The 72,089-nt window shown below is 38.3% G+C and overlaps 1 protein-coding gene across 1 annotated transcript; it reads left to right on the top strand.

Annotated features, from left to right (window-relative positions):
* Positions 1-11,833: 11,833 nt before the first annotated feature.
* LOC105231387 (uncharacterized) lies at positions 11,834-71,638 on the top strand. Its single transcript, XM_011212671.4, has 6 exons — positions 11,834-12,808; positions 60,328-60,504; positions 60,586-60,718; positions 68,378-68,663; positions 68,738-69,018; positions 69,111-71,638. The coding sequence occupies exons 2-6, from the start codon at positions 60,407-60,409 to the stop codon at positions 69,336-69,338; spliced, it is 1,026 nt and encodes a 341-aa protein (XP_011210973.2). The 5' UTR covers positions 11,834-12,808; positions 60,328-60,406; the 3' UTR covers positions 69,339-71,638.
* The last annotated feature ends 451 nt before the right edge of the window (positions 71,639-72,089 follow it).

Genomic DNA, 72,089 nt, shown 5'->3' with positions numbered 1-72,089 from the left:
CCAGTCCGGGTCAAATTTGATCACAATAAATTCCGGGCGCTCTGTCAATGTCGTCATAAAGTTAGTACAGTTAGTAATAAAGGTCCTAAAAGTTGATACCAAAGCGAAAAAAGAACTCCTTCACAACAGCATAAGTTGATAGAAAATTTAGCTTCCACAACACCGAAGCGGAACATAACCTCAAAATTCATGATTTTACACTTCTAAGGCAACAAACGAACCAATTTCTCCTTTTAGGTTGTCGCGTTCCATTAAATCAAAAATATAGCTCAATTTAAAAGAAAAAATCTCTGCTTTAATCTCTCCAAATTAATACTTACTAAGCACAAAAGATTTCGTGCCTCGAAATACACGAGCACACAACCCGAATTTATTTGCGCAAATAAATTTTAATTACACTTGCTCGATTAAGCATTAGAAAGGGCGGGTTGTCCAAGAGTAATTACCAAGCAAATTGCAGGCAACTTAATTACAGCAGACAAACGAAAAAATTTCCGAACCTTTTCCGACCTTTTATGCACAACAACAACTCGTCAGCTACTTGCAGAAGCTAAGCCGTTAAATTCAGGCGTGACCGCAATCAATCATTTCCGACGAAAATCAAACAAATTCGAACCGTCCCACGACAAATAAAATCCCAAAACGTTGAAAAAGTGATAAGAGACACGAAAAAGAAATGACAGCAACATACTATAAAAAGAAGAATCAACAAAAAGACAAGTTGTTATTGGTTGTGGCAAAAAAAGTGACAAGAACTCAATGAAAGCGAGTGAAAACAGCACGCGAAAAACAGGTCACCAAACCAAAAAAGGCGACACCAAAGAACCGATGCGAGCTGTGCGATAAGGTGTTTGGGTAAAAAGCAACAACAACCACAAAAGACAAAAATCAAGCACCAAATCAGCCACAGCAAAAAGTACGCGTACGAGTTGGCCAAAGAAGCGCCAATTGCCGCAATTCGCCACAGAGGCGCACAGATATGATTGACCTGATTTTCGTAGTCGGCGATGCGGAGCTTTCTTACCTCTGCGGCGCTGCTGCTGTGAAGTGCATACATACATGAGAGCACTAATAACGGTTCTGCATGTAGATGTATGTGAGCCGGTCTCTGCTGCACTCGACAACAGGCTGTTTGGCAAAGCAGTGGCATTTTTTCGTTGTCGCAGCGAGCAAGCAACAAGCAACATGTCTTTGCAGAAAATCTGCCACACATCTTGTCACATGACTAATGTACTCCATATCGACTGTGTTTTGGTAAGTTAAGGTACAGAAGAAGTAGATATTTAGATTTTTGCATATTTTCTTTTTCAATTTATTGCTCTCAGTTTTCACAAGATTTTTGTTTTGAGGTTAGATTTGATAAGCAGTTATTATATTACTAACATACTTTGATTTTTAAGCGACACATCTTATCAATCTTCTCCGTTCTTTACAAATGTGCTTCTAAAAAATATTAATCCAACTCTAGATACTTTTGTTCAAAGACCAAGTTCTCTCTGTCAACGACTGACAGGCGAATTTTATTCACGGCAACTTCAAAAAATTACTAGTGACCTTAAGAAATTCGAAAAAAAATAGAGTATAACTAAAGGATGTTAATGACCACAAAAAAATCTGTCTGTATTCAATGACCAAGCTTCGGAGAAGAAGTACAATTATTATTCTTTTGAATATTTCAACGGATATAAAAAAAATTTCTTTGGAACAGTTTCCTACAGCCCTAATCGGTACCGACAGAGATAATCGATAAGACCGTCAGTTTAAGTGGCGATAAAAATATTTCACCGGAAATAGATTTCACTTGACCCTAAAGTGGAAGCGACAGGATATGGAGACTGGAGGCCCATGGACATAAGTTACTTCGGCAAACTAAGGTCATATAATTCAACTGCTGCTCTAGATCATTCACCTCCTTCAAGGCTTGCTTGAAGAAATGATCTCTAGAGAAACTCCTCAGGTGTTAAAACACCAGCAGCACTGTGGACGTAGTTAATGGTGGACAGACCAAAACGCTGCAACATTATGTACATTTGAAAATCGATAAAGCGTTTTCATGCTTAAATCGAGCAGCTGGGCCGATTTCTAAATCTACTTTCAATTTTTTAAAAATCCATAATTTTATTTATTTACAATTCAAAAAAATATATTCAAAATGCAGGAACGTGGCTTTATATATCCATATACATTAGGGTTTTTTTTATTGAACAATTAATTTTTTTTAGTCCCTTCACGAAATTTCCTTGGAAATACCTAAAAAAATATCCCTGAAAATTTTAGCTCTTAATATTAACATTAAGAACTGGACCAAGGCCTGTAAAAATTTTCCAAAGAAAATACACTATAATCGTGAGTTTTTATCTTTAAATTCCTACTGATCAGAAGTGTTTTATGGCATCGCTTTGACTTTAGACGCATATTTCTCAGAATTGTTCACTCTACGAAAGTGTCCAGTGCAACAAAGTCGTAACTCACACCGGCGAGGTAGTATGGGGCTCTAAACCCGATTTTTCCAAGAATTTCGCATTTTTTTGTATATATCTCGTAAATGACAGGAGCTATAGGAAAAATGAACATGACAAATTTGTAGGAAATTTTATTTGCTATAAAAAAGGTTCGTGATCAAAATCGCTATCATTAATACTTCTCGAGATATTCGGCTTTTTAAGCAAGGCTTTATTGAATTTTTATAGATGGTATGTATTAAAAATCAGCTTCAACGCCCTTGCCCTTTAAAACTGCTATATATTTTTTATTACAATTATATTTGCTCTTTTCTGCTCTGCAGTTTATTGGCCCTTTCCCTTTCCCATTCGTTTGTGTACTTAATTTTTCCTGGCTCTCTGCAGCATGTGTTGGCGTGCGATTACCATCGCAGCAAGCTTTTAATGTGCATGCCCTCAGTCAGATCGTTTACGCTTTTTGATTAATTGAAATTTCAATTTTCGACTTTTTTTCCAAAATCATTATATTCGTCCTTATGAATCTTTATATGTGTACATATGAAGCGTTATTAAGTGTTTGTATGTAAATGTTAATGCTTTTGAGTACTTAAAATGGTATATTGCATGTTCTACATTCATATATACTCGTACTTACATATGTATATAAGAATATACCTTTTTTAGCATGCGGAAAACACGCAAATTAAATTTAGAGTTTAATATGCTTACAGTACAAGACATAAAAACTGGAATGGACCGAAAAAACTATAAAAAAAACAAGAAATAATGCTAACTTCGGTTGCACAGCCGGATTTTTGGAAGCCATAATACTTTTCACATACACAAATGCTTTCTTTAAAGTAGTGGTTTTTTATCCAAACAGTTTGTATGGCAGCTATATGATATAATGACAATCCATAATGATCAATTTCGAGATTCCTTACTTAAAGACAAAACATAGAAACTTCGAATTTATTTAGGAATGTTTATTATCATTCGTAAGAACATTCTTTGACATTTATTTTTTGAAAGTTTTTTCTATCAATTGTTAGCTGCGACCTCGTCGCAGATGGTCCATCCTTTAGGTACAATTTTTGATAACTAGTTTTACATACTCTCAGAGGAAAATGTCTAACGGTGTGATATCACATTATCTTGGTGGCCAATCGAACGGCCGAAAACTTGAAATTATCTGCCCACCAAAGTGTCCTCTCAACCGGCATCATTTTTGAAGAAATATTGTTGTTGTTTCGTCTGAATGGAATGGCAGGTCTTGAAACTCTTCAGGTTATTCTTCGTTCCAAATACGAAAATTATGCTTGTTTACATACCCATTGAACCCGAAATGGAACTCATCACTGAACAAAATTTGGCGAAAGGATGTCGCTGGAAAGGCTCTCAATTTAAGGTTTCGACGTAAAATGTACCAAGTCGTTTGGGATTTATTACACACAATTGAGAAGCAAAGTAGTCCCAAGATGAAACATATCGCTTTAAGGCAAAAACATTTCCAGAACTTATTTTGTCGAACAGCCTGCTTTTTTAAGGCTCAGCTCTACGAAATATTGCTTGCATAAAATGAATATTGATCTCTTACATCTAAGCTGTTTCGTTCTGGAATCCCTAAATCGAATATGGTTGAAATCTAATATGGTTGGTGGAAGATGAAAAAATTTCAAACAACAATATAACGATATTTGTATGACCAGAAAAGAAAGACTCACACGTAACAACTTGAAATACCGAAAATAGAAACAATTTCAATGCTTGAAATTCAAAGTGTCGCCTTTTCCAGTTTGCATAGCGCGATAATGCTTTGTGTCAATATTTGGCATCCATCACGCTGACTGACGACTATCCGTCGCCGTTTGAAAGCAATACGAATCGCGGTGGCAGCTACAAAGCAAGCCCCAAATCAATGCCAACAATGCCACAAAAGAAATGAAAAACGAACGAGGCATTTGACAAAGGCCAAAAGAAGTTGGTAAGCAACGGCTGTCGCCAGACATTTTCGCCACTTTTTCGAGTCCTATTCTACGCCGAAATCTGTTTACAAGCCCCTCATCAAAAGTGACACAGCCAGTTTTGGGTAACACCGATGGGTAACACAGTGGCAGCAATGCAACCGGCTACCTATGTAGATGACTAGTTGTTGCTTTCGTCTTTGTTGTTGTAGCTATTGTTGTTATTAGGCGCGCTTAGTGGAGTGGGGAGAGAAAATCGATTGAAATGATCGACATAAAAGTGGCCAATACTGAGGAGCAGGAAAAAGGCAGCAACAACACACCACACGAAACGCACGTACTGTAAACAAGGCAGGCGACTGCCACCAGCCACCAGGCATCAGCCACCAGTGAAAAGCAAACAAACAAAAAGACACTTCTTAACAAGAATCAACTCTGTATGGAGCACACACACATAGGAACGTATGTGTCCGGGAAGGTGGCTTAAAGCGAGAAAAGTGAGATTTTTCACCGTCAACAGTATTGTTTACATGACGGCCATTGCCTTGATGGACAACACAAGTTGCATGAAGTGCTGCTGAATTCATCATGCCACATTGAATGGTGACAATTTGTGTGCTGTTGTTGTTGTTGCTGTTGTTGATGTGTTGTGGCAGGAATCGAAGCGCAAAATTTTTTGAGCTCTGCTGCGAATGCTCTCTGGTAAACATTAAGCTCCATGTGGCATGAACGTGGGGCATTTAGTGTTGTTGCGCCTTGCCGCTTCCAGCGGGTAAACAACAAAAGTTCATACATATGTATATTAATGCCACTATCACCAATTCGCTCATCAGCGCCTCCACCGCTCCAGCGTAGACAACAACACTAACCGCCAGTGTTGTGCTCACATCCGGTATCACATTCGATTCAATTGAGATTTACCTGTACGTGACTGAAATACGAAAGCGAAGCATGCAACACGCCGCTGCTGAAGCAAAACATGTTTACGAGCGTAGCAACGTGAGAAGTTTTGCGTGTGCGGCAAGCGGAGATTTGTGGATGTCATATACATTTGTTTGTGTAGACCCACTAGGAATTCCATTACAGTCGGACCACTCTACTTCTCCTTTATTGGCGTAGACACGGTTACGGGGTTATAGCCGACTACTCACTTGAACTTAAACCGATCGCAATCTGTTTACGAGAGTCAAGAGTGTTATTGAAGGGTATGACAGAAAACATTCTGGCCAGTTGGCATCCATTTTTCACTTTCTAGCATGATTAAAACTGGATTACAACCCGACCAAGCTTTTGAAAAAATAAATCTTTACATCGTTCTTACAGTAAAAGCCAATAAAATTTTTATTCTCCCAGTACTTTTCACCGAAGCAGCGACATAAAAATATTTACCGCTACTTCACACATTTTTTCCCCCTTCAAAATTTTTCCTACTGGGACGTCTTTACAAACGCGTATGCATACCAGTGAAGGATGTGAAAAGCTAGTCGAAAATAGTTTCCGAGTTATGCAGGAAAGTTGTAATTAACAAATCTACACACGCTATGAATTAAACTGTTGTTAAATAATAATTTCATGATGAAAACTTAAAGGCACAAACTTTCCTTAGAGTGTGGGAGACTTCTAACGCGTTGGAATTTAAAGTCAATTAGAGTAAATGAAGAAAATGAGAAAAATAATACCGACACTTTTTTGTTCTTATACCAGAGTTGTTAAAATGCAACCCTGATATGTCACAACAAACAATAAGAGAAAAAAGATATTAGCCGCTTTAGTTTTTAGGGCTCCCAAATTTCTCTAGATGTCTTTTCTAAATAGAAAAATGGACCAATCGAGTTGAGAAGCTTTATATATTGGGAAGTCGAAAAAGTCTTTTCGTATTTTGTCAACACCATACAGTGCTGGAAAGGTGGTGCTTCATTTAACCAAAATAGCATTAAATTCGTTGAAGAAATCTGTTCAAAATGTGTGAAAATAATGAAGAAATTCGCTATATTTTGAAATTTTTCTATAAAAAGGGAAAGAATGCCACGCAAGCAACCAATGATATTTGTGAAGTTTACGAAGACGATGCTGTATCAGTTCGTGTAGCACAGCAATTGTTCGCTTGACAATAATGTGCGAAAAAGATCACTAAGTGTTGCCAGGTGAATCTGACATTTCCATTGGAAATGACATGCAAAACATCACTCAGAACGTTTTGTCATTTAATCGTGAATTGTTATTTACAGGGAAAAATCATCCACTATAAGCTGCTCCAGCGTGGTCAAACGATTGACTCTACATTTTACTGTCAACAACTGAAGAGATTGAAACAAGCAATCGAAAAAACGGCTTGAACTGATCAACAGAAAGGGCTTCGTCTTCCATCAGGACAACGCTAGATCACACACATCTTTGATGACAGCAAAAACAGCCGTTGTGCCAGAAAACATCAATGCCGTACATGAACTGATAATGCAAGACCGTCATGTAACATACTTTCAGATAGAGGCATGCCTATGCATTTCTCCCACCAGCATACATTCGATATTGCTTGAACACCTGGCTGTAAAAAAGGTTTGTTCTCGTTGGATCCCGCACAGTTTGACAATCGCTCAAAAAGAGGCTCGTGTGGATTGGTGTAAAGAAATGCTGAAAAAATACGATCGCGGTGCTTCAAAAGACGTTTATAACATCGTCACAGGTGACGAATCATGGATCTATCCGTACGAGCCCGAAACAAAATCGTAATTGACCGTGTGGGCCAAATCCAACGAAAAAACAACAAAAAAAAAAAAAAAAAAAAAAAAATTTTCGTTGATAAATATGCCTATTTTCGTTATTACCTGTAATATAGTATTACCTGTAATACCAACTAATCAATATTACTTCATATAAACTACGCTACAGAATCATAGAAAATGTTGTAGAAGAGTAGAAGGAAAGGATAGTCTTCTTAATAGCAAACACAAGTATTTAAGTGGTATAAAGTGAAGTCATCGAAAACCTACCTCATGCGCGTTGTCCTTTCACCTCTGTTAATGACGAAAACATCGAAAAAGTTAACGAAACAAGGCTTGAAAATCACCGTGTGTTCCATCTCAGCTTGTTTTTTGGAAGGGCTCAGCACATTTTGTTTAATGTTTTCGGTATGAAGTCTGTCAATGCTCGGCTTGCATCGAAAGACCTGAATCCTTTTCAAGTACGAAGTCGAGTAGAGGTCGGAAAAGAGATGATTGACAATGTAGCAGAGGAAGCTACATTTATCAATACGAAAATGAGAAAAAAAAAGCGAAAAAGCAAATTTCACTGATGACACTGAAGGTCATCCTAGTCGAGACTTATAACAAGTTAAAGGAAATTATGATTAATATTGTTTAGATATTATATTGGAATAGGAGCTTACTTTGAAGGCGATAATAAGAATCTGTATTAAAAAAATGTTAATATGTATTTTTTGTCAGTCCAGATAAACTTTGATAGTATATGTATATAATACACAAGTTTTTTTGTTTTGTTTAATAATAATAATATAGTTACCACATCGAAGGAATTGATTTTCCTCATATTTGTGGCATGCATAATGATTTTAACTGACGAAAGGCTGGTAACCGTCAAAAGAGTTATTAGGAAAAGCTGACCTTTACCTTTTGAGGAACAATAGATATTTGAAAGAAATTACTTTTTCAATTATTTTTCTCTTTTGGTACCTGAACCTACGAACCTGCTAGAGGTCAATACTTGTGGACCATCCGTGGCATTTAACAGTGCTTGATATTAAAGATGCTGCTTAAAGAGAAAAAGTTGTACTAAAGGTATGTTCTAAAAACCTAATATTTTGAAAAATACATGTAGTTATACATATATGTCATAGGGACATATGTACCTAAATATTTGTTCCAAATGTGCAGCGACCGCGTACCGGGTTCATGCTAGAGCGAGCTTCTTCAATACACACCTAAGTGCGTATTTACGGAACCATATGGCGGTGAGTCTACATACTGCCGCCTATCAGGCAACATTAGCCCACAACAAAGACAACAACAACAGCAAATAAAATGAATGGCAACGCAGTTAGCAGCGCATCTGTGATGAAGTCAAGACGTCGCACATGGCTGGGCTCGCAGAGACTCACAAAAGGTAGCTGGAAGCACATGTAAGCTTGTATATATGTATGTACGAATAAGTGTGTATAAATAGGCGGCAAAATATTTGCCAACAAGCAGACGTTAAATCAGATGGGCGCAAAAAATGGCAAAAAGTGTAATAGACAAACACACACACACGTACTTGGCTATACTAAATACATTTTCATATGTATGAGCTTGTGGAAATGTATTATAAGAGCAAGCACACACACATATATGCATATTTGTAAAATCTAAGCAAGGCAAGGAAATCGACAATAGAAAGGAATGTTTTGTGAATATAAATTGCGTGCGTGTGTGTGTGTGTGTGTGGCGAAACTCCCAAGCAAGCTGCAAACTGTGAGCGAAGGGAGTGAGGTGGTACACGCTTACGAATGGATGTAGGCAGATGCGTTGCATGTGAAGAAAGTCGCATGGCTGTGGAAAATATTGCAAACTGTGACATATCTGCAATAAATACGAGTTTATTTATGTAACATGTGTGTGTGTGTGTGCGTGTGCTTGCTTTGCTGTTTGGGTATTCGCATGCAGTCACAGGCTGCCAGTGCCACCTCCTCATTGGGCGCAAGTTGCTAGTGTGTCATGCCAGCGCTGTGGCAGCGGCAAACTGCTTTGGTGCATGAAACACACAAACACACACACACACACCTTCGTGCATGTGTGTGTGTGCGCCCATAAACTAGCATAGGGCGGCAGCATGTCATCAGCCAAGAACTCAACGCTCTCATATGCGGCTGTTTCTTATGAGATTCTACTTTTCTTCTTGCCACAGCGTTGTTGCCGCGCCAACACCGCTATGCTGGGCGTAGAAAAAATGCGCTGAGCTATGCGATGACTTGCATGCCGCAGCGCTGAAATCTTATGAGACAGCGGAACGTTCGCCTGTTGCAGTTGTTGGTGGTGGCTGCTGCGCGTGAATGTCGCATGCCGGGAACAGATTTTTCAGTCGTGTTCGACAGATTTGAAGACCAAATGGAATTTATATCGGAAATGGTGAATGAGAATGGCACATTTGTAGGCTGGCTGGTATGTGCGGCACATGAGATATGCCATGTTTAGCATGCATGTGTGGAATATTGGCAAAAAAAATTAAATCGTATTAAAATTTTCGAAGCAGGGGAAGACTTCACTGCTATTAATAAGCCTCATGACCTTATCGCTTGAGGACAATTACTTGCATTTGGAAATGAAAGCTGCGGTGTTGCTGAAAAGCAATGCTAATTAGTTCGTAATATTCTTCATTTTAATCAGTAACTCTCCAACCGCCTTCTCTGGTGTGGTTAAGTACTTCACTACCACTCAATAGGTTTGTGTCTCGACTAACAGAAAATATTGGAAATACATTTTTTATCATTACAATCCGAAGTAAGCCTCCTCAAGGGAATGTTCGAACTAAAACAATGAATCGCCCAAAAAACGAAAGGGCCTTTCGAAGGCAGCTTCAGACTTAACACGAAGAATCGCTAAATTCGAATGGCCCAAGCTTTCACAGGTGCATTTCTTATATCATACAGAGGTATAAAATGATCTTATCACGATTTTAATAGAACAGTTTGTATGGCAGCTATATGCTTAGTGGTTTGATATTATCAATATTTTCGTAGCTTGTAAAGCTGTCTATTTCAATAATTCATGGCGAATTTCGAGAATACTCCTTATAAAGTTAAAGGCTTTCCATACAAGAACTTGAATATAATCACTCAATTTGTGTGTAAACTTGCTGGTCCGTTATCGACGATTCCGAGAAATGAGCAACTTCTTGGGAAGAACAGAATAATAGGAAAATATCCCAATAACTTAGCTACTAGTTCGGTAATGTACATATGAACGGCCAGACATGGTTAAGTCTAAAACTTGCGAAATATTTCCAAAAATACTCGCAAACAAATTTAAGGAAATCTAGAGATAAGTAGCTCTTGCAAAGGCCGACTGAGTATAGCAAGATGTGTTGATAGTAAATATCCAAGCGATTAATATATATGCAGATTACCATCAAAAATCTCCCAGTCAAAGAATTTCATGAAGTACATCTACCTGGGGAGTGGTATTCCCGGTCACATAAGCAGATAACCGTTTTCAAGATGGACTTCCTTTGATTACGCTCTTCATAGTCTATTAAAGGAAGATATTTATCAAATGGTAAGTAGAAAAAAGCTGAGATGACATTCCTTCATTGGGACGTTTCATTAATGGTCTCCCCAGTTCGGGGCTACAAGTCTTCGGAATCTTTATAAATCCATGGCGGTTTGATTTCATATGAGTAAGCTTCAGAAACTGAATTGGCCTGAAAAAGTTGTATCCATTCTTCGAGCAAATCCACAGACCCAACCGAACTTGTTTACTTCATTGAACTTGTGATATCACTGCTCTGTAAACTCAAATACTTATATAGAACATAGCGATTTCTAGAGCCTGGGGATTACTAACGCCGTTCACATTAGTCAATGGAAAGGTATTTCGACTATAATTACTTATATAACTCACTTCACATTTCTTTGTCCTTTATACACTATAGGCATGAGCGCCAAGGCAACTAAGTATCTTATCAAAAGTCATCCACCGACCAAAGTGCGGTCGTTCATAGTCTGCTGCGGTCAAACTTGTTTTGATATCACACAAAAGTCAAGCATTGGAACGTGTGGAAACTGGAAACAAAAACGACACCAACACACGGAGTGCTACCGAGAGCGGGGAGCAAGATAAGCGAGAGAGCCAACGCTAAAGGCAATTCTAATGCGGAAGGCCGTTCAAATAATCAGCATTGCGTTGCGCTTGCACACTACAATGCATTCCACATTGCGCTGCGCTGAGAGCGTCGTTCTCAGCTCAAACAAATGGAACGCAATTGTATCTCATAGATACAAAAGACACTTGTAGCCAATGTAGAATTTGTATGCTGTTGGTGTAGTTGGATGCACAGCTGGTCGGCAATTAGAAGATACCTTCCACAAGGCACACACACACAAGCCCACATTGTGGTAGTGGAGATAAAAGTCGACGCTGTCGCGATGAGCTGTGCAGTTGACGTCGCTGTTTACACAATTATTACTGCTTAGCAGTGCTCGCTGCTGCTGCCGTTAACGGCATGGAGATAGTGCCAGCAGACTGGTGCATAGTGCTCGTGTAGCTGACAATTATAAACTGTTTCTGAGTGGTTCGCTGCTTGGTCGCTGTTCGCTGTCGCTGTCAGCGGTGCTGGCGTCGACATTATGTTTGGCGTCGCCAGCGCCATCGCCAACGAAGTAGTGGTAGTGGCAGTTGGGGCCTCTGTTGATATCGAGCAGATTGAATGTGCATAAAATTTATGTTCTTTTTAGTCCATTACGACGAGTCTGCGAGTGTTAACGTGCGCGTACGCAAGACAATTGTTGAGCATTCGAAAGCGTCTATTCGTTTCAGTTGGAGTGTTGATGCCGCAAAGTGAGTTTTTGGCAAGTCAAGTAGCCAAGCGGTGGCACACTGTGTTTTCTACAATAACTTAGTGCTAATAATTAGAAAAATATAATATTAAATAACTAAGTTTATTTTTTTTGATGAATTTTAAATAAAAAAAAATTATAAAAAAATAAAATTAAAAAATAATAATAATTTAGTGCTTTCCAATAAAAAATAAAGTGCACGCATATTTTTCCACCAGTTTGAAGTGTTGTTACTCCAATAAATTAAACAAAAAGTGCAAATTGCAACAACTGCGCTAGCTGCCAAGTTACACACTCACACAACAATAATAACAACAACAACATATTGTAACCGGCTAAGCTGGCATTCAACGAGCCCATCGGCCACTGCGCCAGCCACACTAACCAATGTAACTCCAAGTCTCCAACCAGCCAGTCCAGCTGCTTCGCGCCGTAAGCCCCGCCGTCGCCACAGCTAGTGCTAAAATACGTGTGTATTGTTGCGGTTGCAACAAACAAAAAAAACAAATAAATGCAATAAATACAAAATAAATGGAAAATGTTGCAAAACTTCCATTAAACGAGTTTGACACATAAACACATGCAACACGGCCTTACAAGTGTATCAGTGTATGTGTGTTGTTGCTGTGTGTCTGTATTTGTTTTTGTGTCCGCGCTCCGGAAAAACCTGTTGCACTCGGTGCTGCATTCACACGCTCCGTGGCCATCACAAACGGAGTGCATTCATTCTATTGCAGTGTGTGTTGCATGCAACAAAAAATGTCCCGCTGTTGAATTGCATGTGGAATGAACGAAATATATTATTGCAGCGAGCCACTAGAATAGAAGGCACTAAATAATAGCATTGCTAACTTAAGGTAAGAAATTAAGCCGAGCGGTCATCTTTAAACGCAGCTTCTTGCTTATACTGGCAGTTGTGTTGGTAGAAAAGACTGAAAGAGTGTGTATTCGTGTTAAGAATATTAAGGCAATAAAAGGCTTTTCAGCGTATTACATTTAATAAAAATATAAAATATTGTTAATATTTCTATATTCGCGTGTTTTGCAGTTTTGGCAATTCCAAATTCAGTCTTTCTAGTTTTTGTACGTAGGATGTTGCTTTTATGTTACTTTAGGGTCATATAGAGTGTAGTTTAATTACTCTGTTTTACTATTTGTAAACCGTGATCCATTCCGAGATTTCTTTTTCGAAAAAACACAGAAACCTCAATTGGGGGAAAAATTTTCATCTTTTACATTCGAAAGAACATTCTTCGGCATTTATTTTTTGAAAATTATCTCTTTCACATGTTGGCTGCGGCTCAGATGGTCCATCGGTTCAGTCCAATTTTCGATGATTCGTTCGAGCCTGTCGATATTTTACAAAGTTGGATTGTCAGCAAAGACTTTAGACCCACAGGAAAATGTCTAACGGTGTGATAAAACACGATCTTGGTAACCGCAGTATTCTCGCAATAAATCCATTGATGATACGATGTGTGTGAAGTGTGGCCGTCTTGTTGAAAGCTAATGTCGCCGAGATCATGTGTTTCAATTTCATGCATCAAGTAGACGGTTATTATGGTGTGATAACAGTCGTCATTGACGATTATCATTTTTGAAGAAATAATGGACTGATGATTCCACCGCCCCACAAACCACACCAAACCGTCATATTTTTTGGTGGAAATGACAGCTTTTGAATCTCTTCAGGGTCGTCCCAAATGTGTCAATTTTGCTTGTTTACATACCCATTGATCTAGAAGTGGATCTCATTGCTGAACTAAATTTGGCTCGAAAACGTCGGATTCTCCAGGAACTTTTCAAGAGCCTATAGAGCAAAGTAAAGTCACTAGGGAAGATCGAGCGACTTCACACACAAACTTGCACAAACTGCATTTTGTAAGCTTTCAATTAAAGATCTCGATGTAAAATGCGCCAAGTCGTACTATAAGTCTGTCCGAGTTCCTATGGAAGGCGCCGAATCATGATAAAATGCCAAACAATACTGAACAAAAAATAACATGACAGCTTGATATCACTCACGCGTGATCGACTCTTGAAAAAATTACATCTACATGGATTACCTATAAATTGCGTAAAATATTCGGAGGAAGTAAAAGTGGCTTAAACTTTTGGAAAAATATTCTTCTACACTTCCCCAGCAGCATTAGATCACACCTGTAACTTTTCTTTGGATAAATCAGAGGTTTCCAAAATGTCAAAGCTGAGATTGGTAAAAGTATTGCATTGCTTAAAAGGTAGTTGAATACGAAAACATTCCAAATTTCACTAATCAAAAGTTCTGTTTGTCGAAAAAGTGGTCAAACCAACGAACAACATTAACATCATTTTCAAAATAAGAGACAGAAGTTAATAAAAGAGCGCCAATTTTCCATACACTTGTCTGTAAGCCTCGACTAGGATGGTCCTCAGTACCATCGACAGTTCAGCGATTTACTCGTCTCTACGTGAAGAAGCTTTATGCTCAAAACATTAACCAAAAGATTGACAAAAAATGTTGAGATCCTCCACTACTCCGATGCCGTCATTAACAGAGAATGTTTTGTGCCGCTCGTGATAAAGTAGACGCCAAATTTACTTTTCAACGATTTTGACACCATAATTCCATTAGAAACACAAACTTTAAAGCAAACAATTTTTTTTCCAATGTCAAAAATCGCAAGATAAACTTATGACCGAGCAAAGCATATTTCCAAAACAAATATCGTAAAAAATACCATTTTAACGTCAGACCAAAAAAAAATATGTAATGAATGAAATAAGAAATTTCTTGTATGATCAATGAGTCTCTCACTTCCCTCGAATGATAATATTTTCGCCAAACTGTGATAATATTTTGAATAAATAAAAAAAAAATCTTAAACTCCTCTCTACCAATCCATACAACCACCTGTGCATATTCGCCTGACAGTTTGTTGTCCGAAAAAACTTCCACTAATTAAATACAATTTACAACAACTACATGTATGCTGGCCTACAATAGAACTTCAAGCCGAACACGAATAACATCCGCCCACAAGTCAACAAAAACAGCGAGTTTCATGTCAGCAATGCAAATAAACATGGGAGGCATGGCAAATATTGCAAAAACTGGCGCTGTAGTGAAAACGGCACGATTCATAAATAAATAAAAATGCTCTGGAAAACAAAAGTTTCATTCAGCTATATAAAGAGTGCAGCTAACAAAGCAATAAGATTGGAAACTTTAAAAATGCGTGAAGAAGTACTTAGAACCGGGGTTGAACGTCGAATGAATCACGACTCGCTCGCTATAGAACTTAACTGGAGCCCGATATATATAATAAAACAAAGTGCTCCTAACAGCCCAGAAGTAATGTTAATTATGCTTTCTATTAGCATTATTTAATTGATTAGCATTTACATAATTAGGAAATTCAAATGGGACAACTAAAGCTTCAAGATAATGCTCATAGTACAGGATTCCTTCAACAAATTCCAGTTATTCCAATATCTTTCTCGCTTTCACCTGAAAGACATAAAAATCAAAACTTCGGATACTGAAGCCATGACCTTACATTAAAGCGGAGATTACAGTGTTGTCGGGAACTAATCCATACCAAATGTCGCGAGAACAGCTCGTCAAATACAAAGTTTTCCGTACAAGAACTTTCTTTTGATGACTCATAGTATGTTATCCATTAGCGGGTTTCCGAAGAATAAGCAGCTTGGGTAGAAAAGAACGTGTTTAAAATTTAAAATCGATTTCTCGAAAACTGAGTGAACAGTTTGCGTTCAGACAGACAGACAGACGGATATCGCTAAAGCGAGTCAGCTCGCCACGGTGATAGCCAAGTCCTTTTCCACCTAGTCATTCCAACGAAATGGAGGTCTTCCTCTGCTTCCCCGGCGAGTACTTCGTCTAATACTCTCAGAGCTGTAGTGTTTTCATCCATTGGGGGGGCCTCGCCATCCTCTCAAAAACTCGTAACGCCGACTCATAAGATGTTGTTATCCTTATGCCTGAATAATGAGTGACTTCTAAAGTTTGGTCTTTGCTCGTCGAGAGAGGACTTAACTTCTGAATTGCCTACTCAGTCCAAAGCAGCGCCTGTTGGCAAGAGTTATTCTCCGATGACATTTTGTTGATGTTTATATTGCTTCCAAGATAGGCGAAATTGTCTACGACTTCGAAGTTATGACTGTCAACAGTGACGAGGGAGCCTAGCCGCGAGTGTGACGACTGTTTGTTTGATGACAGGAGATTGTAGAGATATCAATATCATCGCTGGACACTCTTATAGAAGATGGTACCTTCTCTATTCAGATCTGCAGCTCGAATTATTTTCTCCAAGAGAAAAGTCGCACGCTAGGAAGTCTCCTTGTCCGAAACCTCGTTTGGTATCGAACGGCTCGGAGAGCTCAAAAGGAGTATGAAAATTTTTCAAAAAAAATTTAACCCACTTTCCATGCCAGCAGATAAATAAAACATGTTCAGCAGAATTTCTTGCCAACTTATACGCATTTAAAGCACAGTTCCTAGAATGTTGCATGCAACAAATAAATATATAACAATAAGAACTGTGTGAAGAAGAAACAAATAATGTGTTTCTAAGCGAATGTGAGTAAGAAGTGCATTGTGAGTTCGATATTTTTAGCGTAAACATACTAACGAATATTCGCGCTGGTATATTTCATTTGCGGAATGCGGTTGCGCATGCGCGGCAGTTAATTTACAGCCACAACAAAAACGATCTTTGGCGCATGAGAAGCATGGGAAAAAATGGAAATGTGGAATGTTGCGGTTAGGAAGCGTGAAAATGTATTTATACACGCATTTGAAGCTGCGCATGCGTGTGGTGATTAGCATATTGCGAAATAAAATTGAAGGTTTTTCCGCAATAAAATGTAGATAATATCCAAAAGCGGATATAAAAACCAAAATATACATGAACGCAACTATTGTCTCAACTATTTCTATTACACAGGAAAATTAAATTCAACAAAATTAGCGAGAAGTAAATTATTTTAAAATAAAATGCCGCTGAGCGCTCATTTGAGGCAAAGCATGAATTTGAGCAGCTGCAACAACACCAACAACGAAGTTTGCGCAAAAACGTTGAAATAAAAAACTCGCTTAACTACTTCGACCATTAAAGCTGCTGACAACAGATTATATTATATACATATGCCTGTGTGGTGGCTTTACAATAGCAACAACAGGTGTGCAAAAAACCATGTTTAACTAGCATTGGGAATATGCCGCCAGCCACAAAGCGCGGCCAGTAGTCGGAGAACTAGAAAAATCCTATTAAAAGTTATTGCAATCAACAGCGCCAAAACACACACACACACCTGCATACACACTCGTACCTGCAAAGTGCACACAAATCACGTGCTGGCGGCGTCGTCAACCTGTGCTTGCCACTTGCTTGCCCCAAAAGGCACTTACCCGTTCTGTGGCGAGATTTGTTCGACAGCGCGAATATTCGGTTGCTTAGCTACCGCCTTGTTGGCTGTTGATTGTTGTTTTTGCAGTTTGTGGCTTTTTTACTTTTTATGGTTTGCAGCAGCTGCTGCTGCTTGCCCCAACCTGGACCGGTCACAGAGCGCAATAATTTCAACTTTTCATTTCTTATAACTGCTTTTTAGTTGCAAATATTTTGTTGCTGTTGTTGTTGTTGCTGTTTCTGCTATTCGCATACACTCAAGGTGAATTGTGACCGACTTTGATCTGTTAATGTAGATAATTTAGAATTGTACCACCTGTTTAGTGCTGATTTGATAGTCAGCAGGAATTGAGTGTGCACACATTAGGGTGGTGCACAATTGTCCAAAGGATATTCGCACAACATATGTTCTAACCTCAAAATTATCGTTGATAAGTGGCGTAGTAACAGAATTCGCCTTTAAAAGTGTCCGATGCAGAGATGCGAGATTTTATCCCCGGTACAACCTTAATGGAAAGGCTTTCGAAAGAAGCTCAGCGTCTCTTGTTAAATTAAAGATAGATGACCGCATGACAATCTAGAAACCATTTTCAGTCATTAAAACTTAGGTTGCAAGTTGGAGCACTATAGGTTAGCCTAGGTTATACTGCAACTGGTTGCCAGACCATAAATAAACCTACCGGCCCTTAGTAATGGCAGATCGAGGTTCAGTTTAATTTGAGCGGAAGTATTCGTCATCCAGGCCGTAATAGCTTTTCACGAACCTTAAGAACGATATCTAATTCTGATATTTCGTTTATTCGCTTGAACTGTGAAGCTCAAAGAGGTGTTCTCATTAAAGCTGAAAAGATGTATTGGACGTGTTCCAGTGTCTCTCTTATGTCTACTTCTCTGCACTTGGAAATAATCAACACTAAACTCTGACTTTAATATACATATGTATGGCTCTTCGAGTCGTTCGACTTCCTATCGTACGACTTCTTCAACCTACTTCTTAATAACATAATTCGAGCGTCCGATTTGAATAGAAAAGCTACAATCGTCTATAAGAATGTACAGCTGCTAGCGTACGATATTCATATCATTGGCCTCAACAACTACGTCTTAATTTTGCTTTCTCCCGACTGGATAAGTAAGCGAAGCAAATGGTCGAAATATCTCCTGTCATACTAGAGTCAAAGTCGCAAATAATTTCGTCTATCTCGGAACCAGCAATAACACAAGTCGTCCCTCGACGAACAAAGGCCAAACTCTACAAGTCACTCATCATCCACGTTCTGTTATATGGTGCAAAGGCATAGACGATGACGGCGTTACGAGCTGCTACACTGGCTAGGTCATGTTGTCCAATTGGAGGAAAACACTCCAGTTTTGAGAGCATTCGACGCAGTACTTCCGGAAGATAAAAGAAGACTTCCACTCCGTTGGAAAAGCCAGGTGGAGAAGCGCACTTTGAATCTACAATTGGCACCAAACAGCAAAAATGAAGAAGCGATGTCTACGGCATAGGCTTCGATCTTCGATTAAGCATTTCACTCTTTTCATTAAAAGAGTTAAAGCGTCCTACTGAGGAAGTGTAAAGCTGGAAGTTTAATTGAAGCTCAAAACTCTTTTCCCGAGTGATTGTGTTTCTGTTAAAGATTTCCATGTCAACTTTTGCTTATATTTAAAAATAAAGATAGCGAATCATCAAAAAATTTGAGTGTGAAAATTGGTCACAAGACTTCCACAAGCTTTCTTAAACACTCTGACTCTGGAACTCTCTGGAAAAATTAGCATAAACGCCCAAAGGACTGAGACTAGTTGACATTACTCCAGCCAAAATCATACTACCAGTTTTCTTTAATAAAAAGGAATAAAAATAACTCAGCACTTTAAGCTCCAGCACTAATTCAGATGGAGTAAACAAAATGAAACCAGGAAGAAGCCAGCAATAGCTAGGAACCTGCTAATTATGTTAAGCAGTTGGAGAAAATATATTAAAACTTAAGAAATAACCAGGTCTTCTTTATATAGACTAATTATCACAAAGAAAAATTTAATAACAATTTTTTTCGTCTCCGAATCATGATCACTGAATAGCAAACAAAAAGCGAAACAGAAAATTAATGTCACCAGTAAGCATTTTTCTGCAATTTATCATAATAACCGAGCACGACTATCGAATTTTCATTTATCCAACTTGAGTGGATTTTAAAAACCAATCAGCGAGAACGAAAAGTTCATTTTGAAAAATAAATTTGTTGTATTTTCAATTTCAATGTATGCATTTTTAATCTTGCTTCATATCATACTCACACACACTCGTCACATTGTGCCGCGAGTGCAGCGAAAAAACGGTAAAATAATACAAAAATGCAAATTTCGCCTTTTCACTCGCCTCTTCAATCTTCACACAAACTCACACACTCATTCGTGGGCTGTTGAAGCCTACAACATAAAAATTCCATTACAATAACAATATTATTATACAAGTATGTATGTGTATATGTGTGTGTGCAGTGCCTACTCGTGTTGCTGCTGCAGCGTGGAGCGGAAGATATGCCAAAAATTCACTGACAACCCATAAACAAGTCGATCAAATTGATGAGGAACGAACAGGCGAAGACAATCATAATGATTATGATTGAGGTGAACAGCAAGCCGGAGGGCACAAACAGATGCGGAAAAAGCGCGCTTAAACTATATACTACCTGTATATATGGTGGTTGTGTGTTTGTTTGTATGAATATATTGAGCATAATGCCAAAAGCAACAACATTAACAATTGGGCCAATTTAATACAGTATTCATTACAAACACACACACATAAAGAAATTTAATATTTATGAGCTAAATTGTAATATTTATGCTACACCGTGAAATTTATTGGCCGCTATCGTTGGAGTTCGTAAATGGTGAAAAGAGGTCACCGTGGCATAATAAATTGGTAATAAATTTTAAAATAACAAAAAACAGTTAAAATTTGTGCGAGTTCTTACTATCAATTAACTGTTGTTTATACTATTAACTGTAAGTAAATTACGAGTATTAGTGCGACACGCTCAGTTGGAGGAGGTTGAAGTGCTGTACAAAGAGAAAAAAATCCTTAAATTAACTGACATTACGGGTAGTCGAAAAAGTCTTTTCGTATTTCTAATCAAACTTCAACTTAATTTATTTATTTTTACAAATAAATAAATAACCAAATATGTACCATTTTGGTAGACCACTTTTTGTAATTTTTTCGCTAGAGACATTATTCCATCAGTGTAAAACTTTTCAGGTTTCTCGGCGAAAAACTGCGACAAGTAATTTTCAGAGGTTTTTCCTGAAGCCAACTTTACTCCAATAAGAGAGCTCTACATAGACCGAAACAAATGGTAATCCGATGGTGCAATGTCAGGGCTATTTGGTGAATGCATCAAAACTTCCCAGCCAAGCTCTCCCAGTTTTTGCCGAGTCATCAAAGATGTGTGTGGTCTAGCGTTGTCCTGATGGAAAACGAAGCAATTTCTGTTGATCAGTTCTTGTTGTTTTCTTTCTATTAGTTGCTTCAATCTCATCAGTTGTTGACAGTAAAATTTAGAATCAATTGTTCGACCAGGCTGGAGTAGCTCATAGTAGATGATTTCTTTCCAATCACACCAAATACTCAGCATAACCTTTCGAGGTGTCAATACTGGCTTTGCGACCATTTGCTGAGCTTCACCACGATGGACCATGATCTTTTTCGCACATTACTGTCGTATTTAATCCACTTTCTGTCTTCTGTTACCATTCGCTTCAGAAATAATTCGATTTTATTTCGTTTCAGCTAAAAATCGTAGATGGTAATTCGGTCTTTCACATCGAATTTTCCAGAATGACTTCCTCAAATTACCAGTCTCGACGAACAATACTTAAAGTTAGTGTTTCGAACTAAGAATTCTCAAAGTTTTTCGAAATTTTTTTTCTAAGTGTATGACCATACTCGTAAGTATAGTTTAAACATATGTATATTTTGTGGCACGTATGTATACCATTTATAGAAAATCTCCAATCTGCGTTCACATTGATGAACTCGCCTCTGAGGCTTACGAGCTGATCGTGTGACTTGTCAGCTCGGCAGACTTGGACAATTGTTGAAAGCGGAAGCGCACATTTTAAGCTACCTATTAGCGGCTTAAATGCAGCTAGAACTATTATTATTCAATCACGCGCTACCTGACTGCACAGCCAACCCAACCCAGGCCAGCGGCTTTAGCGGCTGATTAGTGCGGTTGGGCACCAATAAAGTTGTAAGAGTGCATAGAAGACTTGGTTGCATGTGTAGCAGCTTGGGCTGCACTGTGGAAAGAGAAAACGTTTGCGTATTGACAGTTGAACCGTTATGTTTGACATGACTTTGACTTGTTGTTACATGCTGAGGTGCGTTTGATTATTATCTACACCAATACATGCGGAGAAATTAATGTCAATATTTGATATGTAATGTGTGTGAACGTGTGACGGTCTGTGAGCAAGTGTATGTGTGTTTGTATGTATGCATGCACTTCGATGTGTTAATGTTGCACAATGCGTGGTTGCTTGCCTGCTTGTCAACAAGAAATTATTATTTTTTTATAAAAAGCGCACTTCTTGTGTGTATGTGTGTATGTATCCATGTATGTACTATATAGATATGTATGTGTAAGTTGCCTTTGCAGATCACGTTTGATCATTATCAACTGCTTTGACCAACATTATCGCTCATATCGCTGTTTATTGCTGGATTAATCCAGCGTGTGTGAGTATACACACATTTTCACTTTTTTATTTCTTTGAATATTATTTTTTTTTGTTTTCATTCAAATTACACTGTGTGCAATGTGTAAATATTTGTACACTAATCGACTTATCTTTTTGTTTGTTTTCTATGGAATTCATGCAGTGTTGGAGACACATACACACGTGTGTATGTATATAAAAATGATCGCTCCAATATCTTCTTACCTTTGGAATTTCCATTCTTGCTGTTGTTATTGTTGTTGTTATTTTGTAAGTGACGAGTGTGTTCGTAATGTGAGGTGTATTTGTGGCTTCGTGTGTAAAACTTTGGTGTCAAATTCGGTGCGCAGAGTGGCTTTGTGTCGCCTTATCTGATTTCGAATTGTGAGCAATTCGTGGATCAGCGAAAAGTGCTGGTGAAAACAATGGTCCATTGCTATTCCATTTTCAACAAGCTGAATGCTGTAAGACAAAACAAAGAAAAAAAATAACGAATACGATTTAAATATTATTGAATTTTACTGCGGCCATAAAATCATCAAGAAATTGTAAGCAGCCCATTTGCTTTTAATTAAACCAGTCTTTATTAACCCTTGTGTGCATAATATAATTAATGCTTTAGCAGAAAAATAAAAAATATACATACGACGTATGACAATTAAGTAATGAGACTGATTCCACGATACCCGTATATTTGGAAATTATTCTACAACTCTGCCATCCCCTTCAAAGTAGCCCCCTTGAGCAGCTATACAGCGATTCCAGCGCGTTTTCCATGCTTCGTAACATTTCTGGAACGCTTCGACTGGGATGTCCGCGAGTACCCTCGTCACGGCCGCCTGGATGTCCGTAATCGACTCAAAATGGGTTCCTTTAACCACCGATTTTGTTTTAGGAAACAAAAAAAGTCACAGGGTGACATGTCGGGCGAATAAGGCGGCTGTTGCAGCACGGCGATCCCTCTAGAGGCCAAATACTGGGACACGCTGAGAGCGGTGTGGCACGGCGAGTTGTCGTGATGAAGGATCCAGTTACGAGCGATGTCTGGGCGCACTCGTTGACGCGTGACTCGTTTTCGCTATCTTTCGAGTACCGCAGGAGTATTTTTTTTAAGGTTCTCCTAGATCAGAGGGTCCTGCTTGCTAAACTATTGTTTTTTGAAATTATTATGTGTAAAACAGTCAAATGCCGTTTAAAGGATGATCATTTGCATATCAGAAATGTTAGTTAAAAATGTAATTAGACATTGCCTTTTAAGGAACACTCTTTGCGCACATAAAGGTTAAGATTAATTAAACACAAATTCCTTCGGACACAGTTTAACACACCTTTATTTTGGTATACACCAATATATTTATTATTACATGTACATATATATTTATATATATACATATGTATATACATGCATATATATTTATACATACTTTGTATGGGCACTTTGGCAAACCTGCACACTTAAATATTTAAGAATATTATATTCTCTTGCAATGCCATCGGTTGACTTCACATTGTAAAATCCGTTAACCTACTTATTTCTACTGAATATTTCATATTTTTTATGCCCTCTCAGCCTTTTGGTTTTCTGCCACAACAAATCCATTGCAAGCGGTTCTTCATTGTAGTGAGCTCTTCTGTTGGTTGTAAAGCAAAAGCAAAACGCTTTCGAGTTATTTGACCACACGCTGTGCGGCATGGCCACCATCAAATTTTATTGATCGACTTATTTCTTTGTGCGACTCTGCATTTACTTATATAGTTATTTATTTATTTATGCGCACAAGTTGACATGAAAATAAATCGCCTATCGAGAAGCAATACTCGCCGTTTCAGGTTCATTCAACCGACTGGACGAGTTTTTGTGAAACAAATAAAAAGCAATCAGCTACACAATAAATGAAAATAGTGAAGAGATGAAGTAAGTGTAACGATGAGTACAAGGTTTAGTTGTAGGTTTCTTAAATGTTTGGCCAGTTTTAATTGTTGCGTAATAATGTACAAAGTTTGATAGTTAAATGTGATTTAATGAAGTCTAAACAGCTTCTTTGTTGGAGGTTTTTTACTTATTTATATAGCATAAACACAACGCCACTCCTCCACTGTTAGAAACACAGGACAGGCAGGGCAATGAATACCATAATGTAGCAGTTAAGCAAATTTCTCACATTTCTTAACATTTAAGGCTAGTTCACATTAGAAAGACCGTTTATAAAAATGTTTACATAGGATTTTAATACAAACCTTGATTATATTAAAATAAGATCCTCGGACAATACAATCGCGCTTGGTTAATTCAGTTTTTCATACAATTTTTGTAAGTTTCATGACTTTCAGACAACTAATAGGGAGAGAATATCTTAGTCTAAGAACGGCCAGTCGCTAATAAAACAAGTTCATATACCAGTTGCTCTTTGAATGCTTTTCATACCTTTCATTTTATTTTCCATTATTGGCCATCATAGCAAAAAATCACGTAATCGGCCTTATAACTGCTGCGTATAACCAATACGAGGCGTTAGTCGCCGTAATATTATAACTTAGATCCTTACTTTTGACATATCCTTTCCCTCACTACTTTTTAGTCATAGCTTGACTATAAGTTTTGGATTCGACTGCCGATGGTGGTGTTACCTTTCAGGATTAGCTTCAGCTCCAGATTTAGTGCCAGCGGTTACACCTGGATCAAGCTTAGCTCCTGTTTTTTTTCTGACTGCTTTGAGCGCCTTGTAAACGCTGCCGTTTCAGGTTTTTTTTCCAAGAAAGACGAACTTCTCACTGATTGTTATTCTGGTTCTTAAACTGGCCCCAAGAGTATAGAGGCAAGTAAATCCTCTTGGACATAGACCCATGCCAGTAAGGCTATCTTATTACGGAGAGCGCCACGTCGTAAGATCTTTTCGAAACTGGAAGATTTAAGGGCCACAGTCAGTCTGACCAGCCTTTTTTGTACCCCCCACCATATTAAGACTTCATATACGAAAGCTGAGTTATTAAAGAGCACAAAAATACCCGACTATAAAGTCAGACTTTATCTAGATGCCTTCCAAGCACAACAGGGGAACTGTTTCCAGCCCGTACTTGGCACTTTCGTGGTACTGTGGTAACTATTACCACTCGGCAATCTAGAATAGCGTTCAGCGGCGGATTTTTCCGAGTCACTAATTTACATAAGAAGATTACATATTACACGAACATAAAAACAACCATACTGGGAAATGTTCAGTCAACCCGCGCAATTTAATTGAATAAGTCCGGATCAATTTTGGTCAGATGGTATAAAATATGGCATTTCCAAACAACAATAGCAGAGAAACCCAAATTTCAAACAGGCAAATTGCCAAAGACTTAGCTTCACATGTGGAACGACAAATTGGACACTATCAACAGACTTATGAGGTTATAGCCGGAAGAAGGCAGTGGAGGCACTCCTAAAACCCAATATTATGTGATAAATTTAGGCTTTCATTTCAACCTAAGATCTATTACGAATATAATATGATGCTTCAAAAGCCAACAAATACAATTTTTTGTAGAACGTTTCAATATTTTATTTTTAGCTCCCCCTCACCACTTAATTGGCACAAAATTAAAAACCCATTCTACCCACTCTTCCTTCGAATGCATGAAATTTTGATGTATTTGTCTTAAGGCTTCTCTGGATTTTTATTTTTTTCTTTTCATTACTATTATTATTGTTCGCTTTATCCAACTATTTTCCCATTCTTATTACAAGGTTGTTCATTAAAACTTTTTACTTGCAACATTTCGTTGATTTTTGGAGGCTTCGTGCATAATTTCCCAACTATTTGCATTAAGCGAATAAGAAATGTATGCTATCATTATGCGCACATCCTCAAACCAAACGAGTGTAATTAAAAAAGTAATGCTTTCAATAAACGCAATACTATTACCGTTATACTAGCAAAATGAGTTCTTACCAACTTCACACATACATACATTCACAGTTATACTACACATATGCGATGATAACATGCAACATAAAACTTCTACCTAAGCACCAATTCACACACACATGCAAGCGCATATGCAAATTCCCAAGCGCGCTCGCGTGTGTGTGTGTTGGTGTGGCTTCATGTGCAGGCATTAAGTGCCGGCTTCCCACTTTTGCATGAATAATTACAATGTTTATAGCAAAATAAAGCGCTAGCTTCCGCTCGTTACACATAACGGTTTAGTACTACAGCGGCTTCATATGTACATATCTGTGCCACATACGTGTGAGTGTGTGTGTTTGCCGTATAGTATGCAATAAAGCTGAGAATGCAGAGTAGAACAGAAGTGGAATACTTACAGCGAGAATTGTTAAATATTTGCTTAATTTCTTGCTTACCTACACACACACACACGTGCACTCGCTTATGCATTGCACATTATGCACTGCGATTATTATGTGTGTATATGTATACGGCAAATTTGTATAGTCAGCTCATCATATTAATGTAATTATCCAAATTTTTGGCATACCAAAAGAGTATTGTGGAGAGCAAAGGTATACGGAATGTTGTGTGCAATGCTTTTTGCATACACGTACACTGAGAGAAATATTGTGGTTTTTTCAATATTTTTTTTTTAATAATTTTGTAAGTGCCTGGTTGGTGCTTAATGTTAGAAACCTCTGTATAACCATTGAAGCCTTTACATTGTGGAAGGGATTGACCGTAAAGGAATCTGTGGTAAGCTGACAGTGAAGCATATAATTAAAACTTTAAATAAGTAGACTTACAGAGGTCACACAAAGGCTTAAAAATGTGGACTTTTCAAGATTATATTGGACTTTCTGAAAATCCAAAGTTCCAAAACAAAGTCGTTACAAACACACCTAACTAGAGCAAAGTTTTCAGAGATCACAGTTTACAGTTTCTACGGCCTCATTAAAGCCTATCAACATCGAATGGTTAGATTTCTTTCTCTATCTTTTGCACACAAAAGTAATTTCTTATAGCTACTTCCCAAAGCAATCTTCCAGTGTGCAATGTACCGCAAGGCCGAAAGAATGCGTGCAACATTTTTTCGATGCACTCGGATTTTGAGTTCGCCCTAAGTGCTTCCATTTCTAGTTTTAAATGTTCTTCGTTGTGTTCGAAACCTGTTGGTACTGTCGATAGAATTTTATAAGGGAACCTGTTGAAAGACTAGAGTTTTTCATACAATTATTCATGATCTATCTCATAGTTCCACTGTTATTGCTCAGAAAACCGCTCCATAAATACAATAAATATCTCTTCAGTCCCTCGCAAAAAGGAAAGCTACCAGAGAACGTTCATATAAATTGAAAGAAAAACATTTCACTTAATATTAACTACATAAGTCTTAAACAGGCTTCACCTTAATTGGCACAAAGAGGCCTAACGATGGCCTAAGTGCGACCGCTTGCTTTCTGGACTCAATTTCAAGTAAGATTATATCCCGCAAGCCCACAAATCGTGAAATCTTCCACAGTGGACTTAATTATAAGATGTTTTTTTTTTCTAACTAAAGAAGAGATTTTAATTATTATTCTAGACTAAAGGTAGAAGATACCCACATTCTATTGTCTCGTACTTCAGAGTCTTAAAATTCTTAAATTCTGTTGCCTAACTCTTGACATTTCCTGCAGTCTTCTCGGCCAGTCAGGTCCATTCTGCAGGTGTACGCCGTCACCAGACTATGACCAGAGAGCATTACTACCTTATTCCTACAATCCCTTCTATCAACTGCCAGTAAAAACTTTTTGTATTTTTTATCTTCCGCCTTACATTAAGACAAGTCATGGGTTTACCAATATCGGTCGCGTTTTCGGATGACAGCCGTACACCGCCCTTGGCAATATCACGTCGTCGTCGATGCCTTTGTGACCTGGCTCTTGGGAGAAGTAAAACCGCTTGTTCTTGGGGACACTATCCACTGTCGCCCTGTTTCCTAAAACACTTCTGCTCTGGAATGTGGAAATATTTTACCCAATATCACGCAACGTGGGAAGACCCACTTTGACATTTGGTGAGGCAAGCAAAGGGGTATTGATCGGTCTGAGACAAGCTTCTTTCGGCGCTTTGAGAGCCATGTAAATATCATTTTGTTAATAGCAGCCGCAAGTAAAATTCATTGACTGGGTTTTACAAACAGTATCTTCCGTAAAATTTCATGAATTTCCAATTCCGACCTTAAAAACTCCTCAGTGCATCCAAATTTAATTGCATTTCATTCAGCGGTTAGCTCCCAGACTGAAGTACTCGAATGAGCACAGTACGAAATTTTCCAAAAAAACAAAGCAAATTATTCAAACAAAATTATAATAATAGCTTCAAGAGCATCAGGCAAGTGGCAAGTAGGATGCCGCAGCGGACGCACAGATAGCAACGGCTACAAGCAACCAAAAAGATCCACAGTCCTATATATGATGGTAAGTGCTTGGACCATAAGCGAAAGTGCTCACTCGTACGACACACCAATACGCGCACACTTTCGTAATAAATTGCACGGTATATTCTTTTTTTATAAAACCGTTGGCGTTGTGCGAATATTTTTAGCGCAAACAACAAATTACCACTGGCTGAGCGCATTTATTTAATCAGCACACACACACACTTGCACACTCATGCCTTTCTGGGTGTTTAGTAGGCGGTGTGTTTGTGTGGGTGAGATGCCGTGCACTTAGCGCATTAGTAAATTTTATCGCACACGTCCACAGGATATTCACAGGCATTTATATATAGTATACCGTTACACATGCTTACGTCCGTTGAAAGCTGCTGAACACTTAGTCCGCTAACTAATTCGGGCAACTAAATAAATTGTAAAAATACCTACGTACTTTGGCCTTTTATGAGCAAACTACCTGCCACCGACGCTAAACTGCAATTCAATTATTTTTATTGAAATCCACGTTGAAGAAAAAGTAATGAAAAAGTGGCGAGCTCACACAAAAAGCTCGTGAAAATGGAAAAGAAAACTCAAATGGAACAAATGCGACAAGCTAAATTAATTGAATGCTGACGAGACAGCTGGAGAATTGGTGTGACGTTTGGATTTGAATTTTTTTGTATCAAAAATATTACATTATATGTATTGGCACTGATACTACCCTAGTAGCAATCGAATATGGGTTATATCGGGAGTACAGCAGCCACTTATAGCCAGCGGTAATATAAAGTGCTGTTTGGTACGAAAACTCCCAAAGATAGATCGAGCGCCTCTTACATTGTTTAGCGCGCATCAAAAATCTGCCGGAACGACTAATTTTTATTTCAGATACTTCGCCTGTTTGACCGAAAGTATTAGATTCCAGATATTTCAAGCGTAGCCTTGCAAAACCTGGACAATCTAGAGGGATCTGTATAGACCCTTCTGCTGAAAGCAAGCAGTGCAATGGACTTGTCGTGATCTGTTTAAGCCGATATCACTCTCTGCTCTATTGTTGCTGCGCATGTCCACTTCGCAAAAGAAGGTTACGATTAGTAGAAACAGATATACAATTTACTTTATTGCAGTCACTACCTTGAAAAACGTTGCCGTGGTCCAGAAACCTGAAGCTTGAGTGACTAGCGAGTTTTCAGTTTCCCTCACCTAAGCTTCGATCTATCTTTCCAAAAACTCACAGCACACCTTCGTCAACAGCTCTGTTCTTGTCCACAGATGTTTTCTAAATACGAGCCTAACCATATCAGAAACCTACCGGACCACCGTGATTTAGACAATTGAGAATTAAGGGAAAGTTGTGAAGCTTTAGATTTTAGTTTGCTGTTGCCTAAAACCTTGCTAGTCCCCAGTTACACCGAGTCTGAAGTTGTTTTCACTGAAGTAAGCCACTACTTTTCAACCTATAAAACTAAATTTCCTACAGGGCATGCCCAAGTATATACTATAAATACATAATACACATATGGAATTAAGGTATAAATTGTCTTAGTGGTTTTGTTCGTTCAACCGGTGATTATGTGTTTTTTAACGACTACGATTTTCCGATTAACTCACCATTTTTTCCTTTCCCCATACATTTTTTAATTGATATCAATATATTACTACTTCAATTTCATTTAAGTGGATGCGCTTTACAGTTATAATTGACAAATGAATTTTCCATTAGTGAAGATTATTTTTATACTATTTAATTGCATGTCTTTCTAATATAAACTCTTTCATACAATAGTTGTTAATTGAGGAATTGCGCTAAAGCCCTAAATAGCAGGACGGGAATGATGAGCGGCTTTTGTGATTGGTCTTTGTGCGTCGAGAGAGAACTTTACTTCTTAATAGCTTACAGTTATGACTGTCAACACTGACCCTGGCCACCAGTCCAGAGACCTATGGAAGCGCAACTGATAGTAGCTTCGGCTACAAGGTCTGACCGGAGACTTAATTCTGATACCACGGCGAGCAGGAGCCCTAAGAGTTTACTCCAATCTGCTCATGCGGACTGGCCCCTCGGGGAGTATTGTGATGGTTATGGTTTAAACCCAAATGCGGGAAGAACTGACTCAGTTGAAGAATGGAGTTGCATTGCAACCAGATGTCGGACTCAAAGCACGGCAGAGGTTTTTTTCTACACATGGCTCCATCCTCCAATTCCATTTCCCGAATACCATGAGCATAATTGAGAATTTATCGAAGAGATCAGAGAAGCTTACTAGGATGATTATGGCTGAAAATGGTTGTATTCAAAGACGGGTGGAATCATGGTGGTCTGCAAGTAAAGCCGCTTGAAGAAACGTCAGCGAATTTGTGTAAATCTTGAAAGCAATAGAAGCTTGAGAAACGAACTATAAGTAGACATACATACAAATCACATAGATATCTGATGCTATTACTTAACCGCAAACTCATATTGCATAGAAAATTAATTGCCTATATATTCTGCGGTTAGCGTCGCTGTTGTGGCTGCTTCGTGCGCGTCTTTTCTTAGCACAGCTCATCGCTGTTGCCAACCAGCGAAGTCAACAATAACCAGCAAGACTAAGCAAGCAATAAAGGCTTTGTTGACTGGCGGAAAAAAACGCAAAACTCAGCTTGAGCAGAAGATGGTGGATAGTGAGAATGCAATAAAGGTGTAATCAGGCATAACAATAACTGCAGCGCACACACACATACACATACACAGACAGTGTGACGCAGTGGGTTGAAGACGAGGTGGGGCCACTTCTGTGCAGCTGTCAACGAAAATTGCTGCCATGGCAATGGAACAACAGCAACAATAACAGCAGTTGTAATGAATAAAAAGCTACAGCATTTCATCAAAGTCAAGCGCAAAATCAAACATCAAAGCGTGCAACAGTAATTGTTGTCGGTCAATCGGTGCGCTTGATTGGCTACGCAATTGTGTTTGACGAGCCAAACTATCAAACTAAAGGTAGGTAGGCACATAGCAGCAACACAAACTTGCCACACAGCCACGCGCGCCCTGAATGCAACAACTAGTTACGGTTTGTTGTGACCATTTATGGCTAAGGCTGCGCCAACATTTCACTGCAACGACCCTCTGCTCTGCTAATTATGAGCGATATTTATGTGGAAATGACGGGATTATTTCTGTGATTAATGTACGCGCTTTTACCTCGAGGCCGAAGGCTACAATTTTTATGGTCAAATGTTGTTACAGATTTCTTTTTTGCTCTTATGTTGATAATTATATGAGCGTAGAAAGTGGGGTCGTTAGTTTTCTATATAAAATAATTAAATGGTTAAGCTTCTTTAATATGCGGTGTGGCGTAAGCATGCTTCTGTCTATAAAAATCGCTCAGCTGTCTTATAGCTGCGCGAAGACACGTGTGAACTTACGAATACTTGCCACATAACCACAGAAGATCACATATGGATGTGGTATTATCGTTGTCCATTTTCGGTTTGAGCGGTGCCTTAGTGTTGCCATATTTGTAGCTTCAGTATTTAGATGGAAATCACAAGTCTTCTAGCATCGTACTATAAGAATTTAAATATGTATGTAAAACTGTAACTTAAACTCGTTCAACTTAATGTTTTGTGGAATTTCTACGTAATTCTTCTCGAGCTTTGATAAAAGTGGTGTTCTAGAACTTATTGGACCACAAAACCACAGTCTAGTTGCATATCTGAAATAAAATTTAGATTGGACCGAGTTCAAATACCTTAAAGTGATACCGAGGAATTCTTGCTTTTAGAGAAAAAATGTTCTACAGCTTATTGATCACAGTAAAAAGTGTAGACCTAAACCCAAAGTACAACTCGACCAGAAGAACAGTTTGACACCTTCTAAAAGCTAAGAGAGCATTCATCTCCTAAAAGTACACAAAAGCTATAAAATGGCTCTCTCTTCACTCTCTCTTCACTGCACTCTCGACATAAAATACTAAACAACTCGATAGATGGCGCTGAAATCACAATATATTAAATATATTTAAGCTCTATCTAATATAACTTCAGCTCAGATCAAGATATGTACGAGCAACAAATTATTGACGATAAATTTGAAAATACGGAGGGCGAATACATTAGAACGGTTTAATATAAATTCTTGAACCAGAAAAAACTAAAAAGTTGGATACTTGAGAGAGCATGGATAGCATCATCCCTTCATAAGAAGGTCTGCGAAAAATGTACCGACGATAGGTCGGATTTATTACACAACACATAATGGACCTAATATCCGACAAACGGACCCTTCACATCAGGGTTAATTAACCCTTTCGCTAACTTTCCGATGTCCGTCCTAGTGAACCGCAGATAACTCATGTTCTTGGTATTAAAGTTGTGCCTATGAAGTATGAACTGCGACCTCAGAACAGGCCTTATGAAGATACAGACTACAAATTAGTAATTCTCTACAATTCATGATTTCAAATATATTCACTAGAAATTTAATTTTAATAATCGGTGAAGGCAATCAAAATTCAATTTCGTTCCAGCCCTTTAGTCTCTTTCTTCCTTTTTAACTCCATAGTCTATCCGCAGTTCATAAACTTTCGAAATATGACATATGACGGAACTAAAATTCCTTCGTTGAAACTTGCTGTCAATGCGTCCTGCACGACAGTTTTGATCGCATATAATGAATCCACAAATACATATTTACTTATATAAAGAAGCACAAAACAACTGCACATTGTCGGAGTTTACCTGTCATATTCGCCATAAATGCAGAAAATTACAGGACACAAAGAGAGTCGGCAAACGAAACAAATGTCAGCAAGTCATGACAGCAATTAATTGACAATTAGAGACAAAATGTGAAATGAAGAATGAAAGAAGAACACTGAAACTAAAGGGTTTAGCTTTTAACTCAATAAAAATATATACGGCACATAATATAAAGGTTGATCCATTTCGAGGTTTCCTATTTTTTTTTTTTAAGATGATCTGTTTCAAATGTTTGCCGCGGCTACATCTCACATGGTCCATTAGTTGAGTATACTTATATTTTAGATGACACGTTCGAGTATTTCGACTAGTAACTGGCGAATGGCACGCGCGATGTTTTGCTCCAAGGCCTGAAACGAAGCGGAATTGTTCGACCTTAGACTTTTCATATCCCCTTAGGGAAAAGTCTAAAGGTGTGATATCATATGATCTTGGTGAACAATCCACCAGGTCAAAACGTGAAATTATCTGTTCACCGAAGTGTTCTCTCAATAAATCCATTAATTGATGCGATGAGTGGGCAGTGGCGCCGCCTGGATGAAACCAAATGTGGTCGAGATTACGAGCTCAAATAGGCGATGGCTGAAATTTACGGTTACGTTCTCACCGGCACCATTTTTGAAGAAATATTGACCGATGATACCACCGGCTTACAGACCACACCAAATCGTTTTTTTTGTATGCTATCAATTTAAGATCTCGACGGAAAATGCGCCAAGTTGTGCCATTTGCCAGTCCGAGTTGCTGCGTACGGCGTCGAATTGAATGTCCCCGGTCCTCGTGTACACTCTCAGCTACGGCTGATACATTTTCTTTAGTGCGTGCTGGATGAGGTCTATTCGGTCGAATATTATCCAATAATGTATGCTGGGTATCAATATGGCTGATGGTACACTCAGTAGGCCAATTATGTTGACTATAAGTTGAGCGAAGCCCGTTTTAATGATTTTGATAACCTACACTTAATTCAAAGGGGTTCCAAGAGGTAATCCTAATCTTTTGTATAGTTCGAGATAATTCAAGCTATTTACTACGAAAGCTAAGGCTTACGCAATAATCTACTTAATAGAAATCAAAGAGAGCTCTTTTACCTCATTTTATCAGCATCACGCTTCACTTGCTGCCAATGAAGTGTTTTCCATGAAACCTAATTCATTGCAGATAATCGCAACCACTTGCTCGTACTACTGTTTCTCAAGTGATACGACCTTCACAGATTTCCTTCAGACTCTTCAATCTCTCTTCGCCGAAGGGGTCGTTATGTCGGCTCTTTTTTAACAACCACTTCACAAACTGCTTATTCAGCTTATATACCGTGTCATTGTTATTATTGTAATTGTAATTGTTAATATTTGTTGTTGTCCAATACTAACTACTGATCTTGAGCGTATTGTGCAAACGCTAAACCACTTATGATCCTCTGCCACTGACTAGCAACTCAACAAACCAGCAAATCTCTCGCATCTTCACTTCCTCCTCTGCATTGTACTTCATTATATGTTTGTATGTCGTATGTTTGTAGATCTTCCGTCACATCACAAGCGACTCAACAACTTCAATCAAGCGACTCGACGATCGGTTATGATGGCCGGCACAAGTAGAATGTTGTAACTGCCATAATCGGCTGACAAGCGCAACAACAATAACACAAGCCGCTGACAGGCACTACTGCGGCTCGTATGTAGAGCGCGCATGCGCAGTGGAACGGCAACTGTGGCCACAACCGGAGTACACTTTGGCGCAAACGCACTTGAAAAGTACAATTATGGCGCGCTCGAAGTGATCTTGCAACCGAACGCGGCGCGTATTTTGTATGTTAATGCTGGCGGGTGTATATTGTTGTTGTTGGCTATGATGGTAATAATGATGAATATGATGATCACAATGGTGATCTTGATTACAGTGATGATGGTGAGGATCATTAGTAGTTGCAACACTTCATAATGATGCTTAGCTTATTACCATTGGTTGTTGCCACCGCAGCCACCGGTGTGTTTGGCAGCCCGCTTTTTGTTATTGCCTATTATCTTAGTTTTTACCGCTGATGGCTCGGTTGATGGGTTTCACTTACCTCATTGTCTAGCATTGCATGCAACATGCAATCGTTGGCAACAAGCAGCAAACAACAACAGCAGCCGCAGTAGCAGGCGGCGTCTTGTTTCTGCGCGGCAGCTGCTCGTTGTGCGGCAATTGCTGTGCGCCTGTTAGCTTGGCCATGAAACAGTGACTCCGGCTGCCATTATCGCTAACCAGTTGCGATTGCAACACATTGCATGTGGCATGTTGCATGCTTGCATGGATGCAAGTCGCTGAAAACAAGCCAATTGATAGTGGAAGTCGTTTGTGTGGAAATTGTATGCGAGTCAAACGAGCTTTTCTTTTCTCAGGCTCTGACGGCATGGAGTTGCAAGTGGTAAAGTAGTAGACGACGTATAAAGTGAAAGAGTTGCTGATTGTGGTTAGCAATTGTTGCTGTTATCAAATTGATTGCCGGCTTCCTATTGCCATCGATCTTGATTATGTTCACCGCAATTCGCCACACCACCATGAAATGTTAGCCAATATTTATGTTGCATTCACATTGGACGTAAATAATTGCGGCGTTGCCGGGATTTTAATTTGTGGTGACTTGTTGATGTGAAGAATTTTATGTTTTATGTTGTTGATAGCAAGTTGTTGGCATTAAAATTAATCTTCGACGTAGAATTAGCGACTTATAGATTTCCGCTCGCTTAGCGGAAGAGAGTCAAAAGTAACGTTTCGCGTATTTATTTGTCGTAAATCGGAAATGAGGAGGAAAAGATAAATTATATCTTAAGAAATGGGTCTATTAACCGATATCATTATATTTTATTCAGAGTGGGAATATATTATTCATATGCTTTAATAATACGCTAGGGTGAGGAAATAAGATCAAACTAAGATTTTATACTCGAACACTCAATATCGAAATTGAACCGGGATGGTTCACTAATTGTAATAAAAAATCACAGGGACATTTTCCGGGTGAATAATATTAAAAAAAAATGTATTTTGCTATAAAAAGTTGAAAGGACTATCCTTAATTACTATGTCTAATACGAGCGCGATCTGTCAACCAGTTTGTTTACAGCAGCTACTTAAAACGGCGCACCTCCTTTGCATTTTTTACAATGGATAAGAATATTGAAAAAAAAAATTGTTTAAAATTTTGTATTTCTAACCAAATTTCGTGTGATGAATCGTTCCAAATCTTGGAAAATGCTTACGGTGATTCAGTTTTACCAAAAACACAAGCCTACGAGTAGTACAAACCCTTCAAAAATAGTCGAGAGATCGTTGAAGACATGCCTCGTTTTCGACGACCTTCCACCTCTTCGACTGATGAAAATATTAAAAAAGTGAAAGAAATCGTACTCCAAAATCATCAGGCAAGCGTTAGAAAGATGGTAAGAGAGCTTGACATCTCTCGCGAGCCCGTTCGAATGGTTTTGGTGGATGTTTTGGGTATGAAACGCATTTTTGTTCGACTCGCCCCGATAAAGCTAAATTTTTTTCAAAAAGGGTACCGTAAACGGGTCTCTTTGGATATGCATGATTCTGCGAATTCCGATTCCCCATTCATGGGGAGCATTATAACTGCCGATGAGACATGGGTTTATGAGTTTGACATCCAAAAAAGTCAACAATCACCGGAATGGACGAGTAAAATCCCGAACCGAAACAAAAAAAAAGGCCAAAGCCGCTCAAAAATCACGATCGTGAATTTGGTACATCATGAATTTGTTCCTGAGGGATAGACGATAAATAAGGAGTCTATTTTGCCGTATCGAGACGTTTACGTGAGAACATCCGTCGAAAACGGCCGTAACTGTGGAAGAACAATTCATGAACGGGAATAAATATCCGGAACCGGATTTAATGCCAAAAACGCAATAAATACTATCAATCGACCACTGTATTCTCCAGATTGGATCTAAGAGATAAAACAAAATTCGCTGAAGGAGCTGAAAGCCATCCCAAAAAGTTCTTTTGAAAAATGTTTCGAGGACAGGAAAAATCGTTGGCATAAGCGTATTAAAACTGGTGGGTTTACTTTGAGGGCAACAAAATAAATATTGATGAATAGTAAAATATTTTGCGCTCTATTTACAATTTCCAGGTACTTTTTTGTCACTTTGTATACATACATATATACCTTAAAAAATTTATTAAACCATCAGGAAGTGCTTAGCATAACTTGCAAGATTGTAATCAATCTTCTTGCTTAATTATATTGACAGCTATGGCTTGAAAATACTGGAATAGCAACATAATTTAAATCTTCGAATAGTACTTTATCATTTTTGTTTCTAATCTATATATATTTTTGGCAGATGGAAAATTTTTGATGTGATTAGTCCAGCTTAAAATTTTTAGTAAGCGGGTAATTAATTAGCTCTGCTGCTAAATGAAGAGATTAAAATGTGAACAACGTGAAAACACTGAACTCATGTTAAATGGAAAGAAAGAATACAAGCCAACGAAGCTGAAGACTATGTGAGCTTACAATATAAATACATATGAATACATCAAATTATTCCTTAGGTAAATAGTTAGAATCATACCTGCTAAACTAATTTTTTCAAATTAACAAATTTTCAAAATTATTTTACAATCATATATACACATATACGTATGATCTGCTAAAATCATTTTTTTTTTCAAAATCTCTAAATTTTTGTTAATAATAGATGTCATAAGACCATAAGACATACGAGGTTTGACAATTAAGTAATGTGACTGATTTTATTGCCGCGTTTGTGGTAAACCTGTGACCTTGAAATTCTCTTTCTCTTTTTCCGGCTTTTCTCCCTCCTCCTTTGATATATGTACCATCGCTCTAGCTTGTTTACTTCGCCTGCTGCGTCAAGTTGAATAGAAGTGTGTTTGTAGGGCTGTGTTTGTCACCCTGTGAATTGTTTTGTTTCCTAAAACAAAATCGGTGGTTAAAGGAACCCATTTTGAGACGATTACGGACATCCAGGCGGCCGTGACGAGGGTACTCGAGGACACCCCAGTTGAAGCGTTCCAGAAATGTTACGAAGCACGCGCTGGAATCGCTGTATAGCTGCCCAAGGGGACTACTTTGAAGGGGATGGCAAAGTTGTAGAATAATTTTCAAATATACGATTTTAATGGAATCAGTCTCATTACTTAATTGTCTTACCTCGTATATGTCATATCATGATTTCAGAGACATGAGTTTCTTTTATAAATGTAAAAAATGCAATTCATATTTTTACAAATCATTTTATTTTCGTTTCTTCCTAAAAACGAGCATTACAAAAATATAGGAAAAAATTCAAGAAGCTGAAATTTTCAGAAATTTGCAGCTAATGAGAGCCCCACATAAAATTGGCACGTAGTCATACCCAGTATTTCATCCCTCTTAACAATCTGAAACCAAAAAAAAATTATTCATCTATAAGAATGTTGCTATATCTGGTTCTAGGGAAAAGTTGGGAAAAATGGCGGCTGCCTGAAGAAAAAATTTTGTACCACATTTTTTGATTGTTTCGAAATTCTTAAAAATAGTATAAAATTTGGAGATATGTATAGTTTCAGACAAAGACAAATCTATAAAGAAGGCTCTCTAAAAATTTCAGTGCAAATCGGTAGAACCCAAGAAATTGTGGGTATCTTTTTGATAAAGACAGTTTGCAGAAAAAGGCGTTTAAAGCTCCTCGAATGGGTCAACAGAACGAGGAGACTTCAGAAAAGGCAAGATCTGTATCAAGTCACGGTATGATTTATTGGAGGAGATATCCAAAGTGAAGCCACAGAGTCTGTTAAAACTCGCAGGCATCCCTCTTGGACTTAGCAACTGAACTCCATCTGGCATCGCAAAGGACCAAACTAGTCTATGCGTGGATAAATTGGTCTACCGGATTAACCTAACCTATCAAATATGCAGATAGAAGAGTGTTAATAAAAATAAATAAATAAAAAAGTGAAAAACACACACTGATTCAAAATTTAATCCTGCAACATCACTTTGGTAATGCATTTATTGAATTTTCATCAATTACTTTAAATAAAAATAAATGGCTGCGTGTATCTGTTCAAAAGAATTTTCACTTTAATCCTTGTGGATTTGCTTTGTTTTTGTTGCTGTCATAATCAAGTGACAAAATGATGTATGACAACAAAATTTTATACATCGGAAGTGAAAATAAAATAACAACAACGCTTGAAAGTATGTCAACTCCCGCAACAATGTGAAAAATAATAGCCGCCACACACTCAAAAATGCAGATGCACGAGAGAGAGGGAAAATTGCTTACACAAGCATACGAAAAAAATATAGACATATAAGTTTCCAAAGGTACACATATGTATATACATACGAACATTTCTACATTTATGCATATTTTTAACTCTCAGCATATGCATAGATATTTTTGCATAACCGTTACGCAGTTGCGGCACTCGCATATAGAAAGAATATAAAAAAGTGTCAGGAAAAAAGCAAATAAATGGAAAAATATCGCCTTTTTGCGCATTCAATCGATTTGCCTTTTGCACTTCACTTAAAAAGCGTATAAAAGGTGGAAAATGTCATGACATTTTCATATAGTGCATATTCACCAGTCCATTACACCAACAAGTGCGAATGCACCAAAGCGAATACAAACGAGTTTGGTATGTTGCTGCGCTTGCATGTGTTGTGGCAGTGCGTGTATATTTCTGTGCATATGTGGCACCACTTTTCCGGTAGCTTAAACTTCAATTCAACTTCGCTGACACTTAACATGCGGCATATATGACAGTTCAATGGTTTACACTTCACTAAACCGCGATGCCATACATAAACACGATGCACTTGGCGGTGGACAGAGTTGCCAAAGTGGCGATGCGCGGGAGTTCATGCCCACAGCAGAGGCAGAGAGTGTTTGCAAAGTCAAATAAAATATGGAAAAATTGTATGGCATAAAAAATATAGCCAAATTGATAGTTGAAAAAGGAGCAACGAAATTTTACTTTTTATTTCGCCTCAATTCGTTATCGGGAGACAAACGCATTTTGACATCAACTCCCACAAACGACACTTGGCAAGAGGGAACCGCATTTCACATGCTACATACATGAATGAGAGCTTATGCAATGTGCAGTTCAAAAGAGGCTTCAAGCATGGACTGGACTGCGAGTAGGTTGCTTAAGTGTGGTAAGCATTCGATAGGTCATAGGTTCGAAGATCAGGTCAATGGTATATAAACTGTGTTTTCAAGAGTTTACCGAGAGTTGAAGAGAGAAGCGAGACGCATTTGCAGACAAAAATAGAGAGGCCGTAATGCGTGAGTATGAACAAGCTGGCCGAGGGGTAATGCTCAAAAATCGGGCGACTAACAGAATGTTTCAAGATCGGAGCATACTCTTATAGAACGCCCAGAGGTGACCTAATGACTGATGCCCAGAACATACTAAATTTATTTAGGGAACACTTCTCCAGCACACTGAATGGCAGTGAAATGTAACACCAGGAGATGGCAAACCGGATTCCCCAATCGAAGACGATGGAGCAGAAGTTCCATTGGCCGACCATGAAGAAGGTTATTTTATGTGAAATCCGTCAACGAACGGATTAGACCTTATCAGAGTAGCTTTAGGCCTGGAAGATCAATAACTGACCAAATATTCACCATGCGCCAAATCTTGGAAAAAAACGTGAAAAAAGGATCGACACACCTCACCTCTTCATCGATATTAAAGTTGCTTTTGACAGCAGGAAAATGATCTGTTTTTATGCCGCGATGTCTGAATTTGGTACCCCCGCAAAACTAATACGGCTGTTTAAACTGACGTTGGGCAATACCAAAAGCTCAGAAGAATTGCAGACAAATTGCGAAAAGAAGAAACGATCTTCGCGCTGTTTTTAACTCAGCTATGGCGGTGTAAGAAGAAGAAAATTGGCATTAGAAACAATTCGTTTATTGCCTTCTAGACATGCGAGTTCTTTCGCATTTCTGTAAAAAAAATTGGGGGGGAATGAAATTTTTTGGATTATTCTAAGTCTCCAGCTGCTCAGCACCCGGATTAAAAGTCATAAGCCTTTGAGTACAACCAAGTTAAAAGCAAGATTATCAAAAGTAAACTGAAACTTCCAGAATCGGATGCAGTAAAAAATGTTTAGTCGATATGCAACCGTCGAGTAGTAATATAAATCTCGATTGACACCTCAATGCTTCTTAAATGGCTCACTATGAACCCTAGTATTTAAAAGCTGTAAGACAAGCTAAATATTGGAACGATCCAAGGCAAATTCGATCTTTAATCTGAAAAAGAAAGCTTAGTACTGATCCAAAATAAAAGTTCGGAATTCGACAATCAGAACTGCCCTTTATTATTCAAATCCATCTCAAACCTGCTGCTGTATATTGCTCCTCCCCCTTCGCTTATATCCTCTTCATTTTTCTCTTCGCATGTGTTAAATTCGCAAACAAATTCTCGCATTTAATGCTTCATTTGGTTATGCCATCAAGGCTTGGCTATCGCCTGGCAACACCCGCTTAATGCAATAATATTGTTTGGCAGCACAGCAACGACTCTGTGATACGCCTGCAATCTTACGACACACACACGCTGACAGACATATGCAGAAATATGAATCCATACGTTGCGAAAATATTGTTTCCGCCTCGCTGTTTTCCACTTATTGGCTCTGACACAGATTTTCGCTATATGCCCGCTTCCTGGCTTTAACGCCTCGGCACATTTTTCATTCGCATTTCGCGTTCGCAGCTGCTGCAGCATTATGGATACGCGATGAAATCAATTCAATCGAAACGATGTGAACTTAATAGGGTGGTACTTATCGTGAAGGTTTGATGTTCCACATACACATGAAATCCACCAAATTTACAAATCAGCTAAATAAAATTTTAAAATTTTGAATATGTATATTTAAAATCTTTTTTGAGATTTTTTTTTATTACGTACTATATGACCCTCATGTGGATCACTGACTTTTACTTTATGTATCCAGAATACATTTATGAAAATAAGAACACCCCTAACCAAATATGTTGGTGTGCATTCAGAAATGTTTTTCATAAAAGTTTCTTCGACACTTGTATAAATATATGTGCATACATACATATGTTTGCCGTGCATATCATTTTGCGACACTATTTCATATTGCAATCAAATTTTTTTATGAGAGTGTGCGCATGAAAATCATATTTTTGATAATCATATTTGAACCGAAGATTGATGGAATATGTTCAATATTTCGTGTGATCTGGATTGAATAAAAATTATGAGGTGCAAATGGTTATGATCGCTAAGTAATTGACCGCCCTTGATTTTCCAAAAATATATGAACTTGATCATACAACCATTATTGTGAACTTTTTGAAACCTTAGAAGAGAATATTAAAGAAATTGTCAGTAAAATAGCGCCTCATTGAAAGCAACGATCTACTTTACATTCATGGCTGCTTCCTAATTTAGGATTAGATTACTCATTGACACATGAAAAGGGGAACACTACTTATTCCAACTCTGGACTCGAAGCCAAATATGTATGGGCTAAGATAACTGTAACTCATCATAAGCCTGGAAACTGCATCAAATGGTTTGGAAGAAATACTTACCGAACCGGTATCAATCCATCAGTTCTGAATAGTCGTTACTCTTTGGAGCTATGTATTTTACTGAGTGCAAATAGCCCCACGGATGTCTTACTGTTCACCCGTGGTCAAACAGATACTTCATTCCAGTAAAAAATATTAAAATTTGGATTCAAATTAATGAAATGCATTGTCGAGTCTCCGGGCCCTGTATGTCCATAAAACAACAAAAGAAGCATTTGTTTATTGATTCTAAGGGCACTTATAGATTCTCAATAACAATCTCATATTAATTGTCTTTCGTGACCAAAAAATATATAACTCCGGAGCAGCACGTCAAAAATATCAAACGAATCACATCAATATAGTTCTCGGAATGACCAGAAATAGTTCGACCCAAGGCTATCTTTCTACTAAGAACAAAGTAATGCTCACATAATGATATTTTCCCATTAATTTCGAGTGCGCTTGCTGTGATGATTTTGTGTAATGTCCTTAAAAAACTATGAAAACTATGTGTTAGCTTAGAACCTGATAGACATACCGATAATACTTGTAATAATGATAAAATAGCCATATATCAGGCTATATCCTCTCAAGATTGAATTCCAATAGTACTTTTAAGTGAGGATGCCCTCAAGACGTGAATAGAGAATCGGTTTTGTAGGGCAGATGGATATTATATCAACCTATTCCAATGGGTTCAAAGTGGATTGCGGAGCAGGAAACGAAGGAAACAAAAATCTTGAAATCTCTTAGCTAGCATCTTACTAACGGAAGTACAAGGCATGGGAAATGCTTGTTGAGCTCTATTGAATAAATACGGGAGGATTCAGAAAATCGCAAGCTATCATTTTCATCACCAATGATTACTTAGAAAACTTTAAGCCCACTGGCTGGTCTCTCTATTTGTCCATAACCTAGACTCTCGATCACAGGAACATTTTCGGCAACGTTTTATACTTTGGATTTTTATGTGCTTAACTATGTCGCCGGAGAGTTCATACAGTTCGTGGTACCATCTTTTACGATATTCATCGTTCACTTAGAGGGCTCCAAAGATCTTGTGAAGAACAGTTCTCTCGATTGCTCTAAGTGCATTCTCATCCCGGTTTGTTATCGTCCATGTTTCTGTGCATATACAGACTCACAGCTACTTTAATGAGGTATTAGCCATCTGTAGAACATGCGATAATAAAAGCTGCAAGCTATAAGGAAATAAGGAAATAGTTTTTCACGTTCTCTGTGAATGTCCATCTATATCATATAGCATTTAGAATTCATCAACTACCAAAGCCAAGAATTTCTGTCTACAAAAAACAGACCGAATAGAGATTTCATGGACGACACCAAATGCTTTAAACGCAATGATGAAAGGAGTTAACAAGACTGTAAAGAAGAAGACTACAACATTTCAAAGCATCTAGCGCTAATTGAGCTCGAGTAGGTTGCAATCTTACCTATTTACTTAATTATGGTTCTTATTTCGGCTGTATATAGGAAAATGCTTACTTAATCCCAGTTTTATAAAAAATGCAAGCCTACAAGTGACACAAAGCCTTCAAAGATGGTCCAGAGATCGTTGAAGACATCATTGTGGACGACTTTCGACATCTTCAACTGCTGAAACTAATAAAAAGAGAGCTCGAGATCTCTCGCTAGTCCGTTCGAATGCTTTTGGTGGATATTTGGCATATGTGTATCACATCTGGTGAGGATTACTTTTCATGAATAATTAAGTATTTTGCGATTTATTTACAATTTCCGGTTACTTGCTGTCACAATGTATGAGAAAGTGCCATAAGTGACATTTCTATAATATTTCGTAGCTTTTCCGTTCAGAAATATTTATTTATCGATTAGCTAGCGCTGCAGAATAGATCCGCAAAGGGATAGCTTAAACAACTAAAGTTCAAAGTTGAATTTAACCTTAATTTTTCCAATTCATAGATATATATGTGACTGTATTTACACATGTAAACTTAAACAAATATCTGAAATAATTTCTCACTGCTTTCACACACGTGAGCGTATTACCTGTAAGCCCTGCAAATAATGCAAACCCCTATTTCGTGGTCTATATAAAGCTTTCAGCATTATCACAGAAAATCAAATAAACTGAGAAAAAACAAAAAAAAAAACGCAAACCAAACAAACTTAACAAGAATTTGTAACAAATCCCTACAAATGAAAATAAACAAGGGCAGTAAATAGAATAAAAAGGGATACCGTAGATGCGAAAAAAAACAAAAAAATGTTACCGGACAATTGCTTTACCAGGCAGCGTAGCAAAGTTCACCGAGTCCCCCGTAAACAATGGATTGCTTGTAAAACAATAACAAAAACTACCAAAGCGTTTGATTTTTCTATTTTTTGTACACAAAAGTCCGCAAAGAGTAAAGCAAGCAGCGCAAATTCCGTTATATTAAAAAATACTAAAGTTGTACTGTATGCGCACGGGACCCCTTCAAGGTATCCCCAAACAACACACACACACACATACACTCATGCACAGAAAGATTCGCCAAAGAAACCCCAAACAAACAAAAATGAAAACAATCCAAATATTACCGGAAATAAATGTGATAGCAGGATACCTTTACAAGCACGCACACACGCATACTTACATGTACACACATATGTATGTATATGTACAGACGCACTCTTGTGCAGAATAGCAAATCTGCGCTAAACTACTGACATCGCAAGTGTATGCTGCTTGTCGCCGGCGCACAAATGTGTAAAAGGCGAAGAAGAAGAAGAAGCACTAAGCGAAGCGCAGCTTAAAGCCAAATGTATAAAGTATAAAATAAAAATTTCGTTTTTATTTGCACAAGTAGCTTAGATTGCATGTCACTCTGAAATGTCTGCTATTCCACAGAGCTTGTCATATGTGCACATATGTCTGTATGTTTGTGTGTGTCCAATTTTTTTTGTCATATGAGCGCACAACTCTCTTTGTTTTTTGCTGCTTAGACAGTTTTGGTCTTCACATGGCAGTTTGCAATGAAACCCCCCACACACACACACGCACATGCGTTCACATGTCACACGAGAGTTTGCCGCTTAATAGAGTTTCTAGTCCATTGTTGTGACGCGTCAGTGCTGCCATACCTTGACAGTCACCTACGTTGAACTTCATAAAGCTCACATTTTTACGATTGTCTGCGCAGCATATTAGCTCCATTTATATTGGTTGTGAGCGCCAAAAAAATAGGCTAACAAGTTACCCTGCAGAAACTGTTGGTTCGGAATTAAAAATGCTGAGGCCGAGTTAGATATATGGTTAATAGAGTTATCTTCGATTCGTCACAGCGCTGCTCGTTAAATTTCAATTGTGCTTTCTTTTATCTCTTCAAAGTTGTCCAGTTGAGTTCAAAACCAGAAATTATGTGGAAACCTCACCAAAGTGGTACAACCATTTGCGGTTCTAGTTTCAATTTCTTATGCCAGTCCATGTAATTTATACCAGTTGTTGTTCGATTCGACAACTTGCGAAGTTTGACGTATCTAAAGCAGTTGAAAATACTCTGGAAACAAAGCGAGAGTTAGTAAAGTTGCGATCACTGCTGATACGAGTATATGCTAAGATAAGGCAATATTTTGGCGGTTTTTGTCTCGGATTCCCTTCAAATCTAACGGGCGTATTTAATTTCACTTCTACAAACCTAAACTTTTTTAGGCTAGTAATCTTAAAAAAATGTATTTACAGTTAATTGATAGATAGCTACTATCACACACTAGTTGCCTAATAAAAACCTAAGAAATATCAAAATTATCCTAACCCTGTTACTGCATTTCTTTTATTAAGTCTTCTTCAAAACCATATCATGCTCGAAATTTCAAATCGGCGAAAAACTGCGTCAAGTAATTTTCACAGGCTTCTCTTCAAACCGACTTTACTCCATTAAGGGAGTTCTGCATTGACCAAAACAAATGGTAGTCCGATGGTGCAAGGTCAGGGCTATATGGTGGATGCAACAAAACATCCCAGCCAAACTCTCCCAGTTTTTGCCGAGTCATCGTATGTGGTCTAGCGTTGTCGTAATGAAATATGAAGCCCTTTCTGTTGATCAGTTCTGATCGTTTTTTCCTATTGGTTTCTTCAACCTCATCAGTTGTTGACAGTAAAATGTACGACCAGGCTGAAGTGGTTCTTAGTGGATGATTCCTTTCGAATCCCACCAAACACTCAGCATAACCTTTCGAGGTGTCAATGCTGACTTTGCGACCATTTGTTGGGCTTTACCACGTTTGGACCATGATCCTTTTTGCACATTATTGTTATATTTGATTCAATTTTCGTCTCCTGTTACCATTCGTTTCAGAAATGGTTAGATCTCATTTAGTTTCAGCAAAGAATCGCTAATGTTAATTCGGTCTATTAAATTTTTCACAGACAATTCATGTGGTACCCAAACAGCAAGCTTCAGCCTTTTTAAATGGTTCAAAACAGCTTGATGATGAATGTGAGGTTCCTTAGCTATGTCATGGAGTCTTATGTGACGATCCTGCTCAATCTTTTCCATAATTTCATCGACTTTTTCAACAATAAGTCGACCAAAGCGAGATCACATCTTTCACATTGAAATTTCCAGAACGGAAGCGAGCGAACCATTGTTCTGCTACATGAACTTATATAGATGCTGTAACTTCACAAATTTCGTTGGGGGCTTGCGTGGCATTCTTCCCTTTTTTATACAAAATATAGCGAATTTCTTGATTTTTTTCACTCATTTTTGAAGAGCTGTAACTTTTTTTTAACTTTCCCGTATTTAGTTTTTTTCTTTTGGTTAAATAAAGCTGAAAATCTCACTTTTCCAACACTATATGCTATGACACAATATGATTGGTAGTACTGGAGATATACGACTGCAACGACATCTATTGACAAAATACAAAAAGACTTTTTCGACTAGCCAATATTAAATCTGATAATGATCAATCATGATCTGACAGTCATAAACAATGGCAATTGACAGGTAATTTCTGGTATAAAAACCCTAACTCTTATAATAATTATTCAATATGTATGGTTTTGACAAAGTTTGATAGCATTTTTTCTATTACTTCTTGAGGTATAAAAATAGAACTGATAATGAGATAATAATCATAAGACTCATGATATAACAATGAGATAGTGCGTTTGAAACGTTGTTAACACAGCCTTCTTTTATATAAATGTTGACTAAAAAATTTTCAAAATTAATTCGAAAATTATACAGGGTTGTATTTAACAATTAAATTCTTTGGTTAGAAAAATGCAAAAATTTACGTATTCCAATCAGAATTCCAGTGTAAACAAAACCTCTTCTAGATCCATTTTTTCACCACAGGGTTCATAGCAAAATAGTAAAACAACAACAGCAATAGCAAGCAATAAAAACTCAAAATATTGTAAGTAGTATCGCCAACGTGTTTTTCAACACATTCATGTGAAGTTTATTGAAATTGATATGATGGCATTGTTACATGAAACCTAGAAATGGGAGTAAGACCTGCACAAACACACACACGCACACGCTCAAATAAACATAAGTATGAGCGTAAAAGTTAGTGATAACGACGGCAACGCTGTGTCCAACCATTTAGTCTGTGTATTTATGTAGACAGACATGACATGACCACGGTCTAAGCCCTCGCCCTCGTACTCGTATGTATTTGAGCTCGTTGTAGACTGTCGCAGCCGCTTCCGATTTCTCTATTATCCTCGTCATTCGTTTATGTCTGTAAATTGTGGTGAGTTGGTGGGGCGACATGGTACGGGGGAGCGTAACAAATTCAATTCAGTTGTTAAATCGTTTGGAAATATCTTGTACGGGACATGAGATTTTCGTTTCCACGCTTGTCAACCGAGCGCTTGAGTAGTTGAGAAGTTCGTTAAAAGGATACCAGCGTGTGTGTTTTGTTTTTTTTTCGTTTTGGCGCTTTGTGCAACAGGATATGCAATGTGTTGACGTTGAAAAAAAATGTGTTGAATATAAGTTTTGAATTTAATGTGAGTTTATTGCGTGTAGTTGGTGTTTTATATGAAAATACAAGAAATTATGAAGAAGTGTTGGGTATCATAGAAATTATTAATATTTGATCATTTTGTGCTCTTAAACCCTCTTTAGACATTGAAACATGTTGCTCAAGGCATATGATAATACATGTTTTCCTTTAACGGTTCGGTTGCACAGGTTTGAGTTCCCAATAATTACTTCGAAAAATTGAAGAGAATTGGAAATTCTTCGGAATTTCGAAGATTCGTTTAGGAAATTCTTCTTTACTGGCGTAGACATCGGTTACGCGGTTATAGCCTAGTGCAGCCAGGTTCTTCCCATCTGATCTCTCCATCGCAGTTAAGGTCGCCCTCTTCTTCTGCTTCCACCGGCGGGTACTGATTCGAAAATCTTTAAACTTGGAGTGTTCTTTTCCATCCAGACAATATGACCTAGAGAGCGCTGCCGCTCAGAATTACTGAACTATATCAATGTCGCCATATATCTCGTACAGCTCATCGTTCCATTGATTGCGGTACTCGCCGTAGCTAATGCACAAAGGACCACAAATCTTCCGCAAAACCTTTTTCTCGAAAACTCCTAAGGCCGACTTATCAGATGTCTTCATTGTCCATGGTGAGTGGCTTATTGAGTTCGATCTTTGTTCGCAGAGAGTGGACTTCTCCTTTCAATTGCTTACTCAGCCTATTAAAGTAGCACCTGCTGGCAAGTGTGATTCATTGTCTGAAACTTCACTTGGTATTGAACGGTTCGGAAAGGTCCTTCTCGATTCTAATGGAGCTTTTGGTGTTGCTCAAAGTCAGTTTACACAGCCGTGTAAGCTTTGCGGGGATAAATTTCGTGCTGTAGAAGGCGGCTTAACAATCGACGAAGAGGTGGCGTGTGTCTTCCTTTCACAGGTCTTTTCCAAGATTGGCGCGTGGTAAAAGTCTGGTCAGTTTCTCTAGTACTAAAGCCACACCGATAAGGTCCAATCAGTTTGCTGACGATGGGCTTCTCGCCGTCATGTTGGAACAGCTCGGCCGATAATCCATCAGCCCTGCCGCTTTGTTGTTCTTCAATTTGGCAGTTGCTATTCGAACCTCATCATAGTCGGACAATGGAAAATCTATTCTATCAGCATCGATTTGGGAATCGGGTTCGCCATCTCTAGTTGTTACATTTTCACTTCCGTTCAGAAGGCTGCAAAAGTGTTCCTCCATAATTTCAGTATGCCCTAAACAAGTACCACTAAATCACTACTTTGGAACCTACAAGGTCGGTAGATCTTTACTAAAAACAGAGTTTTCATCTTCAAATGTGAAACTAGCCAGGACTTTGTGCCAAACTCTTCCACTTGGACTCTACTCTTTCGTCTTCTAGCAAACCACACTTTGAATATATGTAGTTCGCGTTTCTTAATTATAATCCAAAAAGTTTTATTTTGCGCTTTTATTTTGGTGGTGTGAACGGAAAATTTATTCAAAAGATAAAACCCTCACTTTCATGTAACCCTTCACCCCTTCTCAGTTTACCGACTATTCATATAATTTTTCAGCGCACTAGCGCACTCCCCCTTTAATTTCGCTTTATGGCCTGCCTTCAACTAATCGACCCTATTTCAAGCAGTCAAAGTGAGAAAAAACGACGTAGACAAAGCTTTCAATCGCCTAAAAGTATGCTAAGCCAATATGACTTTCATGCAACGAGCGAATGTCTGTCAAGTACGCCTTTCGCCCGGGTAAAAACACACACAAAGACTGCAGATTGCAAGTTGCAGCTTGCATTTGCCGCTGCAATCATAACTGGGCTGGTAAGTACTCTCTTACCACACAACAAAAATGTAAATAACAGAAAAGTACAGAGCGAAAACAAAGAAATGGAAAAACTGCAATCCAGATGTTTGTATGTATGTGAGTGAGCATGTTGCATGTAAATATTTATAAGCTTCAAAACAATGACTTCAAAAGAATTCATGCCCCGTGCTTCGTCTTGTTGCTGTCAGCCAAATGCTTTGTAGTCGCATGTTGCCTCGTTACTACATTGAAATGGAGTCTATTACACATTAAGCAATTGTTGCGAAGGGATGAGGAGAGGAGGTACTTTGATGCATGTGGAATAGGTGACCTGTAAAACTGGAGCAAAATTTTAAAGTTTACGTCATTTGAACAAGAAAGTGGATTGAAATTGTGACATGCTCATATCTCATATATGAATGCCAGAGTACTTTCTGTGTGTGACAGAACAGGGATGATTTTGGTCCTTTTATATTAGTATTTGAAAATGTTAGAATCTAGCGGAATATTTTTCTGTAATATATATATAAAAATTATCCTAAAAATTTTAACCTAGACGTGAACCGAATAAAGGAAAAGCATAGCGTTGAAGGTTCTTGTCCCAGATAAGTTGTAATCTCATCTGTAATGATCTTTAAAATCCATTGAAAGATATTGGAAGGAATCGCAGACTGAATGATTTCAAAGGCAGTAAGATTACAAGCGTGTCAAAGATCATCTAGTCAGGTCCCATAGCATTCATCTTGTACTTGACTTTGAAAGGAATCAGCATCGATATGAGATTCTGTAGAACTCCGGCCAAAAGACTTCATCAGATGAATATTTTAATCGTATTTAGACTCAAAGGTGAAATAATCGTCAAAATGTATTTTAAGAGAAAGTCAATACGAGATATTTTCTTCACTCTCAGTTCCTCACTTTCAGTAACATCAACCACTTGTCAACCTAGAATGAAAGACGTCTGTCGGTAAAGCAAGTTTCAAAGCTCTCATAAAGAAAACTCTGATAAAACCTCGTGATATGAAAATAATTAATCGAAAGTTCAGGCACTGAGCTTTCACCAACTTTTAACAAAATTTTTGCAATATATAATTTACGGGCTAAAGCAAGTCCAGTACACTTTTATACCAACAAAAAATCATATTTCGCTCCCTTATACAATGTAATACTCTCGTAGCTTTGACATTTTTATTTGTGCGCTTTTAAAATCTTCACTTGATGTCAGTCAAGTTAAGGCAAGTCAAGTGGAGTACTCTCCAAACGACTTGACTCGATGCTCTACTCCACTTAGCCAGAGAAGCGTGTGTGCAGTTGCATGCACTTATTTATATGCTATTATATGTGTATGAGTATTTAACTGTAAGCTTGTGTTGCAAGTTGGCGAAGGGCAAAATTCATAAATTATGTACTTGTCGACTTTTGTCTACAAACCTGCTGAGTAAGTGTGATAATAGCTGTTTTTGGAAGCGTTTTATTTCAACTTTTTTCACTACTTAATTTTGTATTTCAATTTTAAACGCTTTTACAGTGCTTTTGTAACTGTATTCATACTAAAAGCGTATTTCAAAAAGGAATTTGTGGGTTCGCATGTTAACTGAGGGATCTAAGCAGAAGTAATTCATTATTAATGAACTAAGTGAAAGCTTTGAATAGAGCTTTCATTAGTGCATTGCTTTGCGGGTTTGTCTGCAAAATTCTTCAATTTATAAATATTTAAACATTTTTTGTGAATTATTTATTAATCTACATATGTGTACAGGTATTTTAAATAGTATGGCTGAGTTTATGAAAGCTTTTAGCTCTGAAGGTTGTTCTAAAGTAGACTTTAAACTTCAAATGACAGATTTCAAGCAACTTTTTATTGGGATACACCAAGTTCTAGTAGGCACTTGAAGCCGAAGCAAAGAAACAAAAAGAGTACGGCGGGCCACATCCGGGCTGTAGGGCGACTGCGGAAGAGTTGGGAGGCCGACCTTGGCTAAGTAGCTGTTCATAAGAAATGTGATGTGAGCTAGGACGTTACCGTGCAACTTCCAATCGGCTGCGATGTCTTATCGAGCCCGATTGACCCTTCGTTTGCGTCTCTTGAGGACTTCCACCTAAAACTTGGCGCTGACGGTTTGTTCAAATTCATGGTGGACGATGCCTTTAATGTCAAATAAGACAATGAGCATCGTTTTCACTTTGGATTTACTCATTCTTTCCGGCCCTCCAAAAAGGCCTGGTGCCACACCACTTCTTGCTAAAGCAACATCTGGGCTTCATCAAATCAAACGTCTCTGTCGCAAACTTACCGCGTTTCACACAGAATTTAATCGCGTACCTCTGCTCTAACGAACGCTGCATTTTCGAAACTCACAGAAACACGTCGCTCGAAAATGTTTGTCCTGAGTCTACAGGTGCTAGGAGATAGCTGACCAGCCGCTCGAATCTGGTCAGACAAACCCTGTATGAAGATCAAACTTCACACGAACATAAAGAAGGCTGTGCCATAATATACGGTTTACGCGTGACCAGTCCGGGTCAAATTTGATCAGTCTGTAAAAACCAACTTTTTATTAAACTCTAAAGGCAACATCGAAATTATAAACTTTTCGACAATTAAAACTTGACTAAATATGTTTTAAGTCTAATTAAGAAACTCAACTTGAAAGTGGCAAGAACACTACCCGAATAACAGGAGAAGGAGCAAATAATTGCGCTCACACTTTCGAAAGCGAGTCCCAGTCGTGTTAACATCTTGCTAAACAACTCCACTAGCGACAACAACAATAACAGCGACCTGAAATGAAGTATGTTGCAATTGCAACTGCATGTAGTCAGGACACAGGAGTCACATAAACAACAAAAACAAGCAAACAAGCAACGGAACACAGTTGCATGCGCGATGATTGTGTCAAAAGTGTCGGTGTGCTGAACAAAAGTCATCAAAATCGTGTGGAGAGCCACATTGTTTCGCATCACATACAGCGCTACACGTAACTTAGTGGCAACACTGACAGAGCGAACACGACAGAGTAACAATGATGTGTCATAATTGATGTATAAAATGACTACAACTGCATAAGTAACTGTACGGTAATGTGTGCGCGCTGAGGCAGGATAACAAAGGCATGTCAGCTGCTTGCAACACTTGCCACTACAATTGCAACCGAAATGTTTGCCATGTCATGAAGTCATTGTGCGCCCTCATGCTCATTCGAAAGTCAAGAAGGTGAAAGCGAAGCATAAATTTTGTGCCTGATAATATTTACCGCACAGACTTTGCGGTTTTCTTGTGCTTGCAACATTGTTTTGTAAGCACTTTGTTACAAAACTTTAACGGTAAAAAAAACTGTCTAAGTCATTAATTTCAATGCTATTGTCATCAGCTGCAATATTAGTAACTAAAGTACAAGAACAACAACCACTCAGTGGCGCCGCAGCGTAGGTGGTCACGTTTGCTGCTGTCGCTGTTGCAAGGTTGCATAAAGTTAAAAAAACAACAATTTGAAGCACAGTAGCGCCAGTTGCAGGCGACAAGAGCGCAAATCATTGGCGTCAACAACGAAAGCGTCGAAAGTGAACTTCAACTGTCTGCCACACAATGCATAAATACCGTGCAACATCATAAATTACGGTTGCGATTGCGAAAGTTCTGCGCCAAAACGGCAGCATTGCACAAAACAACAACAATAACAACGTGGGAGAAAATATTATCAGCGTACAACAACAACAGCAACAAGAAGAAGTTTTATCAGGAACCTGAGCACGAGCAATTACCTTGGCTTGCCGTGCGCTGCAACCAGCCGCGCCGCTTCGGTGGCGTCATCGAAGTGCAACTTGCTGCAATTTGTTTACTGCAACAACGCAAACTTTTTACTCTTCTAACGCAACGTTTTTAGTACATTTTTGCATTTTTTTTGTTGTTTTTGGTTTTCGGTTCAAAAGTTTGTTGCGCGTCATTTGCCTCGTTGCTTCCTGTTTTGAGTTGTTATTCTTGAGGAAACTTTTAACCCCGCACACACACACACACTCAAATGCTTGCAACAAATTTTGTAATAGCCATTAATGCATCCCTGCGTACCGAAGTCGGTGAGCCAAATAATCTTTTTTATAACTTGCTAAGCGCTCAGGTAACAACCAATTTTAGCTGCAGCTTTAGTCACACAACTTGGCCTACATAAGTGCCTAATGTAAACATTCATATATGTATATAGTATATGCGTATTGGCAACACTCGCTGCTTGAAGCCAGCGTTATTAGTTAAGCCTTTGGAAAAACACCTTCGTAGAACTTTCTCCATCGTAAACTTTGCGCAGCTTTGCACTTTTAATTTTTTAACTTATGAGCTTTTTGGGTTCGCAGCGGAAAGTTGGTGAGAGCACTTTTAAAAATAAGAAAAGTTAAGGGTTATCGAAAATTTTTTTTTGAATCGAGAGTATTATTTATTTTTAGGAAAGTAATGACAGCAGTAAGGAAGCTCCTATTTAATATTAATAAAATATCATAAAGAAAATAAACAATAAGTTTTTATACTGAATACACGAAAAAACTATAATTTCGGCCTACATAAGTGGCTAATGGAAACATTCATACATATAGTATATATGCATATTGGCAAGCTATAATACCCTTCACGTTTCTTCAGGCATCACTTTGATCTTGATTTCGATTGGATAATAATAATTGCTAAATTTCGAGACAATATCTTATCAAATGTAAAATTTTTACTTTTATTTGCTCAGTCTTCTTTCATAGCGACACAAAACTTGATTAGAAAGCCTTATAGAGGGTCATCCATTTCCAGGTTACCTACTTTGACATTTATTTTTTGATTACTATCTCTTTCAAATGTTGGCCGCGGCTATGTCTCAGGCGGTCCATCCATTGAGTACCATTTTTAAAGACTCGTTCCAGCATTTTGACTGGTAACTGGCGAATTACAAGCGGGATGTATTGCTCCAAGGCCTAAATCGAAGCGCGATTGTCCTCATAGACTTAAGACTTTACATATTCCCACAGCAAAATGTCTAACAGTGTGATATTACAAGATCTTGGTGGTCTGTCGGCCGGCCCAAAACGTAAAATTATCTGATCACCGAATGGATTTTTCTCAATAAATCCATTGAATGAAACCTTTTTGGTTAAGTTCTCCTACGGCTACTTTTCTTAAGCAAGTTGTTAACGACGTGGATTCATAGAAGAGGAGAGGGAAATCTACCTTGTGAGGATCCTCCACTCGCATTTCGTCGAGCACGTGTGTTTTCCCTTTTCGTTTCAATCACTCTGCCGCACAGAAGACTGAAAATGAGGTGTTTGAGGTTTGATTCAACCCCAAGACCGTCCATAGCGCTTACGACTGCTTCCGGCAATACGTTATTGTAAGCTCCTTCTATACCAAGGAAGTTCCCAAACGGAAACTCCTTATGCCTAATGGCTTCCTCAAGCCATGACACGATAATATGCAGGGCAGTATCTACTAACTTACCTTTACAATAAGCATGTTGCCCTCCTGATAAATGATCCCGCAGGATGAGCCCTCTTATGTCCCAATCCATCAGTCTCTCCAGAGTATTTAGTAAGAAAGAGGAAAAAAGAGGAGAGGGTGATGGGTATGAAGTCCTCGACTGTGACGTGGGAACCCCTGCCAGCCTTCGGGAAGAACGTGACTCTGACTTATCTTCAGGCCCCCGGAATATCACCTAATTTTATACAGGTATGATGCCATCCGGCCACCGGTGATTTCAAAAATTTGAATAAATTGTTCGCCCAGGTTGTTCGCCCAAGTACCTTAAGCAAAGCCTTTGAAATTTTACGATCAAAATAAATTTCGTTATATAACTGTTATCCGAAGATTTTAATACACAAAAATGAAAGTGAAATTAACACATTTTTTATACAATTAGTTTTTACGTTGTCATTTATAGCCAAAATTGTACAGTTAGTTTTTAAAAGAATATTAAATAACAATTGTCTAGTAAAGCCCAGTCAACCAACTATACAAATAAAAATTTATATGTATATGTGTCTCTATGCTTACCGCCTATCGGATTGCTAAACTTTGGTTCATAATAAACAAATATTAGTAATAAAATCAAAGCACATCACACATACACTTAAATGAAAGCTTATCCTATGCCCGCATAGAATTCAATGATGTGTAAACAATAACTGCCATAAAAGGGCTAGAAGCTGGACAAAATTCATGAACAGCATATAAAATATCGAAACTTGCAAAAACAAAATGTCCATAACTGTGAACGGCCGGCAGACGCTTTAAGCTTATTAAGCATTTTATGTCACACATATGCCCATAAAATCATAATGCCACTAATGTCTGTCCATTGTTCGATGAAGTTTGGTTATGAAAACTGAGACGGTTTGTTGACTGGCCTTTGCATTGAGTAAAATTTGGCAACAAATTTTTATGTGGCTTATCGATAACTTTTAGGTTTTGTTTGGAGAGCAAACAAAATTAAAAGCTTTTCAAACTACTTACTCAAGTGGCTTCCTGTTTTGTTAAAGTTCGTTTTGTATTTGTTAGAGCAAAGTTTTCATAATAACTAGTTGTGGTGATAAGGTAATATCATAACAGGGTTTCCAACAGGGATGGTACGATTTCTAATTGTCGTTCCATTTTTAATATTGTATGTTGTGATCTGTATTTTTTCATTGTATTTTACATGTTTACAAATTATTTAATTTTATTATCAAAACAATTGTTCTCCAATTGCAACTTTTCGTGCGCTTTTGCCATTTTATGGTCGTAATAATCGTCCACTTGTGCTAGCTATTCGTCGAATTGTTGAAAGTTTCGAGCGTACAGTTGCTTTACATAATGTTCAAGCGTCAAAGAGACAAAGAGCCGCTCGAAGTAATGTAAATATTGCTACCTTTCAGGCAAGTGTTGCTGAAAACCGCGCGACAGTCGGGTCTACGTAACCGGAACGGACCCGATTTTTTATCCGGTTAAGGGCTGTAAACTCGGTAAACTTCTGCTGCAATTTGTTGATTCCCAGAAGTTCTCAAAAATTGAAACTGTCTCAAACCATTTGGGAAAGAACTGAAACTCGAAAATAATTTTTTTTAAGAAAATCATCGTCTTTATGAGGCTCACTTCTATGTGAGTGATGAGGTAAACGAACAAAACCGCCGATTCTGGTGCGAAGAAAAACCACAAATTATTTATGAATAACTAGCATCACCTAAAATTACAGTTTGGCGTGGTTTTTGATCTGATAGAACCATCGATGCCTACTTCTTTCAAAATGAAGACGGTGACACCGTTTCTGTCAATGGAGAGCGGTATAGATCGATGACATCCAACTTTTTATGGCCGCGATTGAACGACGTTGATCTTGACAACGTCTGGTTCCAACACGACGGGGCTATGTAAAACAAAGCACGTGCAACAACCGATTTATTGCGACAAAAGTTTGGGGATTCGATTATTTCAAGAAATTGTGACATTGTGATTTAACACCGTTAAACTACTTCTTGTGGGATTATTTGAATTTATTGGTCGCTAGCAATAAAGGAGACTCTATTCAAGCTTTAGAAGTCAATATTCAATGTGCTCTTATGACATACGACTTGATTTAGGGGAAAAAAATACTCGAAAAGAAGTCATGGAGGCCGTTTATATTCAGAATATAACTATATCGATTCTACTTCACACTAAATAAAAAAACATTTGAATCTTCTTGACAATTAGTGTGCTTTTTTAAAGAAATCCTATCACTCTTATTGGAAAACCCTGTATAAACTTTTGTATGTATGCGTGAAGAAAAATGATAAAGTTTATTCAGCATAACGGACTATTATTTCGCTCAAATAAGTTCTAAAAATACCGCACTATTAATAGATATCCTAAAAACTTTTGAACTAATGTAAACAAAAAGGTTACCCTGTTTTTGTTAAGTTGTGAGACAAGTTAAGGTTTACTTAAGAAACCGTTAATCAAATAATTACTATCAAAAACGGAAAACAAGAAAAAAAAAACCCAAAGTTATAATATCCTTCATAGAAGCATATATAGCATACAAGGGTATAAAAATATATTTTTCTTGATTGATATAGCTATATCCTATAGTGGTCCGACATCGGTTGATCTGAGGAAAAGATCGTTTAAGATAGATGACTGAATAACTGAGAGTCTGTTGAGATAATTTCTCCAACGTTTTCTATACTTTGAGATAAACTTAATACATAATCAGGGTATAACGAGATTATCAACCTAGAAGCGTTGCCAAATCTTATCCAAAGTGCAAATAATGGTCCCATAGATCGAATTTTCATCAAATCCGTAAATAATCCAAAAATATTTTTACAAGTTCATAATAATTCAAAAATTCGAGAGATCTTACCTAAATAAGTAGTTTTAAGCAGAAACACAAGATTTTCGTTGGGATAGGCCATATTCAAACAAATTTTAACGAATTTATCAACTGGCAACATCTCTCTCCTCTCCCGATTTGTGTTCTGGTAAAGCGAAACGACTATTAAAAACCCTAGAGTATGCGAGGGCTTTTTAAGAACTTATCGTAAGCAAAAAGACCAGTGAGAGCCGCTAACAAAACTGATAGATGCAAACATTGCATAATCTCCACCAATGGTTTCCGATTTTTCGAAGTTGAGTTTCAGGCATCCTGAGTAGTATATTCCATAGAGTATTTAAATGCAAGGATTAAAAGACCTCAATAATTTTGTGGGAAAAATGTAAGTATGCTTACATACCTAAATAATAATAAGGAAGGATAAGTGAACAGCAGATGCATTAGAAGGAGTTATTTTTCATAAGGTCTCTGGATATATTCACAAAAACACAAAGAGGTGGATTGAGGGTATTTCCAGTGATTCGTTCACTAACCTTAACCCCATAATAGATTGTCAAAAGAAAGGAAGCTCATCCTCAAGTTGCTCGAATTGTACAAAATTTCATTTACATTGCCTCAGAAAGTCTATGAACACATCCACATAAAAAAATGAGGTATCCTACTCTACAGCACTAAGCTAATAGGAGAAAGCACAAGAAGATATAACTATAAGATTTTAGAGTATTCTGCTTTGGTAGGCACATTTCACTTATACCAACATTTGAATATTAATAGTCTTGTCCCCAAAAGTTTAACCGCTTTAACACCAGGCACCACCAAATTGGCTGCTGTGCCTGAAATAAAGTTAAGCTTCAGACGGCTGTTGTCCCAATATTAGAAAATCTGCGTAGCAACTCTTTCACTCTTTCTGGCCACAGCATTCCAAATATCTGACCACACAAAAAACTTGAAACCCGAAACAACAACAGTTGCTGGCGAGACAAGAATCTGATATGCGGTGGCAAAGTACCATTAGAGCCACTTAAATGAAGTTAAAGACTTTGACAAGCCGCACAATTTGCCGCAACAGCGATGCCGCGTAAATAGCGGACGAACGACTACATATAATATTTACACACTTTTAGACATATATATTTACGCATGTACATATGTATATATGTATAAAGACCAAAACTTTGGACTCGCAGATACAATTAAGTTCAGTCGTCCCCAATTGTAGTCGTAGTTTTGGCACTACTTTGTTTTGGCAATATTTGTATTGTTGTAGTTTTATTACACTTATATACATATGTACTTAAATAATGGGTTTTTTGAAAATTGACAAGTGATTCTAAGAGTTTAATACATTTTGTAAGGTAACTAAGGATAGTGATCATATATGTATCTCTTAATATTTAATACTTTTTCCTACACGAATACCTAAGCTAATTTGTTCTCTCTTTACAGCTCTTGGAACTAACATCTCGTAACACAAAACACAAAAGGAAAGCGAAAAAAATAAATTCGTTGTAGTTTCACCATCAAAATGCAGGACATACGTTTGCGCGTCGAACAGCCCATGTCGCGTGTATCTCCCACACAAACGCGTCGCCCCATACACCTACTGCCACAAATAAGCTTAAGGTACGTTACACATAAATAGCATTTTTTTTACCTTTATAGATAAGTGTAAAGCTAAAGCTAATTAAGTGTTCACCCACACAGCTGCAATGAACCGCCTTTGGAAGCGCACCTGCAGCCCAGTCAACATGCAGTGCCGCGTTCACCGAGCTCCGAGGAGGATAACTCACCCACAGAAATGAATAATTGCCGGCGTATGGCGGATAAGCCACCTTTGGTGAGTGAACTTTAATTTTCGATAAAACTAAGAGAAGGATATATGAAAGTAAACGCTTCAATTTAATTTCTAAACTGCGACAAACTAGTAAAGCTTCTATAGGAACGTTCTCAAGTAAAAGAGTTTGTTGTTAAAGAAATAACTCGAATATTTTTAACACCGTTCCCAAGATCGAAGGCTAATGTAAGAGAATCAGCCTCAGAGTTTACCATCTTCAATGTTATATGTTTGTGTTTTCAAAATTCTAAAGGGTGTTACAATTAACGCAAAATTGGAATTTGGTTGAAAAGACATTTTTTTGTCTTTCGAAAGTAATTTTTGAATCATAAAGTACGTATATTATTTCTACTTAGAATAAAAGATCGGGCAAATGGCCACACCACTTTACATACGCACACGCATTCGTTTGTCAAAATTTTCCATGACTTCTTCTTACGCTAATGCGGTTATAGCCAAGTTTAGAACAGTGCGCCAGTAGTTCTCGCTTTTCGCTTTTTGGCGCCAGTTGGAGATTCCAGATGGAGGCAGGTCATTCCAACGGAGTGAAGGTCTTCCTCTACTTCCCCCGGTGGGTACTGCGAGAGAACTTTACTTTATTTTGTCTTGCCCTCGTTCACTAAGAGACTGGAGTATGCAGAACTAACGGCGCGGTTGTTGACGCTAATGATATCAATATCATCGGCGTATGCCAAGACCTTGTTTATTCAGCTCTACAGCTCGAATAATTTTCTCCAGCATTAGATTGAAGAAGTCGCACTATAAGGAGTTCCCTTGGTTGAAACCTCATTTGGTATAGAACGACTCGGAGAGGTTTTTCCCGATCACACTAATAATACCAATGTAGGAATACCAAATTCAGACATCGCGGCATAAAGGCTACTCCCTTTCGTGCTATCAAAAGCAGCTTTAAAGTCTACAAACAGGTGGTCTGTGTCGATCGTCCTTTCACGGGTATTTTCCAAGATTTGGCGCTTGGGGAATATATGGTCAGCTGTCGATTTTCCAGGTCTAAAGCTACACCGATACGGTCCAATCAATGGACTTTAATCTTTCACACAGCAGCACAGAACCTTATATGCGATGTAGAGGAGGCTTATCCCAGTTGGTGCAGATTGTGTGCGGTCTCCCTATTTGTGAATTTAGCAGAAAACACTTAAATCCCAATCGGCGGGCATACTTTCCTACCACATTCATTGAATAGCTCGGCCGGCAAACCATCGGGCCTAGTACTTTGCCATTCTTCAGACGAGTAATTGTTTTTTGAACTTCTTCATGGTCGGACAATGGATCATCTGTTTCATCGTCATCAATTAGAGAATCGGATTCACCATCTTCTGGTGCTATGCTTTGATTGCCATGACTATTCTACATAAATACATACCTTCTTAAAAGCACGCGTTTAGACTTGTTGCAAAAGACCTATGATATACGTATTAAATAAGCCCATAAAAAAATCGAATGGTGTCAAATTATACGATCTAGGAGGGTAAACTAATAGGCGGGTATTATGTTGCTATTCGAAGATTACATATTTAGTGGAAGTTTAGTGTTTTCTACGGTCGACAAGATACTGATCTAGCTCCCGAATTATACGCGCCATTTTAATACACTTTTTTCGGACCAACGACTTCCATCTCATATCATACTCGTCAATATTGGATACCTACAAAGGGTAACCTTCAAATAAATGATCTGACAACGATTTTTGTATTGGTGACTCAATATGTAAAATTCATACTCAAGTTTAAAAGATCATCGATCATCGATTCACATATTGTCATCTACAGTCCAGATCTGATTAGTTGTTCCACAAAATATTTGGAAATGCTTAACTATTCTAAATTCTAAGGTCAATATGTATATTCTGTAGATTAAGAACACGCGGACCTTTCTCAGATTACTCAACTGCGATGGACATGACATAGACTATTGCGCAGAGATGGAACTACTGCACCAATTTTTCAGAAAATCTTCAATCAGAGCATACTTTAAAGACCAATGAGACAGTTTTAGCTTCTGCTGCTCCTGATCACGAAGTAAATTTCTAATGAACGAAAAAATTCGGAAGATTCTTTGAAACCTATTTTTTAGAAGTTCCAAAATAAATTCGTATATGATTCAATGTAATAAAGTTCTGAATTGGGAAACGAAATATATATTGCATCCAAAGCGAGACTGACTTCGTGTTACTTGCAGCACAACAACGAGACTCATGTAATGCCTCGTCAAGCAGTGAAACACATTAAAATTGCAAACAATTCCAACGAACTTTTCGGAATTCGCACTCAAGTGCAGTCACACCAAAGTTCATTGGTTTGTTTTTGTGTGTCTGTGTGTGTGTGTGCGAGTACTTTACCACATACTTTAGGATTCAAATTATGCCAACTAAGAGGGTACAAATACTCCGAGACGCAAAATTACAAGTCAAAACTTTTCTTATAGTTTTTCACATTCAATTACACAGCAATGAACACACGCACACACACAGACACAAGTGCAAATCTACAGTGTGGTAGAAACTTCCAAACTTTATGACACACATAAATCGCGGCGATAAAAGCGTTGTAAAAAATTTGAACTAGAGACGCAGCCGAAAAATTATGCATGCACTCAACACAAAAGCCTAGAAACGCTCGCTCTAAGTGTGTGTATGTGTGTGTGTAGAATTGAATTTCACGCCTGTAAGTGACACGCGGCCCAGAAAGCGGCACTTCTCGGTGCATTGTCTGAGCGCAGTGCCGGAGCGAAGCACAATACGGATGTGAGTTTGGCCCGGAATGTGAATGGCAGTGCAACGCCTTTCTCTTGTTGCAACACGCTGCCAGCGGTAAGCTGCGGGGATAGACTGCCATAGATGTTGTTGTTAAATCGTAAAAATGCCGTTTTTTTTCTAAATTTAAAAATAAAATTAAGTTTAGCCACTTTGTGGGCATTTTGCAGTTGGGCAAAGGCTGCATTCACATGCGCTGCCTGCGGATGCTCGTAGTTAAGACACGAAAGATCCAATTTCTGACTACACAAATGAAATTAAATTTAAAGCAAGTGAATTGGCTTCCGTCAGCGGTTTTGGCACAGTCAAAGGTAGAAGAATGGATAAGATATACTTGTGCAAGCAAGTGCATACTAACCCTGTAGGAAATTTTTAATTCGAGGTTAATTTTTTCATAAAAAAAAATCAAGTTCTTTATATTGCGGTCAAAAAAGAAATAAGAAATCTTGAAACGATAATTTTGGCTTGAGTCTTCTGAGGTCTGTTCCTAAACCTGCTAGAAAAATTGAAGCTCAATTTGATTCAAAACGAAGGAACTCTATTTATGCTGGTTACTTTGGACTCACTCTTCATTAAAAGCCTATTTTCCTCATTGATTCGTGTTATTGCTATTGTTTTAACAATTAGCCCAGCAACAAATTAGAGTTGGAATTTTATTGGCTGTTGGATGATATTGAGGATAGAAGACCAAAGTTTTCCCCACATTTCTTGGAAAAAGGGAGAAAGTTTGGTCACGCCTCGATAAACAAAGAAAACTGCCAACATAACTTGAAATTTTGACCTGCTTTGCCGTGGTTTTATCAGCTCACCTTTCCAACGGTACTCGACCGATTGATCGCTTTTTCCGGGTCGCGAGCATAGATCCAAAACTTATCGCCGTTTCATGACATACCGATAGTCGGAAAGCATTATTTCACATGCGTTAAAGCGGCACTGTTTTCCGAAAAAATGGAGTGATTTTGGAACCAATCGTGCTTTCGCCATTCTTAGGCCCAAACGATATTTTAAAATGGTGTTTACTGATTCTTTCGATATTCCAACGATGACAGATAAGATCTCAGACTGTTAAATGTCGAATCTCAAGCTCCAATTATTTTATTTTATTGACATGTTGATGGCCGTTCTGAACGTGGTTCGTCGTCAACGGGTTCTTGACCCTCTTTGAATGACTTGTATCTATCCAAATCACTTGTTCGCAACAAACAATTATTACGGAAGGCTTTTTCCAAGATACTAAACGTTACGGTACCAGAAATATAACTCCGTACACAAAATTTAGTGGAGCTTCTTTGTTGAATTTTCACTTATGGTTCTCGGAAACTAGGTCCTTGAAGTTTTCTGCATTAACTCGCATAACACCCGCACTCAATATTTGTTATGCACATTTTTTCCTTTTGTGCTTCTTTTAGGTTTATCACTAAGCTTCCAGTTCTCAAAGACATCAGCTCTTTTTTCAAGCTACTTACTTTGAAGCTCACTTAAAAATCCCAATCAACACAAAGAAACTTAAACTCTTGCAAGAAAAAATTCCTACAGGGTACTTTTAGGAGTGCAATCACAAAAACATGCAAATGCACTTGAAGTGCGAGATGCTCACTGGCGCTACGGCGGATATAAAAGGATTAATAGGCTCCCGATAAGCTCCCGGTTTTTTAGTTCATTTATGCACATCACAAAAAGCACTTCAGGAACTTTGCTTTTCTTCATTTTGTGTGCGGCATGGTGTGCATGTGTTCTTTTTGGTGTGTGCCCATGTCTTATTTACCGGTTGACAAGGCTGTATGTCGTCTAAAAACAAAACAGCTGCCGGCGAGACACTCTTCGGTCTGTGTTGCTGAACTACCGGAGTGCCTACCAAGCTTTAGACAGCCTTAGACGTGACCAGGTATGTAGGCGTGTGTGCGCTGGTTGCATAAGTACGTGCATACATACTTATCTGGCATGCATTTGCCCAATTTGCCAGACGGTTGAATAAGCTTACTAACTGCTCGCTAACACAATCACAAAAACTTATGCCGTTCGAGATTTGGTGTCCTTAGCCCGAAAATTCAGTCGACCTTCAATTGCAGTCAATGAACGCTCGACATTGTTTCTTGCACACTTGATGCATGCACATACCCGTATACCCATTTGTATGTATATACCCTTATAGTATGTTACCTACAAAAATCGCTGTAAAGCGTATGGCTCTGTTCTCATTTTTCGCTTTGTCCTTTTCTTATTGCCATTGTCTTCAAATTCGTTTCCGTTCTGCACTTCAGCTAAGTTAGCTTTGATAGCAGAATGACCATGGTTTTGTATCCTCTTTTTGTTAGATTAGTTGACTAGGGATATATATAGTATGGATTTAGTCAAGCTTTTTTGTTTGTAAGAAAGGTATGAAGTTTTTCTTAGCTTTAAAGTCTTAAAGTTTGTTTCAAGTGAAATATTTACTTAAAAGGTTTAGGAATTATTGGAAAAGGAGAGTGTATAACCGAATAATGAAGGGTTTCAGTGTTAGGAAGTATATATATGTTTGGGCCGATTGAAACCTAACTTCCTAGCATAATCTGGCTCTCAACAGATCACCTCCTCTAACTTGTTAGATTATGCTCCAAACCATCAAAATCTCAAATATGTTAATTCAATTTTGATTTTGAACGCATTCCCCAGAGTCCGATTCAGATTCAGAAGAGTATACTTTATGGACAGGTTTGCATACCGGGGGCATTATGTGATCATACTTTTTTGAAATTAAAGATAGTAGAAGTCCCGTGGTTTCAATAAGACGATGTTACTCATGAGTATGAGTTAGGCGTAAGATGACAAGCAAACATCAGATAGCGACGAAGCTAAGCTGGAAAAAGTGGGCAGTGGAAGGTGGTTAGTGGTATCGCCATTACCATTGTATCTGGGCGAATGACAAGCGTGATGTTTTGCTCCAAGGTCTGAGTCAAAGCGGGATTGTTCGCATAGACTTTAGACTTTAAATATTCTCACAGGAAAAGTCTATCGATCGTCCAAAAATATGAAATTATCCGCTAACCTAAGTATTCTCTCAATAAATCCACTGATTGAGTCAATGTGTAGGAAGTGGCGTCGTCGATCTAACCGGCATAATGTTTGAAAAAATATTAACCCATGATTCCATCGGCCCACAAACCACATCAAACCGTTGTTTTTCTGGATGAAATGGCAGGTCTTGAATCTCTTCAGGTTGCCCTTCGTTCCAAATGCAGCAATTTTGCTTGTTTACATACCTATTGAGCCAAAAATTAGCGTCGTTGCTGAACAAAAATTGACTCAAAAACGACGGATCCTTGTGGAACTTTTCAATACCTCATAGAGCGAAGCGATGTCGCTAGAATTAAGCTCTTGCACAAGCTGTATTTTGAACGCTACGGCTGCTATATTTTCTTCACTGCGGCCTGGGCCGATGGACGTGATCTATTCTTATTCAATAATGAATGGTGGGTCTCAAGATGAGTGATGGTAATGCGAATAGTACGCTCAGTAGGTCGACTGTGCTGAATTTTCGTAATGAAGTTGAACGATTTGTAAGGCGTAAATCTTTCCATAATGAAGGGCCAAACAATAGTGAACAAAAGTAACATGACAGCTTGACACGACTCACGCGAGATCTGTCAAAAAAAGGCTTTTGAAGAAAGTACCTCTATGTCCTATAAACCATTGCCTTATCATTTTACATATACGAAATGATTCTAGAATCCCGTTAATCTGCTTCAACTTCAACTAAACACGAAGTCTCGAAGAATTTGTACAATTTAAGATGATTCCCTGAGGTTATACGTATTTATTTCATTATACCGTTAGCAACTATCAACTTCTGAACAAATTCAGCGAATTCTCACCTGCAATGAAGCACCGACTAAGCAAGAAAAACCCAACACTTTAATTAATTTCAACGTCAAATCAATTCATTTACTCGTAGGTCGGTAAATGCAAGAAAATTAAAAACAAATCACACGCAATAGATTTACTGGGTGCGAAAGTTTTGCTGCGTTTGTGGTTAACCACGAATTTGACACGCTAAAACTTTTGCAATTTCGCCGCTAAAGTTCGAACTGAACCTGCAGCTGCAGATGCTAAGTACTCGAATTAAAACCGCTAAAGGCGCTATTTGCATTTAAACTGAGAAATCGAACTGGTTTAGTGGCATTCATTTAACATTCGCACTTCTTTTTCGTGCTTTAAGCCAATTGGTTAGTAGATGAGGGGGTGAAACAGGAGACATGAATGTTTCAGTCAAACTAAATAAGAGGATAAAAGACTGAATAACAAGGAGAGTAGATTAATTATACAAAATAGCTGGGTTCTCTATACATCACAGTGATGCATTGGTCCTTCAGATGTAAGGAGCCAAGAAACTAATAAATATTTCAAATGAAAATTATCCCTTAAAATAACCACAGATACTTACTAGATGCAACCAACCATCGCAGTTTTTTGGCTTAAAGTATAAATTATCCGAAGAGCATATTGAGTTTTTGTAAGAATTTTTACTGAAGGAGTTAAACTTGACTGTTGTCAACCTCTGGCAATGACTCTCGAGTACTTTTACGATTTGTCTTCGTAACTTTGCTCCCAAACCGCAAAAGACTCGACTTTCGGTCGGCATACACATAAACTATATACAATACAATTGCTGGGTAGTAAATACCACTCGGTAGGACATGAGTTCGAAACTCACCACCGTCAAAAACTCGAATTCTCTTAAAATAATTAGGCTTTATACCGGGCCTTGGCTTGAGTTCTAAGATGTCATGAACCCTGTACATATTCTTAATTATAGTCCAACACCAACCAATTATTATACCGGAAAGTAAATAAGTGAAGGCGGCTATTATATTTAATAGCTTTACTCCATTTTTCGTTTCAATTCGTTTCAGGTGAAACGGCTCACAATGGGCATGGGGCTGCTGCGTGGTACCGAAGACAGTCGCCCACTAGTGCACACAGCCTCATCTTCACTCAATTCCGGCTCATCACAAACCATCTCCGACGGCTATGTGAACGAAGCCATTTGCGAGCCAGAGAAAATGATAACCAACAAATTCGGCGACTCCTGTCGGCAGTCGTTGACCGCGCTGCCAACGCTGGAAGCGACGCATATGGGCTTGCAGGAACACACCGAATTTAGCTATAAGAAAAAGTATCTGCGTGAAACGTGTAGTGGTAAGGCGAGAATATTGTATTTGTATGTATGTACGTATATATATATGAAATTTCCACAACTTTTTTGCTTATAGCCAACTCCAGTCCAAAGATGTTTGCGCCCAGCGCGCCGCTACGGCTCGACAATCTCAGCTTGGCGGAGCAGCATGAACTGAAAGGCGCCGCCTGGTTTCAAGCCGGCATACCGCGTGAGATCTCATTGGAGGTGCTGTCGCGTCAGAGCCCTGGCGCCTTCCTGGTGCGACAGAGTAGCACCAAACCCGGCTGTTTTGCATTATCACTGCGCGTGCCACCGCCCGCGCCCAAAGTGGCACACTACCTGATACTGCGTACGCCGCGTGGCTACAAAATCAAGGTTAGTTACATGCCGACGTAATACGAAACCGTTTTGAAATGTGCTGAAGTGGAATGCTCTTAAATAAAACTTTTTTTCACATGCTCTTACAGGGCTTCACCAAGGAGTTCACCTCGTTGCGCGCGCTCATTACACACCATTCGGTAATGCCAGAGCTGTTGCCTGTGCCACTGGCATTACCACGGCCGACGAATATGGGCGCAGGCGCACCGGGTAGTCGACATGGCTCACGAGGCAGTGAATTGGATGGCTGTGATGATTTCGATACTTATGGATCGCTAAATGATTTTCGCAAAATGATGGCCGACATGAATGTATGACTTTTGAGTGAGACAATGAGTGGGGACAACGGACTGACGGCGCCAAGTAGGCAAGGCGAGACAGCAACAACGGCAACAACAACTGCAACACCAGCAAGTTGACCTCGAATCAGCTGTCTGAGGCGCTGGTGGTGTGGACGCGGTTGAGGAATTTAGGTGTAGCACAACCAATAAAGCAACAACAACAACAACACAATATTAAAGTATAGCAATAAGAAAAGTAGTCACAAACAGCAGCAAAGCATATGCCACCGCACACATTGTCGTTTGTGGCAATAACGCAGCGGCCGGCAAAAGTAGTCGTGTTGCAAGCATTGCAAGATTTGATAAATCATCGACGCAATGCGAATGTTAACGAGCCATCATCAAGAGAACATGCGAAGACAACAACAATTACAAGCAGCCTGTAATACAAAAACAACAACAACAACAAAATCGTTACTCACAACCACAGCGCAGAGTTGGAGTTACAGCACTATTCAATCAACAGACATAACATCAACAAGCACAACTATAAAATCAAATACAACAACAACAACATTCATTACAAATACCATATGCTTTACACCAATGGCATTGACAGTGACCATGACAGTGATACTGGCAACTTGCCTGCCACATACGAGCCTCTTCCTGCAACAAGCATACTCGTATAAAGTGTAGCAGCAACAACAGCAACCTGTGGCACAACCGCATAGGTAACATCCACACACATAACACTCAAAGTGCTGTTTAATTAATTAACACCGACAAGCGATACACCAGCAGCAGCAGCAGACACAAGCCGGCAACCAAATGTCGGACGACAAACGAAATCTAGGCTGCACAAATCAGCCAACTTGCACCCACTCATGCGTCCCATGCAACACTGTCTGCTGTTGTCCACTCTTCACCACTGGCTGGGCATTTAGCCACGATGACTTGTTGAAATTCTAGCAAAATGCAGAGTTTACGGCAAATAGCTGCATAACTGCAGTTGTCAGCATTGTCTATGTGAGTGTGCGAATGTGTGTGTGTATAACTTTAGTGACTACTGTTGATTAAGCTCAGTAATTATTTTAATTGGGCAACATATTCAATGAAATTGCAGGCAGACATTGCTGGCTAATGAAAATCCCAGAATCACAGAAGATTTACGGTACATAAACGAATCGCCAGCTATGCGAGTAATACCTACGTAAGTTTGTTAGTTAGTGCGTGTAAGCAAGGTTAATCCTAAAATATTTAGTTGAGCTTTATGTGAAGGTTTTCGCCTGCTTGGAAGTGGCTTAGTAATTTAACAAAGCCAAGCAGTAATTGATTTATTGCCTCTGAGTGAAGTTGTAAGTTTGTATGCATTTGTGTATGTGTTTATTGTACCTCAATGGCAAAGTGCTTAGCAAGAATCCTAGACAAGTTGAATATGCAATAGAAATCTTCAAGCATTAGAGGTGGGACCACTAAGACGTCTGAACCACAAGTCTCATTTGTAAATTATCTAATAGGAGGATTGCAAAGTATATAACAGTTAATGACTGCATATGAGACAGTTTCTTACACAGACACCTGGCTGAAATTTAAGTTGAAGCTTTCAAATATTTTCATTAATACGGAAAATGTTGTTAAGCTCTTTTATGTACATACGAGTTCAGAGTTTATATGCACTAAATTTCTGTCCTGTGGTTTTCTTTTGAGGACTCAGAATAAAAAAAACGCTAATAGAGGCATTCACAGAGAATACAATGAGGCCCGTATGCTCCCAGTGAGGTAGCATAATGAGCTTCTCTCCAAGCAGTTTCTGCTGGGTTGTTTTCCTATAAATCATCCCTGCTATCCTTAACTACATCGACGACATAAGGCAGTAGACCGACCAGACTTCGAACGCAACTAACTTCAGACATGCACTGACCGCCCTTCACAATGGAGCCATAAACTACTTCTCTAACTTGCTCTCAGTAAATGGCGTACTTGGCGTCAAACCACCATCCATTGCAGACGACGAGCTCGATTTGCCGCCAGAGCTGAGATTTACCCTTTGCGCAGCTCCGTTTTGATTACTGTATCAGGTTAACCTTCTACTTATCCCGACCCCGACATACATAGCAAATATATATCCAGTATGCAACGAGCTCAGCTAATCCTACCAATATCTGACACCCCTCTCTGTATAGTCCGACCCCGTCGAAACAGCACATTTCCTTGGTCTACCGTTGGATGACCGCGATGACCACTTATCTGAGCCTTACCAACTTAACGGGGACTAGATAACCGTTACAACAACAACAATACGATGAATGCTGAACAAATTCGAAACATTAGTAGCTTGTGAGCCTATTCATTATTCCGAAAACTTTCACATATTAACACCAAATATTATATGTTGTACATATATACGCAGGCCTTTACATACATATATATATATAACAAAATAACACTCAAAACCGTTTTCTCAAAAAATTAGTTCATCAATTAAAATTACATTATTTAAAACAACAGATTTCATCAACAGCCTCTGCCATAACATTAAATTCAATACACCAGAAGTAAATGTTAAAGTATTTAATGCTAATTAACATTATCCGTAACAATTACACTGCTGTTAACGCCTCTGCATATTAACAGTTGCATGCAGACTGCAAAGCCAAGCGAAAAGCGAAAACAGACAATATATGTATAAATGAACACACATACATAAATATGGCCATAGTCGTTATGTACATACACATATATGTATAAAATGAGATTCTTGATTTTTGGTTTTTGTTCTTCAAT

Source organism: Bactrocera dorsalis, chromosome 5 (genome assembly GCF_023373825.1).
Source record: "Bactrocera dorsalis isolate Fly_Bdor chromosome 5, ASM2337382v1, whole genome shotgun sequence".
NCBI classification, from domain to species: domain Eukaryota; kingdom Metazoa; phylum Arthropoda; class Insecta; order Diptera; family Tephritidae; genus Bactrocera; species Bactrocera dorsalis.
The sequence above is the reverse complement of the archived record's forward strand: the minus strand, read 5'-3'. Positions and strand labels throughout refer to the sequence as shown.

Bases quoted from the DNA above. Each gene is read 5' to 3' on its own strand.
- LOC105231387 (XM_011212671.4), top strand. From the start codon at position 60,407: ATGCAGGACATACGTTTGCGCGTCGAACAGCCCATGTCGCGTGTATCT. The intron at 60,505-60,585 runs GTACGTTACACA...TCACCCACACAG, and splicing joins CTGCCACAAATAAGCTTAAG to CTGCAATGAACCGCCTTTGG. The intron at 60,719-68,377 runs GTGAGTGAACTT...AATTCGTTTCAG, and splicing joins TGGCGGATAAGCCACCTTTG to GTGAAACGGCTCACAATGGG.